This window comes from Tenrec ecaudatus, chromosome 4 (genome assembly GCF_050624435.1).
Source record: "Tenrec ecaudatus isolate mTenEca1 chromosome 4, mTenEca1.hap1, whole genome shotgun sequence".
Taxonomy (NCBI): Eukaryota; Metazoa; Chordata; class Mammalia; order Afrosoricida; family Tenrecidae; genus Tenrec; species Tenrec ecaudatus.
The window spans coordinates 157,442,898-157,514,986 of record NC_134533.1 but is presented as its reverse complement, the minus strand read 5'-3'; the positions used below and the strand labels follow the sequence as shown (position 1 = coordinate 157,514,986).

The 72,089-nt window shown below is 43.4% G+C and overlaps 1 pseudogene; it reads left to right on the top strand.

The window, feature by feature from the left end:
* The first annotated feature begins 50,245 nt into the window (after positions 1-50,245).
* On the top strand, positions 50,246-51,189 carry LOC142446098 (magnesium transporter NIPA3 pseudogene; annotated as a pseudogene).
* The last annotated feature ends 20,900 nt before the right edge of the window (positions 51,190-72,089 follow it).

Below are 72,089 nucleotides of genomic sequence, written 5' to 3'. Positions count from 1 at the left end.
GGTGCCATGAAGACACTAAGTGCCAATATTTGCGAGGGTTCTGTGGGGTCAGTGCTAGCTATGTGCTCATCTTGCGGGTAGGGGGCAGCCTAGGGTGATCAGGGCACACTCTGGATTCCATCTTTCTGAATTCAAATCCTGGTTTGGCCGCTATCCAGTTATCCAGCTTGTCTACACCTGTTTCCTTATCTGTACACTGGGGATAATAAAGTATCCGCCTCGGAGAGGAGTTTCGATGATTAAATGAATTCATACATGTGAAGATTTTAGAATACTGCCAAACAATAAATGCCAGTTATCATTACTCCATTGGGATAGCAACCCAGGCAAAGATGCTTGTTAATAGTCTGACTATTAATAAATGTAAGAAGTGTTGCAGGCTCAAGGGAACTGGAAATTTATCAGAGTGCTGATCTTTGATTCTTGATCTCTCTCTCTCTCTCTCTCTCTCTCTCTCTCTCTCTCTCTCTCTCTCTCTCTCCACACACACACACACACACACACACACAACACAAACACACGCAGACATTTCTAATCTTCAGCAATCTGTGGTTCTAGTTTATGCCTTTCTCTGCTCATTTGCTGCGCTCTCTCTAATATTTGATGTGCCTGTAAATGCTTCCAAGCTCTTAGGCATTGTGACGTTCCATCGTGGCTCCCGCAGCTGGCTTTGTTTCTGAGTCACAATTTTTGATTCCTTTACTGCGGAACACGACTGTCCGACTAGGACCAAGTGACCCAACCAGAGGGGCCAGTATGACTGCTCTCCTAAGGCCATTGGAAGGATGGCAACAATTGTGAATCACCTAGTACACCAAGATCATAAGACTGCATATCAGCATACATGGACAATATTAATATTACCTGTTGAATTGGCCTATAACAATATTAATATTACCTGTTGAATTGGCCTACGCTTCTGAGCTCATCCAAATGGTTAATGCGCTTGGTTACTAACCAAAATGACAGAGTTTGACTCTACACAGAGATGACTCAGAAAGAAGGGCCGGTGATCTGCTTCTGAAAGATCAGGGTTTGTTTGTTTGTAAGTGTTCTCCACAGTACTCTCCCATTCCATCTGAGACCGTCTATTGTTACACTGGTCAGAGTGGTTAGCAGTGTGCCCAGATGCCAGCGAATCCTGCCCGTCTCAGGATAGAGGAGGTCATGGCCAGTAAAGAGTGATGTCTTCCTTAAGCTTTGATTACCTTCTTCCTGTTCTGCTCCTGGCAAGTAGAGAGCAGGGGTTGTATCTCAGGAGGCTGCTCACAAACTTTTCACACCCTAGCCTCTACTCCCTTCCCTAGCCTGCGGGCCATTTTGGTGAACGATGTTAAGCCAAATCACAGGCTGATGCTGAAGACAATTAAAACAGTTCTTCGTGTAGTCCAGCTTCTCCTATTATTTGTTCGTCCCACAGACTGAAGGTGGTGCAGGTCTCCACCCCTGATGGGCATTGTCCCTGCTTTAAAGCCATGCTGTACTTCCCATTCTTTTTGAACAACTATTTCTTGGTCCATATACAAGTTCTGCATGGACACAGAGAAGTGTTCTGGAATTCACATTCCTCTCAATGGTATCCATAGTTTGTTATGATCCACGTGGTTGAATGCCCTTGCATGTCAATAAAACACAGGTAAACATCTTTCTGGTATTCTCTGCTTTCAACCCAAATCATCTCCCTTCAGCAGCCTTCTCTTCTGCCTCAGACCACGTTCTCTTCTGCATCCAGGTGAATTTCTGGCACGCCCTGCTGGTGGACTGCTGTGACCATGGTTTGTTGTAGTCAATCTTGTCGGTGGGTTGTCGATTTTATTAACCCATTAAGATAACCATCTCTGGTTTCTTTTTATTTTCACTTCACTCATTGTCGCCCTGATCTTTACTATTTCCTTTGATCTGGTAGCTTTTGGTTTCTCTTGCTCATCCTTTTTCTGACAAAAAAGAAAACAAACAAAAACCTATCAGTTTAAGCTAATGGTTTTGGTTCCTTCTTCCTTTTCAATGTGGGCATTTCTGGCTATAAATATCCCTCTGAGCACGCCTTTTGTTGTGTCTCAAAAGTTTTGATATGTTGTGTTTTTGTTTTCCTCCATTTCGAGGGATTCTTTATTTCACTTATAATATCTTCTAGGACCAATGGGTTTGCTGTATTTTTAGTAGTAGTGCATTGTTCCATTACCATGCCTTAGTGGGAATTATGGTTTTTTTTTCCTTTCTTCTTTTTTTTTTTTTAAACTTCTGAGTGCTTTTTCTTGGTGCTTTCTTAGTGGTTACTACATAAATTATATGATAAAATGTACAATTACAACAACATTTAACATATGAACAACAATTAACATACCATCTTAACATAATAAATTTATTCTTGATATACTCCTTTATATACATTTTGTGGGTGTTTCTCCAACAGCATCAATAAACAACCTGTATTCAACAAGCTTACTTTGTCCTTATTCCTCACAAACTTGTTTGCAAGCTCTAACTGTTGCGTTTACTTTCTCAAAATATCATATATTTGGTCTTTGTGATTGCCCATGTTGCTGCATTTTTAGAGATCTAGTTCTCTCCTGCTATTATTTTTCCCACTTATAGCTACATGTAAGTACTTTTGCCTTCCCATTTGTAGCATGCCCTTGAGGATTACTTGCAGAGCCACTCTCATAGTGGCAAATTACCAAAACTTCTGTTTGTTTGGGAATGTCTTGATTCCCCCCCTTGTTTTCAATGACAACTAAGCTTGGTAAAGAAACACTGGTTGACCATGCATCTCAATGCTTTATGCAGTATTGTGAGGACAGGGCAGGGCCAGGGCAGGTTTTGTTCTGTTGTGCATCAGGCCATTAGGAGTTGGGTCAACTTGACAACAACTAAAAACAACAACATCAAGAACAGTATTTTATAAGTCATTCCACTGTCTTCTGGCATTTAGAATTTTTGATTGATTCTTATAAAAGACCCTTGGTATGTTATGTTGTCTTTTCATCTTGTTGCGTTCAGAGTTCTGCTTTTCAGTTTTTCAATAACTTCATTTGCAAATGACACAGAGTTGATTTTTTTGTTTGGGTTTCTTCTATTTCAGGTCCCTGTTGCTTACTGCATTTGTAACTCAAGACAGGGAAATTCTGATTGTCTCCTGAATGAAAGAAATGTAATGCTTTTATTTTTATTTATAATTTTGGGGGATTCTGGTCAGTCTAATGTTAGATTTCTTAATTGAGTTTCATATTTCCATTTAGATTTGATTATTTTTCTGTGTTCTTTTCTTTTGAGATTTGAGAAGTTCTGCTATTTTTGTCTTCTAAGACCTGTCCTCTCTCTTCTCTCTGTTCAACACCGTTATTGAGTGCGTTTCTACTTCTAGTTCAGTTGCTTCCGCCCAATACTTCCGCCCAATACTTCTTCCGCCCAATACTTCTCATTGCTTTTGTTCTTTTCGATGTTTTCCGTTTACTTGTTAGAGTCTTTCCTTTTGTTCCACGATTACTTATTTCCTCACCTCTGCTAGTTTGTTTTCGGTATGGATTTACAATACAGACATTTAGCACCACAGTCTGAAATTATCCAATCTGCTCTGTTACTGTGACCTCCATAGGTGACATTTCTTCTTCTTTGCTTGGCTTTTGATTAGTCCCCTTTTGATGATTATGTTGTGGATTTTAGTACATTTGTTTAACTTGAGCCACTGTGTTCTCTTTGCAGTTTACATTTTGCATTCTGGATTTCCTGGGAAGTGGTTCTGATGGGGAGGTCTGGTGGCATAGCAACCAAAGGCCTGGCAGCCATCTGGAAGACTGGGGTCTGCACCCACCAGCTGTTCCCGGGGACTAAGTTGTACCAACCCATCTCTGCAAAGGCTCACAAAGCTAGAACCCCCTGGGGCAGCTCCACTCCACCCTCCGTGGTCTCCAGGAGTCAAAACCGACCCAGAGGCATCTTCTCCTGGGAAACACTGGAGGGCGCTCTCATCCTTAGGAGCTAGTTCAGTGCAGATCAGGAGTTCTGGGTGCTCCACACTCCCATGGCCGAGGTAGTGGCCACTCCATAGCTCTCTCTCATTGGTGCCCCTGCTCTGGCTAACCCATCGGGTCCCGCTGCAGACAGAGAACCTGCCATTTCCTTTTGTACGGCACATCTGTTCAAGGTATTCCCCTGAGGAGGCTGCCTTTGCAATACCTCCTGAGCCTCGCGCCCATCTGCTTCAGGCTTCAACGAAATGCAACAGCACTCCTCTGCACCACCACGGTCTCATTTCTCCCCTCATGATTGTACAGCCCACAAACTCCCAAGGCTACACTTCACTGTCTTCGAAGAGTGGGCTGCAGCTTCCAGGGCTCCTGTTTGGGGTGTCAGTGAATCCAATCCCCAGATGGCTGCAATGAGTGAGTAGTCCGGATGTTAGCGAGGAGGCTTTCCCAATGTCTCTCATCCTCGCTCTTGCCCTTCCTTGTTTCTGGGCTCACTCTGACTTCCCAGTTACTCCGTGCCACACAGTCCCGAGAGTGCATTGGTGTTTCTCTGCTCCTGCACTGGGCAGCGGGTTAGTGCTGGAGGAGAGAATGCGAGGGTGCGCCCGCCTCGCCACCTTCACCAGCCTCCTCAGAACTATTCGCCTCTAAGGCAGAACATTTCTCACTTATTAAAAACTAAATAAATGCATTTTAATCGATTACAATTTAGATCAATTCCAGAATCACATTGAATTTCCTTTTGCTTAAACTTAAAATTTTCAAAAATGTCATGAACTATGCCTTACTTATTATAAGTTTCAACACTAATACCAAATTTCACTACCTGTGAGATGATCTATAATTATTTAGTAAACAGTCAAAGTACCTATCCATTGCAGTCTATGGCTAGTTTGGTTTTATACACATGAAATATTATTGAGGCGCAAAAGCCACAATGAATAATTATTTTATTTTCCTGAAAGTTTCGTTGCTCTCCAGACTGTCCAGTGATTTCTACAAGTTTAAGCCTTAAGACATTTGGTTTCTATAATAACCCTAAAACATAGGTAAACTTGCCCTGGTGCCTGGAAATTCACCATCAGTATTTTCTCACATCCAAAGTTGAGATAAAGAATATAGTTTCTTATCTGCTACCCCCCATGACTGCATCGTGGCAACACTCAGAATTCCATGCACTCCTTATGGACATGGGAAGCCCTTGTGGTGGTACAGGTGGGATCTCTAGTCCGTACGTGTTTGGCAAGAACAAAGGACCAATTGGTTGCTGCCCTTCATCAAACACCAGCCAGAAATATAATTTAGCAAAGAGTACAGCAGAAACTGCACGCTTGTGCTCAATAGAGGCAATTCTTGTTTTACTTTTTCTCAGGGTCTTGCTTGGGCACACTGGGACTGAGGAAGGGGATGGGGCAAACAGTACTGAAGGAAGCAGAATAACACGGAAGAGCAAAAGAAAACAGGACAAGCAATGGAAGACAAAGGAGTAAGGGGATAAGAAAGAAACAAACTTAGGAAGCAGTGAGTACTGTTAAATGGCTGTTGACTATTCGCCCAGGCTCCGAGCCTCGCGGGAACCCTGGGAGCACCGTGTACGAAACATCGGGGCGCCAACTCCAGGGCAGGCAGTGCACACACAGTCGCCACACCACAGAAGAAAGACACGCTTGCCTAACTGTAAAGTTCAGTCATTTCTAAACCCTCTGAAGTCGAGTTTACTCCATCCTCCAGGGTCGCTAGGAGTCAGCCTGGAGTCAATAGCACTGGGTTTCGTTTGGGTGTAGCATCCACAGTGGTGACAACGGGGCTAAATGGTGTCCTGGTTAGAGACGACCCGAATTCTCCATAGCTGCAGAGAGAGATTTCCAACAAAAGAGACTTTGTCTAAAGCTACCAGATACACTTGAAAGAACATCTAAATTTCAACAACAACAACAAAAACAATCAAAAAAACCTTTGCTTGAAAAAATAGGTGGTTAAGGCTCTAGAACTGCCTGAGGGGAGAAGACCCAGCAAAGTCAAGGGCTCAGCTGAGTAGGCAAGAGGAGAAAAGGTGAAAGGTCATCCCTGGAGGCCCCTGGAGGCTCCTGTCCCTCAAACAGAAAAAGATCTTCTCACCTGGCAGACCCAGGGCTAGGTTTACTTATTGTAAAAGCTGTGGTTCTCAACCTTCCTCATGCTGCGGGGCCCTTGCATACAGTTCCTCATGTTGTGGTGACCCCCCAACCATCAAATTATGTCATCACTGTCATTTTGCTACTGTATGAATCGGGAAACTCCTGTGAAAGGGTCATTTGACACCCGAAAGGGGTCACGATCCACAGGTTGAGAAAGTATTAAAAATAGTTTTAAAGTATTTTTTAAAGGATTCAAAGTTAAAACTCATGAAAAGTGAGCCATGACGAATTTAAACATTTTATCTCTATTGAAAACACCGATGTCTATCCATTTGCCATTCTTTCAATGATGCGCAAAGATTTGGAGGATGATTTTACTAGCTGGAGTTCCATTGCACTTGTCCTCGATCACACCACCTCCACAGCACGGATTTCCACTTAGATTTCCTTAAGCCACACTCAAAAGCAATTGTCACCGAGTTGATTCCAACCCTATCTGCGACTTGAACCTCCAGCATTTGGGCAAGCTGCCCACCACATTAACCACTGGCTCTAGAATTCTTTAACAGCAGGAACTAATAAAAATCTGGGAAGCCAGCTGAGTTGGAAATAATCCACTGATTTTTATTGTCACCTAGTGTTAAACAATTGCCTTTTCTTGAAACCACTTGACAGTCTTGGTTTTAGCTTTTGATTTACTTATTTTTAGCAATTACCCCTTAAAAAAAACGCTTTACCAACATGATTCATCCATCACACCTTATCAATGAAGAAAAACATTCCTGATGAATATTTAGAAGCTTAAAGAACTTTGGAGTGATAGAGAAGCAAGAACAAGCTAAACTTTCAGGTACTTCCCCATGAATGCAGCCTCTTGTGGAAACTGCCCACCCTAGAGTCGCATCACCATTTTTATCTCTGCCACGCCTGCTCACCCCAGCAAATTCCCCAGCTCATGTGCATTAATTCTGATGGACAGACTCTAGGTCACAAAAGGAGTCCTGGTGGCATAGGGGGGTTATGTGTTGGGGTGCTAACTGCAAGGTCAGTAGTTCAAAACCACCAACCACTTTAAGAAACAAAGATAAGACTCTCGAATCCTTTAGAGAGTTACAAGCTCAGAAACCCACAGGAACAGTCCGACTCTGTCTTCTAGGGTTGCTGTAACTCTGCTTCGACTCTATGCTGATACATTAAATGAGTTCACAAGAGAAATATATATATATATATATATATATATATATATATATATATATATTAGATGTAGAGGAGTATTTTTAAAAATCTTGTTTCACTACAAGGATGGATGCCCTTTATAGTATTTGACTTTATTTTTATTAAATAATTATAATTTCTCATATTTAATTTAAATAAATCACATGATTGTAAATGTAAATACAACTAATATTCTGTGAGTATTTGCCACTGTTGTATCTCCTGTATGCAGAGCTATGTTTAACACAGAGTACACAATTATCAAAAGTTCATTAAATAAAGTAAATAACAAATAAGCAGATGTGGCGGTCGGCATTCTTGGCAGTCACATAACTCAGTTGATTGCAGTAGATGCTGGTAGGTACAGTAACCCTGAAGCTTCACTTTGCTGTTGGCACCCATGAGAGCATTTTATAGAGAGAAGAGAGAATTTTGGTTATTTGAGAGAGTAAACTACAATAAAATAGTGTAAGGGACCTGATAGAGAGATTTGATTCATAGTGACCCTGTAAGACAGAGTAAAACTGACCCTGTGGATTTTTGAGACTGTATCTCTTCATAGGAGTCGAAGTAGGGACAGCTGGGTTCAAACCATACACATGGGCATAGGCAATCCGCTATGCCGCCAGGGCTGAGTTGTTCAACATTGTTGGACAGATATTTACTTTATTTGTCCTTGAGGGCTACGTTACCCAGCATCATCTTTTGGTTAATTATTCTCTTAGAGTTTCTAACTAATTCTATATAGTTTTCATAATGCTATTAAACCCTAATTGTATCTTAGCTACCTAATAATCCTTCCAAAAAGGAAGAACAGACATCCCTACTTTACATCTGATTAGACCACATGGCTCATTGCTAGTAAATGACTTGCAATATTTTTAAGGTAAAAAACGGACAAAGCTAATGCTACCTCCCACACTTAACGTGCCCCTAAATTGGCATCTTTCTACCCCCCCCCTGTCTAGTGGAAACGCAAAATCCATCGCCCACATTATCTAATCTGTAACCTTCATTCACTTGCCTTTTCATTAATTTGCTTATTCAACTAATATTTATTAAGCATCTCCCTTGAGATTGGATTGTGACAGCCATTGGGGATACAGAACAAAATTAAGTAAGGCAACTCACATTTTTCTATCCCAAACCAGAATGGGCACACAGATATGCCAAAGGTTTTATTTAAAAATTAAAAAAATATATTTTTAGTATTTTGAAATAAACACCTTCCTGAAATATCCTATATGAGCACTATTCTGACATTTGAACATACTCGACATTTCTTAATAATTCAAATGGATCAGTTTTTCTGTGGTCTTCCTTATTCACTGTCCAGATTCCCACCGGCATATGAGGTGATTGACAAACCCATGACTGGCTTCAGGTACACTTGAGTCTTCAAAATGACATCTTTGCTCTTTAACCACTTTCAAGAGGCCTTTTATAGAAGATTTTCCCAATGTAACACACCGCATGATTTCTAGATTGCTGCTTCCATGAGCATCGATTGTCGATGCAAGCCAGCGGAAATGCATGAGAACTTCAATCTTTTCTCGGTTGAGTGGTTGGTCCAGTGGTGAGGAGTTAGATTTTCTTTACACTCCGTTGTAACTCATACTGAAGGCTACAATCCCTGACCTTCACCAACAAGTGCTACAAGCCCACCTTGCTTTCAGTGACAGAGTTGTACCAGATACATAGCTCAGCTTATTAATAAGCCTTTCTCCAATCCTGATGTTCTATAATTCTTCATATAACCAGCAACTTGGATCACTTGCTTACTGAATCCTCCCCTTGTAAGTCAGTTTGTCGCACAGTGGTGACTTGTGTGTTGTGTGAAGCTGGAAGTTATGTCACTGTATCAAATACTAGCAGGGTCCCCAAAGTGACCGGGTTTTAGCAGAGCTTGCAGACTAGGAAGAAAAACTGGGCTGTCCACTTCTGAGGAATTGACCACTGAAAACTGTATCGATGGCATTGAAACATTGTCCGGTACTGAAAACATCATGAATCAATGCAGAGCATTATCAGAGATGGTCCCAGAAGAGGAGTCCCTCAAGTCAGAATGCACGTGGAACACGTCTGAAGAAGAGTTGCTTCTCCAAGTACAGTCGCCCATAAGGATCTGGAAGGAGTAAAATCTGAAGGAATACAGCCTTTGGGGCTTTATTCATCATATATTGAAAGTTTCACCTTTTTTTGCCCAATTCATAATAGTAGCAAAACTACAGGTCTGAAATAGCAATGAAAATAATTTTATTGTTGGGGGAGGGATCACCGCAACAAGAGGATCGCGGCATTAGGAAGGTTGAGAACCACTGGTCTACAGTGAGCTGAAACGGACTGGTATTGCCATATTTTTTAAATCAGAAAATGATGGGAATTAGAAGAGTTGTGTGACATTTATATAGTCAAGGAAATTCTGGCATCATCTATCTTGAAGTACAATGGTATGTATTGTAGGATAATATTTATCCTAATACAGGAAAATCCAATCAATACAATTAATATTCACATGTATGTACCAACCACTAAAGCTAGTGATGCAGAAATGGAATAATTCTACCAACGTCTGCAGTCTGAAATTGATCAAACTTGCCATCAAGATGCAATGAGAATTACTGGTGATATGAAAGCAGAAGTTGAATACAAAGGGGAAGGAACGGTCGTTGGAAAATATGGCCTTGGCAGTAGAAATGAAGCTAGAAACCACATGATAGAACTCTACAAGACCAGTAGCTTCTTCACCGCAATCACCTTTATGAAACAACACAAAAAGCCACCATATACCTGAACTTCTCCAGATGGAAGACACATACATCAAAGGGACGACTTCCAACGGAGAAACCCATTATCAGCAGGTAAAACCCGGTCAGAGACTGACTGTGGAACAGACCATCAATTGCTCATATGTGAGCCCAGGTTGAAGCTAAAGAAAATGAAACAATCCACCATAGCCAAAATATGACCTTGTCTATCCCGCCTGAATTTGAAGAACATCCCAAGAACAGAGTTGACACAATGAACACTATTGGTAGCCATGGGCAGTTTCACATGAGCACAATGAAATGTTCTGGAATTCCCATTCTTCTCAATGTTATCCACGGGAGTTTTTTAGTTTGTTTATTGTATTGTTTTGCTTTAAAGATCCACACAATTGAATGTCTTTGGGTGGCCACTACTCTGTCAGTTTGTCTGACTGCGGTGGCTTGCAGGTTCCAGATGCTGGAAGTTCTCGCATCAGTATTTCAGGAAACAGCAGGTTCACCTAAAGTGAACAGGTGCAGTGGAGCTTCAGCCTGAGAAGCCACCACGAAGCAGGCTGTCCTCCCCTGAAGAATTAGCCACCGAGCACCTTAGCAACAGAAACAGAACGTTCTCTGCAGTCAGTCTCACCCATCTCGGTAGGGGGAGCAAAAGGAATTCTATGGAAAGTTCCATAGAAGATCTGTTTCTAAGCAGATTATTAGCTCAGTCTCCTGTTGTATTCCTCAGGCTGCACGGTAAGTATACATTTTTATCTCCCCTATTAGAATGCGAATTCCTTGCGGGCAAAAAAGTGTGTCTAATTTCAGGGCCCTTTACTAATTCCGGGAGGAAGAAGGTGCTTTCTACTCCTATAAAGACACAGTGTTGAAAACCACGGAGACAATTCCACCCTGTCCTACAGCGTCGCTATTAGTGCGCAGTGACCGGATGGCAGTGAGTTGGGTTTGGTTTATGGTTTACTGACCCCACCAGGTTTCAATCCAATATCAAAACCATACTAAATATTCAACAATTGCTCATGAAATTAATTCCAGAACAATATTGAAAAGCAAATCAATATTGACTATCGGTGGTTCCATTGCAGTATTTTCACTCTCTGTGCAGCTCCATCCCAGCCACTCCCCTCCATCACTGGAAGCCTGTGTGTTGCTAGGATACGGAATAAGGTTCAGCAGAGCACCCAGATGAGGTCAGACTGGGAAGAAAGGCCTGGGCATCTGCTTCTGGAAATGAAGCAATGCAAACTCTATTCATCACACAGGATACACCCACCGCCAAGTTGTGCATGTGGTCCCCACGAGTCAGGGATGGGCCCAACAACATCTCCAGGTGGAAGTTCAAAATGCGAGGTGCAGAGAGAGCAAAAGGTACACACTTGCTGGCTGAGCTAGACTTTGACTCCAGGTACTTTGTCTGACTTTAACCACCCATGGTCTCTCCTCTTCCAGCCACAAGGTAACTTGCACTGGAGCATCCTGAAGCCCCCACGAGAACTCCAAACCGAAGGGGAGGGTGGGGTTTCTGGTTGGCTGGTGATGGTAGAAGGGATTCTGATGGTCAGAGGAGGAGAATCATGGCCCCCGAATATGCAGAATTAACAGCCTTTTCAGCTCAGCACTTACTTCTGAGAACAACAGAAATTTCTCTCAGCTAGCATGACCTGATAGCACAGAGACCATAACCAACAGCCCCCAGGAGAAGTTCCTCACCGTCTTCTACAGGTGAGCCAGACTGACACGCTCCCTATCCAGACGGTGGTCCTGGAGGGCGGGAATCCTTGTGGCTTCCACCCAGCAGAGGACTTTGTGCAATTCGGACCTCGGCACCCTGAGCATGGGACACAAACCCACCGAACTCAAGCCCTTGTGGCCAAGAGGGGCAGGGGGGAAGCAACCTCAAGTCAGAGCATTGAACGTGAGGTTAGGAAGAAGTGAAAAATCATCTAGGTCAACCCTGCCTGCCTTTTGGGTAAGGAAACTGAGATGACGCAATTAAGTGCCTGGAGTGACTTCGCCCCAGGCTGTGATCCACAGGAAAAGGCTAAGAGGAGACAGGCGAGCAGGCCAGACTAGCAGGTGGAAGGGCTGGAGGAGAAGACAGGCTGGCCATCATGTGGGGTGTGCTCCAGGAAAACAGAAGTGAGAGATCAAGCCAGGTTGGCCAAACCACAGGCACAGGCCCAGGAGGCTTGACCCAAGGTATCCTGGTGGGAGGTGTTATCCAAAAGCAGAGGGTCTGATGGCATTCGGAGGGGGACGGCATAGAGGATGGGGTGGGGATGCAGAAAGCTCTGTGAGTCCCCACACCATCAGGGCAAGATTACTGAGTCCCAAGCAAGCCTCCCAGGGAAACAGAAGGTCTGCTACTACAAAGAGCACGACTCTTGGGGTCACTCCCAAGGTCAATGGCCATTCCCAGTGTGTTAGAGAGGAAGGTGGAAATGGCACAAGGACTGAAACCCTGCCACCGATTCCACTCTCCACCAGCTTTCTGCCCACTATTCCCACGCAGCCCCTCTCCCCATCAAGACCTCCATTTGACAAGGCCTGAAAGAACTAGAGGAGAGACACTCCCGGGAGAGAGGAAGATAGAGCAGGCTGCGATATCCCTCTGTCCGTGGACATACACAGTCACAGGGCCACCGTCAGGGCACATGGGTGTGCCTGGGAGCCAGAGGGAACGGAGTAGGAAGGAGGGCAACGGTGCTTCCCGAAGGGTTGAAATCTAAAAACAGCTAGCCCATTCTACACTCAAAACAAGGTCACAGACTAACCACTTGGTGCTCGGTACAATGTTAAGACACACAGCGCAGTGCATGTGGGTAGGTGTGTGGTGGACACAATGCACCAGGTGCGATAGATGCCAGACCTACATCCCCTTGGCCCTCAGGGCTCCCGCACAAGCCAATGCAGTTTACCAGACGCACCTGCATCCCCCACCAGAATCTTCTCACCAGCATAGCACAGGCTAGAATTGACGAAGATCAAAAGCCCCCAGAAGCAGCCCTTTGCTGTCAGCCAGGGATGATTGGCATCAGAAGAGAAGACCCCAGCTTGCAGCCCTGAGTGACCTCCGCCTTTGCTGTCTCCCAGAGTCCCCCAGCAAGTCTGAGCCTCACAGTAATCTCCCAGAGTCCCCCTGCAAGGTGCTCACAGTGATCAACTACTTACAAACCTTGACCTACAGGAGGAGCGGATGCATAATGAGGGTCACGGATCCAGGGCTTCTAAGGAATACAGGGTTGGGGGGATGAGAGGGAGGGAGAGGGGATTTCGGGAGTAAACAATGAAGGCTGGAAGGCGGAGGGAACACCAGAATGGACTGTGATTCTATAACTCATCTTAGAAGCGACTTTAACCATGGAAGGGAGGGTGCTCTAATATTGATGTGGGGGTGAGTGTACAATTCTCCTTGCTACGATTGGATGCTTGAACCATTGAATTATGTGATAGGTAAATTACTTGCCAATAAAAAAGTTGAAAAATAATCATCATAACCTTGCATTGACGGCCTTCCCTTCCCTCTCTCACTACCCACTTCTCTACCAGCACTTTCGAGATCACTGCCCAAAACTACTTGCAGGCAAACACTTGCTCTGGGGTCCTTCGGGAGGGCAGAGCCTCCAACCCAGGCAACCAATAACCATTTCTGGTGCATGGTAGCGAGGCAGGTAAAGGATGCAGATGCATGTAAAGGATGGGGCTGCCAGGAGAAGGGGACGTGTGGGTACTGAGTAGGTGGGACAGGTGAGCATTCTTGGTAAATAAGACAGTGCAACTGACATAGCCAAAGAGAATCTGCCTGGTGAAAGGGGGCGTTTCCAGGGCTGTGGAACTGCAGGGGCGTAAGGAGGAGGAGGGGGCAGGCTGCCCGGCACTCTGCAGCCTCCTGAAAGAGCTCTGCTTTGCTCCGAGTCTGGAAACACGGCCTCGATGCCTGGTGTCAATGGGGCATAAGAAGAACAGGATGAGCAGAGTAAGTCCCTTCGCCCGATTTACTTGAGTTAAGATCGCAATAAATGGAATAAATGTTACCTCTGGACTCCTAAACAATGCTTGCACTGGGAGGCCGTGGGGAGGGAGGTTTTCAGAAGCTGAGTCAAAATGAACGTTTTCCCAGGAATATCATATTCCCATTACAGCTCCTCATTCTCTTTCCTTTTGCCACAACTCAGAATTAGCCCCTAAATAGCCTCTTAATGTTTCATGTTTGGCTAATGCCACTCCACCCGAAGTACCTGAGAGCAATCTGAAAGGCGGGTGGGGGGTGGGGGGGAGTGCTATTTTTAAAACGCCAGCAAAATAAAGACACTGCCTGTGAAACTGTTCACATCCAATATCTGAAAGCGCTACCGTTGGTATGAATTATTCAAAAACAGCTCCAGACAAATGATCCTGGGATTATATGGAAATAGAAGGAGAAGAAGAAAAAAAAACCCTCTGGAGCCTGCTGCTCCTTTTATTAAAGCCCGTTTCCCACTGAACACTGTTTCTCTGGGGTTATTTCTGCTACAAATGAACAGTCAATATGGCAGGATCTGCCTGCGGATTGTTCCTGTGTGAGGGCCGGAAGGGAAGTCATTTTGATCTTCTATTCATTTTTAACTTGTAAATTATTCACTAATGGGGATTGACTAAAAATTTAAAAAATAAGCAAATTAGTCTTCATTTGTTTGTTTTAATTATTTAGTGGGCCCACATGTGTCACCACAAAGCAGACAGGAGGATGAGTCTTCCCCAGGCCTATGTGTGTTTGATATTTAAGCATACCCCTTACAGGTTCACTCCAGAATATGGCATGGTAAAACAGAATATGAAACTGCTCAGTCCACTTGAGAAGGCTCACTCCAGAACACATGCATCAATAAAAATTCCTTACTTAAAAAAAAGAAAAGTGGAGAAATAATGGTGGAAATACATGGAGTTACCTCTATTGTCTAGCTCAGTTTGTTCCAAAGCCGTGTTCGAACATGACGCTTGAACCTATTTGTCCCGTAAGAGACAGTGGAAAACCAAATAATTGGCTCTGAGGTTCAAAAATTACACTTCTAAATTCATTTTTCCAAGACATCAACACAAAGTTAACAGCCCAAGGCTGTGGAATTCTCCCCTAAAACATCTAAACACAAAGAATACAGTACATATAATATAGAAATACAATTCAGAAAAAAAAACTAGGACATTTTATGCAAATAAATCACCAAAAAAAGCATGGTGATGTTTGAATGCACCAGCACCAGCACTACATGTCCCAGGGGCTGGGCTTGGGTTGAAGCATCACTTCAAGGCGCGACTCCATGTGCGATTTATTCTCACCTGAACACGTTTTTATCAAGTCAGATTTTCAGGTTGACTGCCCAGCACACTCACGAGCAAACTTGGGTTTGCTGCTGCCATAGTGGGGCCAGTTGACAACTGAGCATCCCTGTGTAAAAGAGACCTCACAAAAGAGGCCGTAGACATTGCACAAGTCCTAAAAAAGGGCACTGAGTTTCCTAGCAGCGCAAGAAAAGAGGGGAAAATAATAAGTGCTAAGATACATCGTCTCCATAGGAAACACAAACAAATGAAGAAAAGAGGAAGTATGAATATACCCTACAGGCTGGTTATGACTTAGAGACCCCCCCCCCCTCACTTACCCTTTGTGTTACACAAATTTGGCCTCACTTGAGGCTAAAACTCTAAGGATTTACAGCCTCTGGGATGCTCTATAGGCTTCATATGAGCTGGAATTCACTCCATAACAGTGGGTTTTGGTTTGGGGTTAAAAATGATTGAACCAAATACTGCTCACAAATTGTGTCCCATGCTTAGAAACACAGATTCAGATCATCTGGTAGGGGTGGTGGGGAGGCTAAGAATCTGCATTTCTAACAACTTTCCAGGTGCTATTGATGCTGCCACCTGGGGACCCCACTTAGAAAACACTAGTATAATTAGATTTCCTTGCAGAAAGACTAGTAAACACATTTATAATTCTATAGTTACATTATAATTAACATCCTTGGAAACCTAGTCATGTCCTTTTTAAGGCAGCTTAGAGATCAGATTGTAAAACATTGTAGACAAGACACACAAAATGCTTATATTGGTTACTTTGGAATAAAGCAGACTATTGATTAAATTGCATTAATTATTTAACAGCATTAATTATATATTGCTTCCTTCTCCTTAGCCACTCCCATCATCTGCCAATCTCAGTCCCACCATCAAGAAAAGTTGCTGAAGGTCTCACTGAGACACTTCAATGAGTTGGAAAGATGTTTCAGATTCTAGCTTCAGCACCCTCCAATGCAACACATACACTGCTGGGAGCGTTTGGGCAAGTTCCTCAGAGACACGGGTCTTTGTTTAAGAAGCTCTGGGTATTGTCCTGAAGTAGGGAAGAATTGCAACTCTCTCTGAAGATGACGTCAAGATGAGGAGGAGCAAATGCTCAGTGTCGGCCGATCACTTTGTGCACAACCCACTGAAAATGACTGTCTTTATGCCTGAATGAATATTTTAAACTCCATCCAAATTCCAGGAGCTGATAAATAAATCATGCCTCTTTCCAGGAAACTAGTGCTTCTCTCTAGTCTCCCATCCTTAATTTAAAGGAGCACCTATGGGAACCTCACTGTGATCTGAATATTTGTCTCAGGTAAAAACTAGTGTAAATTCTGCACCGACATATTAAAGGGGGATTGTATAAACTTGAAAATAAATGAGTTGAATTTTCTCAAGGCTAAATCCTGACATTCAATGTAAAATGTTGCTGAATTCATAGATGCTAAAAAAACAAAAACAAACCCCAAACCCTGTGTGAGTAACAAAGATCGAGTTTTGTTCATTTATTTTAATAATAGACTTTGAGTTTAATTATTTATGATAATCCTTCATGTATATGTTTAATAATGATGAAGTCTCAGAAAGTTGAGTCTACCTGGCTGCATTTGACTAGTTAATCTTGACTGAAAAATGTGAAGAAATCACAAAATTCTTCGTGAGATTTATACAGCTTTTAAATGAATGAAATGAGAATTAGCATATTTCTTTGAGGGCTTTATTTATACATCTGAAAATACAGTTTAGACAATTAAAGTCATCTCTAACTCTAGCATCATGCTCTTGTGGACGATTTGGTTATTTAGTATTGCCAAACAAGGTACCTAACGTCAGGAGAAGTTCAATGGCTTTGCCATAATTAAACGGAGAAAAATGTCAAAGTCAGGCTTGAACACAATGAACGCACTCTTGATTCCTGCCCCGTGCAGTGCATGGCAATATCTGTCTGTGTGTGCAAGGTCCAGGACAGTTTGTGTGACAGCGAAGACGTGAACCCCTCCTTTTATTCTCTCACATAGCTGACCTCTAAGGTACATTCAAGGGCCACTGTGGAGGACATTGTTCATTTTGTACCGGCCAGTAGACTCCTGCTCATAGCGACTCTCTGTGGGTAAAACTGCCTCTGAGGGTTTCCACAGCTGTCACTTCTCAGAAGCAGTTTCACTACCTCTTTTCCCCATGGAGTTGCTGAGTGAATGGAGCCTCCGAATTTTCAATTAGCAGCAAAGCCCCACCAGGAAGACAACTCAGAAAACAATGCCTGTGGGTGTGGATGGAGTGACTGAACTTCTATTTTATTGCTTTCGTACTACATTTTCCTGCACCCCATTCTGAATTTAAGAAAGTGTACATGCTTGTTTCCCCCATCATAACCCCACCATCTTCCAAACCAAAGGCATCAATCTGCCACGCCTTCCAGCTAAGGCTATGCCAAAGGCTACAGGACCGATGATCTGAGTGAATAGAAAAGAGGGGTCCTGCAAATATCTTCAATCCCCGAGGCATCAAGGAGGCCAATGCCACTATCACCTGCCAGTCTCGAATACTGATCAAAATACTATTGGCTCTTTGGTTTTCTCCCAATGAACTGCTTCACATCATCTAGGCAGAAATAAGAAATGGCTACTCAGTGACTCTAGGGGTCATATTCTGCATTTTTGGTGGATGCTAGTGTAAATTCTTCAAACAATTTCAGCTTATACTCCATTTATGGAAAGAGACTGTTCAGCTCTTCATCCCCACACGAGCCTGGATGATATCTTCCCTGTAGCTAATGCTCGAAAAATACTTGCTAAGTATATTGAAATTTATTAAATTCATCACTGTTAAATGGGTGGCAAATTGCTAAAATGAATAAATATATGAATCAATACCTAAAAATGAGTTGACTCAGATATTTTTCATCCAGATAAGTATTGGTTTCAATGACTGGAAGCACCCACATATCTGATAAAACAGCCAATGTGAATTTTTTCAAGAACCAAGACGTGGCCTGCCATAAAATATCTTTCATAATCCATACTACCATTCTTATTCCTAGGGAAGAGAGAGTGGAACATTCTTGGCTCACCAAGGCTTGAGGATTATATTTCCTCTCAGAGCAGCCAATCCAGAGAGAAGACCATATGGCCAGCCCCACTATGAAACATGGAATCCCTCACTGAACCATATCCCTACATGGGACAACACTGGAGACACAGTGTGGGAATTCCGCCCGATCTGATCCTACCCCACTGAGGCAAAACACTAAGGCTATGGAACAGAACAGCAAGGGGAACAGAGCAACAAAGTCTCTAGGGAATACCAAAAATAGATTTGGGGGCCAGGGCTTGGTGCCCCAACAGACTGGACTGGAAAACACTCCTAAAGGCCAACAAACAGTCCGTGAACTAACTACAAGTTTTTCTTTCTTGTAGTTGTGTTTTGTTTTGTTTCTTATCATTGGCTTGTTGCTGTTGTTTTGTTTTACTTTGGTGCTTGGTTTTGCTCTGTTTTGTATTTATGCATGTTATTATCTCCGCAGGTCTGTCTAAATAAGATAGACTCGATGAACAATCTGGAGGAGAAAACAATGGGACTGACAGTTCCAGGGGGACATGAGAGAGGGGGAGGTGGGGGGAAAGGTAGTGGTGTTAACAAACCCAGGGACAAGGGAACAATCAGTGATCCAAATTGGTGGTGAGGAGGGTGTAGGAGACCTGATAGGGTGTGATCAAGGGTAATGTAATTGAGAGGACTTACTGAAACCCAAATGAAGGCTGAACATGATAGTGGGACAAGAGGAAAGTAAAATGAAATAGAGGTAAGAGCTAGGAGGCAAAGGGCATTTATAGAGGTCTAAAGAAAGGCTTGTACACATGTAAATACATTTATATATGAGGATGTGGAAATAGATTTATGTGCATATATGTATAGGTTTAGTATTAAGGTAGCAGATGGAAATTGGGCCTCCACTCAAGTACTACCTCAAGTCAAGAATACTTTGTTCTAATAAATTAGCATTCCATGATGCTCACCTTCCCGACACAATAGCTGAAGACAAAGCAGATGTATAAGCAAATGTGGTGAAGAAAGCTGATGGTGCCTACCTATCAAAAGATATAGCATCTGGGGTCTGAAAGGCTTGTAGGTAAACAAGCAGGCATCTAGCTCAGAAGTAACAAAGCCCACATGGAAGAAGCACACCAGCCTGCATGATCATGAGATGTCAAATGGATCAGGTATCAGACATCATCAGAACAAATAATCATATCATTGTGAATAAGGGGTAGTGTGAAGTGGAGACCCAAAACCCATCTGTAGGCAAGTGGACATCCCCTTACAGAATGGTCACTGGGAGGAGACGAGCCAGTCAGGGTGCAGTGTAGCAATGATGAAACAAACAACTTTCCTCTAGTTCCTAAATGCTTCCCCCACCCCGCTATCATGATCCCAATTCTACCTTGAAAATCTGGCTAGAGGAGAGGATGTACACTGGTGCAGATAGGAGCTGGAAACACAGGGAATCCAGCATGGATGATCCCTTCAGGACCAGTGCTGAGAGTGGTGATACCGGGAGGGTGGAGGGAGGGTGGGGTGGAAAGGGGGAACTGATTACAAGGATCTACATATAAACCCCTCCCAGAGGATATATAACAGAAAAGTAGGTGCAGGGAGAGTGTAAGATATGACAAAATAATAATTTATAAATTATCAAGGGTTCATGAGGAAGGGGGGAGTGGGAGGGAGGGGGAAAATGAGGATCTGATGCCTGGGGCCTACATGGAGAGCAAATGTTATGAGAATGATAGGGCAATGAATGTACAAATGTGCTTTACACAATTGATGTATATATGGATTATGATAAGAGTTTTATGAGCCCCTAATAAAATGGTTTTTTTTTAAAGGGGCTTCAAAAGTCAGAGGAATGGTCAAGCCTATGGACGAGGGTTCTCTGCAATACACGGGGCTGTCATGAAAAGGAACCGACTGGAGAGCCATTGGACACTCCTCACTCCTATGGAATTCTGCATGTGTGTGTGTGTTTAAATAATTTATTGGGGGCTCAAATGGCTCTTATCATAATCCATCCATCCATCCATTGTGTCGAGTACATTTGTACATATGTTGCCATAGTCATTTTCAAAACATTTTCTGTCTACTTGAGCCCTTGATATTAGCTCCTCATTTTTCTCTTCCCTCAACCTTCCTCCTTCATGAACCCTTGATAATTTGCGAAATATTTTTTTCATGTCTTACACTAACCAGTCTCCCTTCACCCATTTTTCTGTTGTCCATCTTCCTGGGAAGGGGTTATATGTAGATCATTGTGATCAGTGATCAGTTCCCCCTTTCTCACCTCACCTTCCCCTTCCCCTCCTGGTATCACTACTCTCATTATTTGTCCTGATGGGTTTACCTGTCCTGGATTCCCTGTGTCAAGAACTCTTATCTGTACCACTGTACATGGTCTGGTCTAGCCAGGTTTGTAAGGTAGAATTGAGGTCATGAAAGCAGGGGTGGGGTGAGGTGGAGGAAGCATTAAAGAACTAGAGTAAAGTCGTATATTTCATCAGTGCTATGCTGCACCTTAACTGACTCACTTCATCTACAGATGGGCTTTGGGTTTCCACTCTGCAGTCCCTGCATTCACATTGATATGTTTTATTTTTGTTCTGGGTCTTTGATGCTGGATACCTGATTCCATTGACATCTCCTGATCACACAGGCTGGTGAGCTTTTTCCATGTGGGCCTTGTTGCTTCTCAGCTAGAAGAGTACTTGTTTATCTTCAAGCCTTTAAAACCCCAGATGCTGTATCTTTTGATAACTGGGCACCATCACCTTTCTTCGCCACATTTGCTTAAGCACCCATTTTTTCTTCAGCAATCATGTGGGTAAGGTGAGCATCACGGAATGTTGGGCTATTAAAACAAAGTGTTCTTATGTTGATAGAGTACTTGATTAGAGGCCCAGTGCCAGTCTGCTACCATAATACTTAATATAAAAATATATGGACATAGATAGGTTTAACTTATGAAATTCTTAAGGCTACCTATAATACATTTTGCTGCCCATGCAATATAAACAACCCACTGCTTCTTCTCTAAATGCATGTAGCTTGCTTTGTGATCATTAGAGTAAATTAATAGTGAACAGAGAAGACTATATTTGATTCTACTGGTGGTAGATTAAAATAAAAACCCACTGCCATAAAGTCAATTCCCACTCATCAGGGCCCATTATAGGGTCCCAGAATCTTTGCAAATCCTCGAGGGAACAGGCAACCCCATCTTTCTCCCATGAAGCAGCTGGAGGGTTTGAACTACCGATCTTGTGACTAGCAGTCCAACGTCTAACCGGCAGCACCGCCGGGGTTCTTTCTTGGCAGAGAGATGGACCATGGAACAGCCACCACAGCCTTTCTCACCGACACTCTTCCCTTCTCCATGTTCTTTCTATCTGGTAGGGAATCACCATAGCAACCATATGAAATAAATCAATTCAACTACTATTTCCTGGATTTTACAGCCCTGTTCAGAGGTCAGATTTCAAAGAAAGCAAAAGACTGGAGCCCCTAACAGATGAAGGAGGTAGCGTTTTCTGCTAACCTGAATAACACCAATGAGAGGAATCAGAGATGAGCTCATCACTTCAAACTCAAAGGGAGAGAGCTGCAAAAAAAAAAAAAAAAAAAAGGTGGGATGTGGAGGGGGGTGGGAGGATCACTCAGCTATCCTTTTGAATAGACTTTTAACCATCTGTGATCAGTGCTTAAAGATCACGTGGGAAACAATTTAAGCAAATTAAAAAACAAGCAAAGACAAACATTTTCTTTATCTGAAATAAATATTGCAGGATAAAGAGTTACCGTCTCAGAAATACATTTAGGCAGTTGTGCCATGTCCTAGAGGGTCTCCGTGGGCTAGAATTGACTCAATGGCAGTGACGAAGTTTTATTTTGGTATCGATGCTAGTGGGGGTGTGGGGTTAGGATTAGGGACTGCTAACTACAAGTTTTGTAGTTCAAATCCATCAGCAGCTCTGCTGGAGAAAGATGAGGCTGTCTGCTCCCATAAAAATGTACATACAGTCTCAGAACCCCTGTATAGAGCTACCATAAGGTGGAATCAGCTCTATAATTGCACTGTAGATAGATAGATAGATAGATAGATAGATAGATAGATAGATAGATAGATAGATAGATAGATAGATGCAACAACACTGACCGTGTAGTAGGCTAGGTGTTGGGCTGCTACCTGCAAGGTAAGCAGCTCAAACCCACCTGCCACTCCACAGGAGTAAGATGAAACTGCCTACCTCCATACAGGCTTGTAGCCTCAGAAACTATATAAAAGGTTGCTGTGAGTCAGGAGCCCTGGTAGTAAGGGTTATATGTGGGTTTGCTAACCGCACAGTCAGCAGTTTGAAACCACCAGCCACTCTGCTGAAGAGAGATGAGGCTTTCTACTCCAGTAAAGAGTTATCATCTCAGACGCACAGGTGGGGGTGGGGCAGTCCCACGCTGTCCTTGAGCAGCTATGACCCAGTGACCATGAGTTTGGGTTTTGAGTTCATGAGTTGAGATCAACTGGCTAGCAGTGGGGTTGGGGTTGCTTCCTAAGTCGTGCTATTAGTATGCTAGTACGGTTTTCTCTGCTTGTGCAAAGCAAACCTCAAAGTCCAGCATGTGGGCACACAACAGAATGCCCTATCTTGCACAACTGGTAAGTATGCGACATTGTGGAGCGAGTGGAAGTACAGCCGTGGAGTGGAGCACCCACTTCACTTATCAGAGCCTCAGCTTCCTCCTGACTTCCATTATACTTCCTGGACCCGGCCTTCCTTCTTCCACCGGATATTCCTAAAAGCGTAGTCAGATTGAACACTTTAGGGGACTGCAGTTAAGACGACCTTCTACTTGTGTTCGAGGTCATTATTCACACGGGTAGTCTTACAACCTTCTCTCTTTCTTCCAACCTGTAGAGATCGCTCTGCCAGCCGTCGTCCCATTGGTAGTTGAAAGCAGCATGGTGCCCAGCGAGCTTTCGTGGTGAGGAGGGGGAGCCTCGTGCTGAACGGAGCAGTGACAAGTAGAGGAACTGAACAATGGAGACGTTAGAAAAAGTCAGCCCTGAGGAGAAAGGTGAGTTTATTCTGGGAGTAAGAATCTATTAGGTGGCATGGTCGCTACTCCAGTGTAGAAAGAACCCTGGAAATTTGTGCGAAAGTCATTTTTCTCTCACTGAAAAGAAAGTCCTTTTTCTCTCTCTAAAAAGAACGCATATTTTAAAGGATTTTATTTGTACCCAGGGGTCAAGGCCGTCGAAGCACCAGGAACCTGAAATACGCTGAGAGACTTCACCACACCTCACCTTGGGCTAAATGGTGTCATTTGTGTTTTCTTCCCCAAACACCAATTCACCTTCCCTGTAGCTGCTGTGAGGGTGTGACTCTAAATCAGAGCTGCGGTGAAGCAGAATTACTTACTCTGGCTCTTCCCCCCACAGTCTTTGTGCCTCCCACCCTGTCACTGGAATCTAACGCGGGGATTGGTCCGTTCTGCCATTCCACGTGCATAAGAGTGAGACGTCTCAGGATCAGAGACACCAATGACCACCAAGAAAGAGAAGCCACCGGGGAAGCATGAATGAGATCCCTGCCTGAAGTTGGGGGGCAGCAGAGGCTGCAGGGCTGAGGCCAGGAGACAGAATAAGCAAAAGCCAAGGGACCTTGTGGCTGAAAGGCCAAACCCCAGAGGAAGAGATAGATGGCAGCCATCATTGCTGCCAAGTGGCATTGCGGGCAAAAGAACCATATTCTTAACATTTGACAACCTGTGCATTTCTCTAATCAACGCCATAACAAGGAGTATTGTCTGTGAGTTCTGTGTGGCCGTTGCCATGGCCTGTCAACCCCAACAGAGTAGAATGTCATGGGAGAGCCAACCGGAGCCAGAATAGGATAAGGAAAGATGCGGGGAGCCGGGAGCTACGCGTCTGACCTCTGTCTCAGAGCATGCTTAGACAGATGTGGAGTTGGATTCCCCTTCTCCCTACCTTGCCATTTCCTCCAGAGCCACAAAGTTGTCCAAATGGGATGCAATCATCTCTTTTCACAGGAAACATTTTGGGCAGGACGGTAAACAAACAAATGGCCATATACTTCCTACTTGGTATAAGATGAGACATCAACAAGTTCATAGACAAATACCATTGTTCTTTCAGTCCATTTCCCCATAAACATTTCGAAGCTCCCTCATATATACATTAGAAGAAACCATCTCAAAGGGATTGTGTGTGTGTGTGTGTGTGTGTGTGTTGCTGTTCAGTTCCACCAAATAGGTTCCGACTCAGCGAGCCTGTTTAATAGGATGAAACGCTGCCCGGTGGTGGGCCACCCTCACAATTTCTCTGAGCCCATTGTTGCAGCCACTGTGTCAATCCATCCCATCCAGCGCCTTCTGCTCTTTTATTTGTTGCCCCAAACTGCAGCATGCGTGACGTCCTTCTCCAGAGACTGGTCTCTCCTGATAACATGCCCAAAGCCCACGGGATGTGCGGTCTCGCCATGCTGGCCTCTAAGGAGCATACTGGTTGTACCACTTCCGGGACAGATCTGTTTGTTCTTCGGACGATCCATGGCACCTTCAATATTCTTCACCAATAACATAGTTCAAATGCATCATGTCGTATGATTCATAGCAAACATATATGTATGCGTGTCCATACACATATTTTTCAGTTTTAATCATCCATAGACATTCTTTCTTATATATGGATTATAGAATCTTTTCAGGCCATCGCTCCATAAGTTAAAAATATTAGGTGTAATAATCAGATTATGACTATTAGAAGATTTAGCAAGATGAAGATGCCAATATTGCAGATTTGTGACCATTATTTGGCTTTATGTCCCTAAGGTAAAATAAAATAAAGGGCTTTCTTCCTCAGTACGTGGCCTCTGAGGAGGACTTGCTGCTTCAGCACCGTCCAGTATCAATAGCTACACAATGCAGCCTTCACCCTAGTAGCCCAGTGGCCCTTAGATACATGCATTAAGGAGTACAAGATCCTATCTTCTCTTCAGGTTCCAACAACAAGCAGTTTACACTGGACGGTCTTCAGTAACACTCAGGAAACAGATGGAATCATAATCAATTCCAGTGACAGGCATGGCTGCAAAGTTAAAAACAAATTGAACCAGACATTTATCCTCCACTTCAAGGAAACGTGACAACCAGCTGTTCAAACAGAGGAGACAGAAAAGCATAGCAACGTGGTGACATTGTACAGAGGCAGCGCTTGGGAGGGCTCCTTGCAAATACAAGGGGAAGCGTATTTTCATTCCCTGCTCCCAGCTTTTTAAACCAACCGAGAAACAGGTAAAAAGAACACGGGCACTTTATTTTTATCCCTTTTGCACTGAGAAGGTAGTGCAAGGAGAGCCGGTGAAATTCTATGCTCAGGAATCAAAGGGCAATCGGGCATTTTCCAGTAAGTCATCAGAGACTGTTAGTCTGTAGAGAAAGGTAGGTCAAAGGGAGATAAGTCAAACCAAGTGCATTTCCAGCAGGGCCAATCACAGTGCTTTGTATAGAGTAAGTACTCAGTTGATTTGGAAAAATATGATGTTGGGTAGTAATTCATTTATCAAAATTGTGTATATAACATGTACATAGAATTTATTCAAATAACATAGTCTGTTTGAATTAACCGAAAATGTATACTTTGAGGGGAGTGCATGATGGGGACCCATTGTCCATCTGTAGACTCTGGACATCTCTTGCAGAAGGGTAGTGGGGAGGAGATGAGTCACTCAGGGTTCAGTGTAGCAACAATGAAACTCAAAACCTTCCTCTAGTTCTTGAATGCTTCCTCCCCCCAACTATCATGATCCCAATTCTACCTTGCAAACCTGGTTAGACCACAGGATGCACAGTGGTACAGTTGGGATCTGGAAACACAGGGAATCTAGGACAGATGAACCCCTCAGGACCAATGGTGAGAGTGGTAATACTGGGAGGGAAGGGGGTGTAGAAAGGGGGAACCGATCTTGGGGATCTACATATAACCTCCTCTATGGGGAATGGGCAACAGGAAAGTGGTTAAAGGGAGACGCTGGACAGTGTAAGTTAAGATAAAATAATAATTTATAAATTATTAAGGGTTAATGAGGGAGAGGGGAGTGGGGAGGGAGGGGGAGGGAAAAAGGAAAATGAGCTGATTCCAGGCCAAGCGGAAGGCAAATTTTGAGAATGATGAGGGCAACGAATGTATAAGGGTGCTTTACTCAATTGATGTATGTATGGACTGTGATAAGAGTTGTATAAGCCCCCCAAAATTGATTTTAAAAATAATACAAGTTGTCCTTGATTTAAGGCATCATGTTAGTCCAGGTGGACTAGAGAAACAAATCCAGAGACACTCATATATGTGCAAGGGAGAGCTTTATATCAAAGAGTAATTGTATAGTAAGAAAAAATGACCAGTTCAAATAAAGTCCTTAAGTCCAATATTAGTCCATATATCTGATACCAGTCAATAAATTTCTCTTCAGATTCACACAACCTAAGCAATGGGAGATCACAGGCCAGTGGGTGGAAAGTCTTGTGTATCCAGTGGTGGTGGCAGCATCTCAGCACTGGTGTGGGTCTCCGAGAGATTCCTCCAGCTGCAGGGCTCTGGCTCCATGTGGCTTGTCAAAAGGAATAAGACATTCAGGGAGAGTGTGTGTCCTGCCCCAGGGAGGAAGGCAGGAGTTCCCTAAATCCTCAGAAGGCCATGCCCACACCCAAGCCACATTGGTTATGACTTAATTGACAGGCTAGACTACCCCTTCGCTCAAGTTCACAGTATTTATAGAACTGCCACAGGCATGCTAGAATTTTGACAAACTACATTTTGTCACTCTCCAGTGTGGGTTTTTTGCTGTTTTATTGCTTTTTTGGTACATCTTAACATTGGTAAAAATGTACTAGATACAATGTTGCCGTGAATAATTTGCTGAAATTATCACGTAACCCTCAAAGACAAATAAAGATCAGATTTATGAAGACACTTGTCAAACGGCATTCACGCCATAGGAATGAGAAGTACAACAAATGCCGGGTGCTGTTTACTCAGAGCAGGCTTCCCAGTGGAATTGTTGAAATACACCCTGTCCCAAGTCAGGTGCTACCCACATTTGAATCCCCTTTTTACGCCTTTTGGCTTCTTAGAAATTTCTCAAAGCAAGCATGCACCCTTCTGCAAGCTATCTAAGCCAATCCATTGCTTCGTTTATAGCCATAATTTTGGATACAATTTTCTTATCAAAATAATTTCATTATTCCCAGACACAGTCCCATTATCACTGCATAAAACTTCAGTAACAAGAGCTTCCCACTAATCTTAGTATAAAGATCAAATTCTGTGTATAACCAAACAGTGGCTGCACAGTTCACCCCTGCCCCTTCGCCAGCATCATTGTGCACCATGCCTCACCCAGGAGCCTCCAGCCTCTTTGGATTTCCACTGTGCATGCTCTCTCTCCTTCCACCTGCAGTCCTCGCCCCCCCCCCCCCCATCCCTCTTTGCCTGATGAACTCCTACTATTTTTTTAAAATCTTGCCTGAAAAACAATTTCCTCCAGGAAGACTTCCTAGAGCCCCGGAAGGGATACGGTCCCTTTTAGGAAGCAGTCTCTCCTGGGCCTCTGGTGCTCCGACATGTCATGCTAAACGTGCCAAGATTCCAAGGTTCTGACCACACTGTCAACAGGACCGTTTATCAGGATTGTGCTTGCAGCGGGTCATCTTGAGGTGAGGCAGCATCACGCACAGACAAGACCCTGGTGTGCTTACGGCAGGCTATAAAACACTGGGAGCCCTTAATTTGGGGTTTCTCACTGGCAGCACACACCCACTCTGGGCAAAGTATAAATGTGAACTCTGTGCCGCCCCCAGAGCTCGGGAGCAGCACAACCAAGCCAATGCCAGTGCTGCTTGGTATGTCCTGCCTACTAACTGCCCTGCTCTGGACCATCAAGGACCATTTGCTGCTTTCAGCACCTACCTCGTCGTGGCCGGTTTACTCCTTGCCATCTTCTCTGAGTTTAGAGTTCTTCCTCCATGATCGTTCCCACGGCCCCAGGTATCTCTTCTTTACATGTAGTATAATTGATATTTCAGCTACGGCCGAAGTAATAGAGCCCGACTCTTCAGTAGACTCCAGGATGAGGTCAGGGATGCTGTTTGTTTGGGTTATTATTATTTTTTTTTATCTTCAACCTGTGGTACAGTCTCTGGAATCTTGTGGATGCTCAATATATACTCATATATTTGCTAATTGGATCAGTGGGTTTTGATGAGGAGGATGACGACAGAAAACGTGTATTCCTTGCCACTGGCGAAAACATGTGCAGCTTCCTGGCTATTCCTTCATCTCCTCAAGGCTAAGAGCTGACTGTTGTTTCACACATGCGGAAATGGAGGGGCCGTGGAACAGACCAACGTGCCTCATGTTTCACAGCTGGATGTGGCAAAGTCAAACTCGACACTCAAGCAGCTTCATTCCAACGTCTGCATAGAATCCCTCTACAATCTCACCTCTGTGCAGAACTCTCATGCACCTTTGGTGATAGGTGCCTCTACGGGCAAGTGTTGGACAATGCATAACTCTGGACAGGTGGCAAAAGAAAAAGGGAACCTTGGTGCCACCGTATTTAAGTGATTACCTGCTGATCAAAAGGCTGGTGATTTGAACCCACCAGCTGCAGGGAAAGGTATTACCATCTGCTCACGTCGACTGACAGCCCAGGGAACCCAGTGGGGCAGTTCTACTTGGTCCTGTAGGGTTGCTAAGTGTCAGAATTGACTCAACAACTATGGCTCTGAGTGTTGGGATAGCCAATTTTACAAAAAGACCTATTAAAAAGCTGGAAGATCCTAGGGCCTTGGAAGGCTCTGGAAGACCAAGCCCAGGGAGGGACCCACAGTCCCTCTAGGGACGCCATCCGTCACTATTCATTTCCTTTGCCATTACTGGGGAAGCTATCGTCACCACCGATGTCTGCAGCTGCACTTTTTAATGGTGTAGCCTCTTGTGTGTAAATTAAATTATTGTCGGGAGCCCAGGTAGAAGACTTGGGTTTGGGTCCTAGCGCTACTCCTCACGAGATGTGGAACTTAGGCAGCATGTCTTATACATCAAATATGGGGCAGTTCCCACATCACTGGCAGAGTTCAGTTATCGAACATTTGCTGTTTCACTCAATCCAGGTACGTTTCAGTATGCACAGGGTATTAAAAGCAAAATGGTTATTTTTTTTAAAAAACAGAGGAAGAACACAGAATTGTTATCTCAGGGGAGGGAGGCTTGAATCCTGATTCTACGTGTATTAATCATGTGCCCTTGGGCATGATCTGCAGCCTTATAAAATGAAGTACATTGAGGTGAAGTGCCCAACAGATTTCTAGGGACATGTTGAAGGGCCTTCCCTCCTGTTCTGACCTCCATGAATGGTGTTGTGGTAGAAAATATTCATATGAACCCTTGGCCTGCCTGCTGGTCTGCAGCAAGCAGCAGGAAGGGCCGGGATCTGAGCTGTGTGACAGGCTGCTTGCTCAGTATTCGCTGTGACACGGACAAGCCACTGGCATCTCAGGGCTATGAGTTCGAATTGAATTGATGGCAGTGAATTTGGTTTGGGGAATTTGAATTTGTTTATGTATGAACTGCCAATAATAATTATATTCACTTTCCAGGCCTCTTGTGACTATATTAAGTAGAATGATGCTTATGAAGCTAATCTTAAATTAACACCACCACCACCAAACCTCAAACATGCTCCTACCAACTAAATCCCGATTCATAATGACCCTACACAAGGCTTCTGAGGCTGCAAATCTGTACAAGAGCAGACAGCCTCATCTTTCTCCTTCAGGGCTGCTAGTGAGTTTGAATGGCGACCTTAGAGCAACCAGTCTAGCACCTACCCAGGAGTCCCAGAAAGGCTCCTTAAGTTACAAAATACTCTTTTAAAATTTTTCATTTTTATTATATATAAACATAAGATATGCAGATACGTAAAGATGATTCTGGGATAGTAAAAATCATATGCCTATCTGTTTTCTTTGAAAAATATTCCTTTTACAAATCTAGCAAGGCTAATAACACTTATTGTGGAGAAAATTCCATTCTACCTTTTACATCGACAGCATTGGAGTTAAAAGGGGATTACTTAAAAGCAGAGTCATGTTATTAATATTCAAATCAAGTCACTTATAAAGGAGGCATTAATACGCCCATGATTTAATCCATGGAACCTAAATATGTAGATCAATATATCCCCAAAATAAAAGCTCAATGTATGGAATTAAACTGCTCAAACAGAAATATCCCCGACTTCGTTTTATGACAGTTCCAAAGACAGCGATGTCCTCTGACGGCAGTCACGGCTTCCCTGCTCAGAGGGGTCAGATCCTCCCCAGTTCCCCTCGGTGTGTGGGGCTGCCGTTCCCAAGGCACAGGGGAGGAGGCTGCCACTAAAGGGGGGTGGGGTGGGGGTGGGGGCTGTCATGCCTGCCCAAGAAGCAAAAGACCGGGACTAGCCATTGTTCCAAAAACAGAGCATGTGTGCAAGTCTTGCAAGTTCAGACAAGTTGTTCAACTTGGGTTGGGGCTTGCCGGTCACCCCTTCTTTTCTCAACTCGCTCCCAGTGGAATGGAACTGTCTATGGTAAGTCTGCCCGGTCACTGCCTGTGCTTCGGAAACAGACCGCTTGTATCTAGGTTTCACAGGTTTACAGAATTTGGACCCGGGATGGATTATGTCTAACGTCTCCCTCTTTGGGAATTTAGATGATTCAGAAGATGAGCGCTTGTGGCTGGAGTCCACCTAAGAGATGTGGGATGCTGTGGCCGGGTGAATACATTTGCACATGGGAAGAACATAAATTGCGGGTGGGGGTGTGCAAAGGGCGTGGAACATCACAGATTGAATGGTGGCGCTGTCAGGTCTCACTCTGCTCGAGAGCCTGAGGAAGCCTGAGGGAGCAGCTTCGGAAATGAATTTAGACGCTGGCCCTGCCCTTCTTAGAGTGCAGAAATCTCCGGCCTCTTGTAACATATGTGCTTTGTGTGTGTGTGGCTTTTAAAGTAGCACCAAAGTGCTCTCAGGGGGCAGAGTACATTCAAAGCCCATCAACAAAAACCAGATGCGCCATGAGGAATGTCAAGTCCAATCCAAACGGAAATGCAGCCAGGGTAGGGTAGCAACTGAGGCTCTCCCCACCCAGAAATCTGAATTTGACTGCTAGGTGCGAACGGCTTCTGGGTTGCTTTGGAAGGCCAACGGAACTGGCCAAGAGATCGGCCATTTTCAATGATGGGGGAGCTCTGGTTCTCTGTGTAGTCTGCTGTTCAAAGGGCAGATCTGGGTAGATCAGTTGTGGGGGGAGTGTGGAGAGTGGGGGAATAGCCATCTGGGTGCTAGCAAGTCCTTGCTGAAGGTTCCAGGAAGGACAGGAAAGGCCACTGCAGGGAGGAGGACCAAGCGCTGTATAAGCCTCTTGAGTGAAACTTTGTGAAACTCTTAGCAAATGCCAAGGTAAAGCATCCCCAGACTCTTGACCCACGCAAATGGTGAGATAATAATTAGGTTGCTTGAAGCTGCTAAGTGAATGGCAATTTGTTACACAACAGTAGATAACTAATATGCTTAATTAACAGAACCAGGGACCACCTCCCACTCCCTTCTACTCTGAACATATTAGCAGGCAGGCAGGACAGACCTTCCTTCTAGCAAACCACAACGTGCTTCTTCCACGTCACTGCCATCTTTGGGATCGGTTTTCGGTTCGAGAAAGGCTCCCCATATTTTTCTGTCGGGGGTTAGGTCCACATTTCATAAGTAATATCATAATGTGCCCATGCAGCACGCTAAATATCCTTTTCTCCACAGAAAAGTGAGTTTTATGCATTTATTCTTTTGCCTTGAAAACCACTTGGCTCAAAAACTCATTTAATTTAGAATGCAAATGATTCCTTCGTAATTATCACGCATACTTGGGAATTTCTGAAGGGAGAACATCTCACCTTCAAGTGTTTTCCAAGCTAATAAAATTTTTATAAATACTAAATGGAGCAACTAATGAAACTGGCATAATGTTATTTTTTCAGACACATTTAATTAAATATTAAATCTAACTTTGAGAACTTTTCTAGGATTTTTGGAGCCAATGTTGGTCTGTGTGTTCAGATACCAATCTGCCTCGTTTTACCCTAAACATCTCGTGTGTCCCAGCTGGGCCTGGCTTTTCTTTTGTACCGTTTTCTGTTTTATCAGGTTCACAATTTTTCACACAAACAAATGCCAAGCAGAGGTCCAAGATGGAACTTTTTTTTAAGATGAAAAAATTTAAAAATATATACTCACAACAGTAGGGAAAACTGAGAGAGCAATTGCAGATCTCAGAGCATGTAAGGTAAAAACCAACCAAAGGCAGGCATGAACACATGTAGGCACATGTACACTTATCCAGGCACACGCTCACATGCACATGGCCCTCTCCAAAAAAACTTTTCCTTCATCATTTTCAATGGAGGGCCCTGTGGGTCAGCATTTATAAGTCCCTGTTTTTCTCACTGAAAACATCATTAGAAATGGGAGTAGCTAGGTACAGGTATGCTCCGAAGGCCTCCGTGATCACAGCACTGGATCTAAACCACTGCGAGTTTTCTGTCTGATTGAAATCACTGGACAACCACCTTCTGCTCAGCTTAAGAATAGGTTATTCTCTGATATTCCGGACAGCCTGGAGGGAAGTTAGAGAACTGATCAGAACTGAATAAGGAGCTTAATGGTAAGAGTTACTGTCACCGTGTCACCTGGACCGGGTGAAATAGCACTGTTGGGGGTATACGAATATGTCTCGAAGTCAGTAGAAACATTTAGATTATGTTTTTAAAGTCACGGTCCCTAACAACTAGAACAGTATCTTTCTAATTGGGTAAGTCGGTTCTTATCTGTGACTCCAGGACCCAACTTGCTGTGGTTGGGTGCCATTGAGTCAGTTCTGCTTCATAGCAACCCTGTGTCCAACAGAATGACATGCTGCCCGGTCCTGGACTGGAGTCACCCTTGTCTTTTATGTTTGAGCCCCTTGCTCCAGCCACTGGGTCAATCTATCTCATTGGGGGGCTTCCTCTTCTTGAGTGACCTCCTATTTTACCAAGCATCCTGTCCTTCTCCAGGGATGGGTCTTTCTTGATAACATATTCGAAGTACATGAGACAAAGTCTTGCCATCCTTGTTTCTACAGAGCCTTCTGCCCGAACCTCTTCCAGTGTAAATTGGCTCATCCTCCAGGCAGTCCATGACACAGTCAGCATCTTCAACAACGCCAAAATCCAAATGAACTGATTCTTCTTCAGTCTTCCTTATTTATTGGCCAGGTGACACATGCAAATGAGCTGACTGAAACGATCATGGCTCGCGTCAGATGACCTAAGTCCTCCAAGTGACATTTTTGCTTTCTGACACCGGAAGTAGAATGGACCCATTGGTGGTCAGTCATTAAGGCTCCTTCCCCCTCTCAAATCCCAGACACCCAAGCACCCAAAGGCAGGAAGCAGGTTTGAATTTATCCCCAATCATATTATTTGCTTCTGGGCACATAATTTTATTATTCACCATTGCTTGACTTCTGGAAGTCCTATCACAAAAATATAATTTGTGGTTACCAAAACAGATGCTTCTAAATTAATTTTACTCCCTGAATCATTTAAGGGAAGAAACAAAATATAACCAGAAAATTCTTTTCAATTGAATTATGCTAATCCATGTCTGGACCCTGTGAGCGAAAACAATGCCGTTGTCTTAGAGCGTTGAAGGGCTGATATCAGTCCACCTGTCGGGAGTGCTGTTGAGATTATCTATAAAGGGAAGCTGTAGATGATAGCCCTAAAAAGATAGTGTTTGGGGTCTAAAAGGCTTGAAGTTAAACAACCAGGCATCTAGTTGGGAAGCAACAATCCCACATGGAAGATGCACACCGGTCTCTGTGATCCTGAGGTGTCAACAGGATCAGGTATCAGGCATCAGAAGACCCAAGACAAACTATCATATCAATGGGAACGAGAAATGGAGGAGTAGAGACCCAAAGTCCATCTGTAGACAATTGGACATGCCCTCACAGAAGGGTCACAAGGAAGGGACAAGACAGCCAGGGTGCAGCACAGCACTGACGAAACATACAGCATTCCCCTAGTTCCTTAATGCCTCCTCCCCAACACCACTACCTCTACTATCATGACTCCATTTCTACCTTACAAATCTGGCAAGACTGGGGCAAGTACAATGGTACAGATATGCGTCCTTGACATACTCAGTCCAGGACAGATGAACCCCTCAAGAACAACAATGGAAGTTAAAAAGGGAGAACTGATAACAATGATCAACATATCACCCCCGCCCCCACCCACCCAGGGTGATGATGAAGAACAGAAACATGGGTGAGGGAGACAACAGATGGTGTAAGATATGAAATAATAATAATTTATAGTTTATCAAGGGTTCATGACAGTAGGAGGGTGGGGAGGGAGGAAAACATGAGGAGCTGATACCAAGGACTCAAGTAGAAAGAGAATGTTTTGATAAGGATGATGGCAACCGATATACCAATGTGCTGGACACAATGGATGGATGCATAGCTTGTTAGAAGAGCGGTAAGAGCACCCAATAACATGATTTAAATAGATAAAGAATCCTAAAATGTTCTGCCTCTTAAGTTTGAATCTTAAAAGCAACAACAATACCTCCTCACCTCGAAATAGATTGTAAAAGCTCCAGAAGAAAGACCAGTGGTGAGTGGTGATGCCGGGAGGGTGGAGGGAAGGGGGAGTAGAAAGGGGGAACTGATGCATCAACATATAACCTCCTTCCTGGGGGGATGGGCAACAGAAAAATCAGTGAAGGGAGACGTTGGACAGTGTAAGACATGACAAAGTAATAATAATTTATATATTATCAAGGGTTCATGAAGAAGGGGGGAGTGAGGAGGGAGTGGGGAAAATGAGGAGCTAATACCAAGGGCTCAAGCAGAAAGCAAATGTTTTGAGAATGACAATGGCAGCAAATGTACAAATGTGCTTGACACATGGATGTATGGATGGATTGTGATAAGAGTTGTATGAGCCCCCAATAAAATGATTTTTTTTAAATGTCCAGAAGAAAGTTGGCAAGCTAGCACCTGAGCTATAGCCTTTGGTATCAAAAGTATACAATTCACCTCCGCGGGGACTGAGAGCCACACGAGCAGACCAAGGGGGCTGCAACGGAGAGTCCAGGGAAATGCACTCGCAGTGTGGGGAGAACAGGCAAACGGATCACCTGTCGTACCCTGCTGAGTTTAAAAGCATGGCTTTGAGGTAGGTAAGCATTGAAGCAGTGAGCCATGCGGGACAGCAGGGGTAGAATCCCCACCTGCCCTCTCGGAGTCCTGGGTTGAATTCCTAATCGCAGCACCATACACAGCTCCTCTCAGTGGAGACTTGCCATGATGCTGAGGAGGTATCGGCAGAGCTTCCAGAATAAGAAAGAAGAGGAAGAAAAGTCTGGCAGTCTACTTCTGAAAATCATCCAAGGAAAACTCTTTAGATCGCCACTTTCTGGTCCCCAACCAATCACAGGGATGGCACAAGCCCAGGCAGTGTTTGGTTCCCATTGTGCATGGTGTCGCCTTGAGTCAGGGGCTGATTTGATGGCAGCAAACACCGAGAGCAAAGCCTTGAGGGACACAGAAAAGCGACTCTCTACCAAATTGAAGGAAAAGAAAGACAGGTGGGAGTCTGGGAATTACACTTTATTATCATCCTCCCCAAACAAGGTTAAATAATATACATTTCTACTTTGATGCAATCCCTCCCAACCCATCCCCTTTGTGATCTCAGCAGGGAATAGTCATCAGAGTTGCTGGCTCACAGGGACAATCATGAATAGAGGGAGTCTGGATGGACGTGTGGAGAGGGCCATGGGAACCACCAATGCAGACAAAGTACCCAAACAACAGATAGAAGCTGTCACCCCTCTTCAGAGCCCAGTGAGAGCTGCAACAGTGAGGTCAGGACTGCCCAGGAGGCTAAATGCAAGGAAGGGCCCACTCCCAACCAGAGATTAAGCATGAAATCAGAAATGGGAAACGAAGTATCCTGGTCTCTTTTTCTTACTGATTTCCTACATCCTGCCAGTACCTCTGACTCAACTGATAGCCAACTTTCAAGGAAGCTCGTGTGCTGCATCCATAGGAACTGAGCATCTAGGACACAGAAAAAGGCAAAGGAGGGATCGAGGCGGAGTGGGAAGGGACGAAGGGTAATCAGCACCTCACTTTATGGCATGTACCCACACAATGGCATTCTTGGGCATGTCAGTAACTGAGACTCAGAGTAGTTCAGTGATTAGGGCACACAACCAGCACAGTGTGCCCAAACTGGGATTTGAACCAGAATCATCTGGCTCCAAGTCTGTACTCATTCCCCTGTACCGCTCCTCTCGGACTTCGCATTCCCAAGCCCTGCCCTCTTTGCCAATGCCTTTACACAGGTTACCTGAACTCCCCTGCCAAATAAGAAAGTTGGACTTTTAATTTATTTTCCAGTGGTGTTAAATATCAAAGAAATAATCAACACTTTACCTCTAAAAGATAGGCGATAATTAATGGCTTTTATCAAACACTAGGGAAAAAAAACAAGCAATAGAGAGGGTGGGTGGTTGCCCAGTAATAAATAAATTAGCCCAACAGGAAAGACAGTACTGATTGATGATATCTGAAATTTAGAATGAGAAAGGAACTAACAGGCATTTGCTTTTATAATCCTTATTAATGTTTCATATATCTTGTTATTACTCTAAATATTTTCCTTAAAAATGTATAAACCAAGATAAGAAAGAACATCTAGTTAATTAAGTACTGCTACCTGCATAGGTTCATTTTCAAAAAAATAAAAGACTCAGTAAAACTAAAGACAACATGGTCTTCAAAGGCTAATTCAAACCTTTCCCTTCTCTCTGGCAACTTAAAACAACAACAGCCTCCTTCTGACTCATAGTTGACCCGGGGCTTTGAGTCTTTATTATTTAACCATGGAAGAGACTGCTAAATCAGAACAAAGAATGGATTGTGTAATCTACTGAAAAGAGTTATGATGACTAAAAATATCCATTTCTACAGAAAACAGAATTAAGCTTTATTCTGCTTCCTTATTGTTGTTTTCAGGTGTCGTGGAGTCAGTTCTGGCGCATGCTGACTGTACGGCAGGATGTTTAGCTGATTGGGCTGGGGTAGGGAAGAGGGGTGCTCCAGGTAGAGGGAACAACCGGCAAAGATAATGTCAGGAAAGGTAAAGGGGGTGTGGACAGAGCCCGGAGAGTATGTGATAATTATGTGAGACAGGTAAGAAAACAGAAGTAATCCGAACTGTATTCTGAAGAATAAAAGCTCAATGCTGAAAGCACTAGCAAAAGTTGTTTGCTGAGGAGGAATCTTGTGGTCACCCTGAGTTAAGTGTTGGGCCCTTATCTGCAAGGCCAGTGGTTCAAACCTACCAACTGCCCCATGGAAGAAAGATGAGGCTGTCTGCTCCTGTAAAGACTTACCATCTCTGAAACCCTGGCCTCTGGACTCACTCTCATTGGGAATGTACTCAACGGCAGTGATGTATGTCTGTGGATGCAGAAGGGTTTTCAGAACTGAGCTCTGGAGAGGCAGAACTGGCTGTTCAGGCAGGATGGGATGGAATGTTTGTGAACTTGGATCTGAGAGTGACAGTAATAAGATTAGCCTGCAAGAGTCCAACTAGAACATGATAAGGATGAGTGCCTAGAAATGAAGAGATGTATGTGGTGGCAAAGTGGGCTATGTGGTGGGCAACTAATCACAACCCACCCGACTGTCCACTCCTGTAAATATTTACAACCTTGGTACCCCAAAGGGACAGTTCTACTTTGTCCTAATGGGCTGCAAGGGGTCATAGTATGCTCGATGGCAATAGATTTGTTTTTTGGGGGGTATGTGACCATATAGCTTTGCATATAAGATTTCCATACTTGATCATAAGAATTCCAACTGGTATCTCTAAAGAAATATTTGTGAAATATTGCCAGACAGCAAAGGAAAAACAACAACAACAAAAAACCTGCTTCGAACTGACTGAAGAGATCCATATTTATGCCCATTACACAGAAAAGTAATCAACAGAATTCTCAAAAGTATAGACTATCATTGATATCACACACAAATAAAATTTTGCTTAAGATCATTCAACAATGGTTGCAGCAGCACACCGACAGGGAGCTGCCAGAAGCTCAGGCCAGATTCAGAAGAGGACGCAGAACAAGGGGTATCATTGCTGATGTCAGATAGGTCTTGGCTCAAAGCAGAGACCACCAGAAAAATGGTTGCTTGTGTTTCATTGACTGTGCAAAGGCATTCAACGGTGAGGACCACGACATATTGTGGATAACCTTGAGAAGACTGGTTATCCTAGAACGCTTCACTGTGCTCTTGCAGACCTTGTATGGGGATCGGGAGGCAGTTGGACAAGCAGAACGAGGGAATGCTGCCTGGTTTACAATCAGAGCAGGTGTGAATCAGGGTTGCATTCTCTCACCATATTTGTTCATCTGCAGGTGGAGTAAATCATCAGAAAGCTGGACTGAATAAAGAAGAGGGTGGCATCGGGATTGGAGGAAGGCTTAGGAACAGCCCGTGGTATGCAGATGACACAACTTTGCTTGCTGGAAGTGAGAGCCATGGAAGCACTTGCTGATGAAGAGCAAGGTTTGCAGCCTTCAGTGTGGATGACAACTCACAAGGAGAATGACCCAAACCCTCACCACTGGACCAATAGGAACCCTCGGGATAGATGGGGAAAGCTTTGACATTGTCAAGGATTGTTTTCTTTCTTGGATCCACAATCACTGCTCATGGAAGCAGCAATCAAAAGATCAAAAAGGTATTCAGTGATGTAAATCTGCTGTACAAGACCTCTCTCGAGTTTTGAAGAGCAAGAATGTCACTTTGAGGACTGAGGTGTACCTGACTCAAGCCATGATATCCTCCATTGCATCACCTGCATGGGAAAGCTGGACATTCCATCATTTGGATAGTGGTGTTCGGGAAGAATACGAAATGTGTCATGGACTGCTACAGGACATGCTGATCTGTGTTGGAAGAAGTAAGGCACAAGTGCTCCTTAGAGGCATGGATGGCAAGACTTCTTCTTACATACTTTAGACACAATGTCAGCAGAAGGCAGCCCCTGGAGAGGGACATCATATGTGGTGAAGTGCAAAAGAGGAAGGCCCTCAACGACATGGATTGACACGGTGGCGGCCACCCTGGGCCCCGGCATAGGAACCAGTATGAGGACGCTGCAGGACCGCGCAGGGTTTCATTCTGTGGTGCGTAGGGTAGCTGTGGTCCAGAGCTGACTCAATGGCACCTGACAACAAGTACAACTTTCATTCTATCATCAAATGGATAAGAACATTCTGTTCTGCCAATGACCTAGACAAGCTAGAATTAATTCTTGATTTCTGGGTTTATATGCAGCTGTCTGGCTCATGGAGCGACATAAAACCAATTCTGTTATTAATAACTTTCACTCCTAAAATGACTTCAAATTCACAGGTTCCCAAATTTCTTTTATGAGTGCATTTTCAAGGAATCTCAGCTGATTGCCCATGAATTTTAACATATATCCTTGCCTCCTAATGAAAGAGAACCATCTCGCTAGACTGTGGTTTATGCAATATAAATGAAATGAAAATTAAATGAAATGGAAAAAAATTCTGAGTTACATTACAGGTAACCAGGAAGTGGCGATTTCAGATATCTTTCTCAACAGCCTTTCGGATACACTACAATGAAAGAGACCAAGGTCTCTTTTTAAATAGACAGCAGTAATAACTTATGAGAGATCAATGATAATCGCTTATCACATAAATAAGCACTGTGGAGTTTCAGAACTCCTAGATTAAATGAGAAGCATTTATTACCCTTCTGCACTGCAGCAAAATCTTTGGTACGTGTTGTACAGAAAAGCCAAAGGAAGCCCCCCACTGGTTTTTAATTAAGTGTCATTCCCACTGAGTTAATAAGCATGCTATCAATAACGTGACGTTCTTTTAAAGTTTTGATAATAACAGCTCAGGCTATATTTCATAATTACTGATAATAGATTTGATAAAATTCTCTAATTGCCACCCTCTTCTCTGTAACATGACTACATGTACGATGTCTCCTTTGCCTGGGAGCAATCAGTCACTCCATTTCGTATGCTTTAATGAACACACGTCATGTGAAATTGATGCTCACCCTGAGAATAACATACCACTGGGAAGTTCAATCTCGAAACGCAAATAGGCTGTTTCATAGCTACAGGAATAAGCTCTGCCAAGATTTCAAACAAGTACAATTTCATGAGCTCGTATTTTGTACGAGGAGCTGAGCTAGGAGCCTCCATAGCTTTCTCAACAATGCTTTCCGACACAACAATGCTTTTTGATACAACTTACGAAGGCATAAACTGGGATGTGAAGAAATTAGTAACTAGCCCAATGTCCTGTAGCTGGTCAATGGAGCCTGAATCCCAACACCCGTGTGCTTGTGTCCACTCTGCAACTCCCACAGTAGATTGGAAATGTAATCAGGTCACTGTAGAAATGAGAAGGGCAAGAAGAGGTTCCAATGACCATGGCTGGGTCATACCACATTCCGTTTTCTATTATCTACTAGCAATAGGTACTCAAAACATGCTTGCTAACTGCATGGGCTTCTTTGTTACCAAGTGACCAGAAATGGATCAGCACCTTGCTCATTTGCTACAATTGAACCTGCGTACACAGGAGCCTGTGTCCTTCAAGAGAGCCAATCACAATGTTTATCCCTTTGGAATCCAAAGGACTATCATCATAGCCTTCTGAACTGACCTTTGTGTCTTGAGTTGAACTGGCCTAGCTAATCCTCTCAGAAGCCACTGTTTTAATGGGACCTTTTGTTGAAGGTATCCTAATGAGACTAAGAAAAATATGTGATTTAGGGTATTTGTCTATCGCGTTCTATAGATTGCATAGACTTGTTTAAACATATTATATTTTGAATTAACTCATGAATGTCTGAACTGGAGCCCTAGTATCAATACTTTCTACTTGCTCGTGTATAATGAACTCACATGCATGTAATGCACTTAGGACCTGCATGAAACTACCAACTAAAATATTTGACGAACAGATGAAATACCAGAAGTGCTTGCTCATCTATGCTCAGAAAATGGAAAGTCTTTCATTGTCACAGACTACAAGAGAGCTACATTCATGACCATTCCAAAGAAAGGCAAGCAAATAGAATGTGGAAATTATTGGGGGGAAATCGTTACTATCTCATGCAAGGGAAATTTTGCCAAAGATAATTAAAGACAGCTACAGTCATGAAGCTACAGGAAAATACCAGAAAGTGAAGCAAGAGTCCGAGGAGGCCATAAAACAATGGATAGAAATTCTGGTGTCAGACGGACTTGGTGCTGAAAGCAGAGAACACCAGAAAGATGCTCGCCTGGGTTTTATCAACTATACAAAAATATTTGACTGTGAGGATCAAAGCAAACCATGGCTGACATTATGAAAAACAAACAAACAAACAAGAATTCCAGAAGACTCCATCCTACTCGTGTACCTGGACGTAGAGCAATAGGCAGGCATTTGACCAGGACAAAAGGGACGCGGCACGCTGCCAAGCTTGGAAAGGTGTGCTCAAGACTGCATCCTTCCCTTCACTTATTGAACCCGTCTGCTGGACGCACATTCTGAGAAACTGACCACACGAAGAAGGGAGCATCACGGTGGAAGGAAGAATCAACCTTGTTTGCTGAAAATGAGAAAACAACTCTAAGCAGTTACCAAAGAAAGCAAAACTTCAGTTGGATTACACTCAAATCTGAAAAAAACAAAATGTCTTACCATTTGAACAATAAGCAACATCTTGAAAATGGGGGGTGGGGAGAATTGAAGTTGTCAATTACTTCTTTCTACTTAGATCAAAATCACTATCTCTGGAAGCAGCAGTCAAGAGATCAAAGGACGCATTACATTGGGAAAATCTGATGCAAAAGACCTCTTTTTAAAAAAAATTTTAAAACAAAGGTTTGATGCCTTTGATAAATATGACTACAATACTCTTGACCTCATCTTGATAGTTTTAAATCGCCTCACATTCATGCAACCACGAGCATGAAGAAGAATGGATGCATTGGAATGATGAGGTTGGCGAACAATATTGTCTATGATACTACGGATTTCCAGAAGAACAAACAAATCAAGTCTTGAAGAAAGTGGAGCCATCCTCCTGAAAAACGGTCAGAGTGAGACTTCCTCTCACTTACTTTGGAGACATCCTGATGAGGGACCAATCACCAGAGAAGGGCCTCATTCCTGGTAGAGGGCCAGAGAGCGAGCGAGACCTCAAAGAGATGGATTGACACAGTGGCTGCAGTCATGGGCTCAAGCATGACCATTGGGAGGGCGGTGCAAGCCAAGCCATAGTTTGTTCTGTCGTCACACGCACCAGCTGCTCTACAGCATAAAGATGAGACAGTTGGCTTCCATAAATGTTTACAGATTTAGAAACTCTACAGAGCAATTCTACTCAATCCCATAGGATTGCTATGAGTGGGAATCAATAACAGTAGACTTGTTTTGTTTGGGTGTAAATATTAACTACTCTTATTGCTGTTGTTTTTTTTAAACTTGTTCCCTTATGGAAAAGCACTCAAAAAGTGTTCCTATATTTAGTCATTCATTCCTTCAACAAACATGTTTTGAATATCTACCAAGTGCCAGGCAAAGTATTAGGCCCCAGAATTATAATTGTGAGCAAAGATAGAGAGAGTTTTGACTCATGAGTATAGAGTCTATCCATAGGTAGCAACATCAATGTAGTGTTCACACAAATAAACATATGCTTTCCAATTTTGAGGAGTTCCATGGTGAAAGTGTCCGTGACCCATTGCTGACCTTCCAGGGGAACCTGCTTAGTTTTCCTCTGAAGAAATGAGTTGCACTGACAGCTGAAGGACGGGACAATGCTGGGAACATGCAGCTGCAGAAGCCACCGCAGAAAGGGCAGAAGGACTAGTGGAGAGTGAGGAGGAGCATGGTACCCTGGGAGGCAGGAGCCAGTTCATAAAGCCCCATGGGGTATAGTCTGGGTATTTATCCATAGTAGATAATACAGAGCTTTAAGCAAGAGTAGCCTACTACGATTTGTGTTTCAACGAAATCACTCTGGATATAAGGTAAAATCAGTATTGATTGGGGCCAGAACATATTTAGAGTCGCTGGCTACCAGGAATCCGTGTGCAAGGCAGTGCAGCAGAGAGGTGGCTATGAGGAAAAGGCAGCATGGACGCGCTCCAGGGCATTTCGTAGCAGACAGAAATGGGAGGCAGAGCTGTGAGGGTGGCTCTAATCATCTATCTTGTGGCAAGTGAGAAGATTTAGGAGATAATAGACGCATGAAAATACAACACAAGGTACACGAGAGGATGATATATTTTTAAATGCAGCTAGAAAAGAGACTGGGGGCCCAAAGGATAAAGGACCTTGAAGACGGCCTTTACTAAACTCATCAACCTTCTATAGTACATAGCTTAGGAGGCAGAACGACCAATCCATACCATTCTCGTCACCAGAGCAACAGCAGAGATGGAAGTCTAGTTTCCTGTCTCGCAGCTTTCCCTTGCCTCACCAACTCAAAGATCAGCAGCCTGTCTTCATCGGCAGGTCCCCAGCTCCAAGTCAACATGGTCATTTTAAGTGTTTTAAACAAAACTGAAACTGGGAGGTTCAAATATAAAAATCTCACATCCTTGGAGATTGGTACCCGAATGTATTCATGTGGAGGAAACCTCCTGTCTCCTGGTCCCAAATATCTCACCTGTCAACCTTTCTGTGCCCACCCCTAGATCCACCCTCACCTCTGAAGGCGGGGGCCTGTAGACAATCCAACCACTCATTTAGGCTCCAAACAATGACCTACCATCATCATACCATCACCCCAAAGAAAAAAAACACACCCACACCGATTGCAGAGGCCAGTTAGTGTCTTGAGCATCCCCAGTGAGGCTGGTCAGGTGTTCCAAGTGGGAAGTGTGAGCATGAGGAAGAGCATGACCAGAGCAGGGTCAAAACAGGACCCTTTAAGACAGCGGTTCTCAACTTGTGGGTCGTGATCCTTTGGGGGGTTGAGCAACCCCTCACAGGGGTCGCCGGATTCATAACAGTAGCAAAATGACAGTGATGAAGCAGCAACAAAAATAATGTTATGCTTGGGGGGTCACCACCACATGAACTGCATTAAAGAGTCACGGAATTAAGAAGGTTGAGGCCCCCTGCTTTAAGATAAAGGACCAGACAAGTGTCTCACATTCCTGGGGTGGAAGGTAGAACTGAATCAAGGTAGCTTTTGTGACTAGAGATTTGCATCTTGGTATTTTGGATATAAGTTCAAATGTGCAAACTTTGAGCAGAAAAAGTTGAGATACACAATGTTCAACCTGGTGCTTATTTTATTTCAATTACAGGTCCCAGTAACACTCCTGATGTGGCACTCTAAGCATAATTATTACTGCCTGTCACACTTTAAATTTACTGTTCTAAAAGAAGGGAGGAATCTAGTGCTTCTATCTCCAAACCAAATGACTGACTGAAATAAACACTTCTTCCCCCTGAAAGTTCAAATAAAAGAAAAGTCATCATCATAATAAACATCCTCACCATTCATTTTGGTCGTAATTACCCATTCATGCCAACCACCGTCAAGATTTAAACTCTAGTTAAGATGCAGAAAGATGAACAGATTGAAGAATGTAGCTTATTTATTTACTTCCAAAGTGAAGGTGCCATTCTGCCACCCAAAGACTTTCAAGACAAATCTGACAGCCTAAATTACTCCCACCCCGGGAAATGGCTTTGGTAGAATGAGACATCCATAAACAATCTGGATTTTCCTCCTTTATTTCCACATTATTTATTTATCATATCTATATTTCAAAGGGTGGCTTATGAAAAAAATTCACACACATCAGAAGATAGTTAAAAGTAGAGTTAAGAAATAAATGCAAAACTGCTTAAGAAAAAGTCATTCATTCAATCACCCACTCACTCGCTGGCACTGGGTTTGGTTCCATCTCATAGACCCTGCAAAGCAGAGCTGAACCTGTGGATTTCCCAACCTGTAACCCTTCCCAGCCTCGATGGGAAGCAGCTGCTGGGTTCAAACTTTGTCACCAGGGCTCCTTTCCCTTAAATGTAAAAAGCATAACCATAGACCTTATGAATCTCTGCTTGTATTGTTTTTAAGGCACAGGTTAAAATACACTTATTTTCCACAACAATTTTTGCTGAAAATTTTTATATCAAATTTTTCACTTGATTTGCATTTTTAAAAGCAGAAAGTCTTCTCAGTTCATGAAAACTGTGAAGTTTATATTCCTCCTTATAGCAAATTCCTATATCAAGCAGTTCCTACAAAGAGCAATGATAAGTGATGGGGGGGGCATAGTTGCTTCATTTTATCATTACTTCGTGATATAATCTAAACATGTAACATTTTTTAAAGTTTGTGGAGGACATATGATCCCGTGGATATGTTTCCCAAGGAACTGAATCATTACAGGAAATAAAATTAGGGAAGCTGGATTATAGAGAGTTGGTATGTCCCTTATGTTGTCTGTCAAATATCATGTGCCCGAGGAGCATTTGGTGACTGATCCAAGACAACTTTAAATGTTTACTTACTCATGTTTATTTTTAAAAATATGTCTCAAAAACTTCTATCATAGTTAACTAAGAAGACAAACACGTGTAAATTTAAAGAATTTCAACCTAAGAAAATATAGCTTACTGTATAATGTCAGTTATAACCCAATTGCTCATGCAAAAAAATTGGAAAAGCATAACTTATACCTGGTCAGGAGTCCTTGGGTAACCTGCTTACCTGCTAACAAAAAGGCTAAAAATTTGAGTCCACTCAGAAGTGCCTCTGAAGAAAGAACTACTTGCAAAAACACCCAGCCTTTGAAGACTTGATGGAGCACAATTCTGCTCTGATGTGCGTGGGATCACCTTGAGTTGGCATCAACTCAGTGACGCTTGGAGGTCATGGTGGTGGATACCTGGTCAGGTGCGCACACTAGGCTCCTTTCACCTAATGGGACTCGTGCAGGGACTGGGAGTTTTGCTTTAACAAATGGGCATGGACAGAAACTCTCCCTTTCTCTCTGAGTAATAGAACCTCTCATTTGTTCACAGTGACAAGAGGCCTCGCTTATGTTTCCCAGACTCCCTTGCAGGAGTGACTGGGTTTGTTGGTGTAAGGAGACAGTTTTGGCCAAAGTGCTATGAAGAGGCTTCTGCTGAATTTGGGTTTTAATTTTTGCCTTCCGTCTTTAATGTTGGAAGGAAGCATGGTCCCCGAGGAAAGAGTAGCCCCAGAACCAGGGAGAGAAATTGTTCCTGTTTTCCTCCGGCAAGTCAGTCCACGTCAAACCTGGGTCCATGAACAGATGTTGGAGCCTCTCAGCTTTCCTTCTGGCGGGAGTGATCTACGGCGGTATCTTTGTTCTGGAACAAGGTACCGTGATTCCTGGTTACAGGCAGAACATGTAAGGAACGCTTTCTTCATTTTCTCCCTTTACGTTTCCCTTTGTAATTGCAGTCTTCACAGTGAGGTTCAATAAATGGCATCCAAAATGATAAAAACAAAAGAAGAAGAAGACGAAGGAGTAGCTCTTGTGGACAGTGAGGAGAGAAGCCAGAGGTAAGCACACTGAAACGGGAGCGGACAGGCAGGTCGGGCCGGGGACTCCTTGGGGCAGCTCTGCAGGTTCTGGGCTGCCTCCTGCCACACTTCCCATTACAGAAGCTTTTGTTTACAAAGCTGATCATATGCTGCATTTTCTTAAAACCAGGCTCTTTAGAATCTAGGTGGCAACACTCAACCATTAGGACTGCCTTATCTGCAGTTTTAATTTTTCACGTTTTTCTATAGATGATTTTACTAGTTCGTGAGATATCTATTCTGTGGTATACTCTTTCAAAGCATAGAAGAAAAAGGCCAATAATAGCTAATCTACCTTTTCATGTGAGAAATAGGATGTTTTCTATCCCTGGGAAGTTAGTCTCAGAAACCCCAGGGGAGAGTTTGACCCTGTCCTATCGGGTTGCTCTGAGTGAAAATTGCCTCGATGGCAGTGAGTTTGGCTAATATATATATATATATATATATATATATATATATATATATATATATATATATATATATATATACATTCTAAAGAAGTCGTGGGCTTAGTAACCTGCTTTCTGATAGATTGTAAACTTGCTGAAGAAAAACCAAGTACGTTGAAAACCCCAGTGTTATGTCTCCAGGTCTAGCCGAGTGCCTGGTGTGCAGCAGGTCCTCAATCACTACTTGTTGAATAAATACATTGCTAAGTGACTTATCAATGTCACACAATTTGTTATTGAAAGATCCAGGCCTAGGACCCAGGCCTAGAGCTCTTGCCATTATGCGCAATTCACTAATTCAGCTGTCACGGGATGGAAATCATTTTTGTTTCCCTCAGCGTCCCTAGCACACTCAAAATGTAGTTTACTGAATACGTAAACAAGTGAACGGACAAAGCATGGAGTAAATCCAGAAAGGAGTAGGCAGAGAATCACAGAATTCAGAACCTGGGAGTGGGAGGGGCCCACACAGCCCTGAGTCAGGAAGCATACCCATTCCCTCCTCCAGATCCCTATGAAAATGTCTTCACAAAGATCGAAATGGAGAGAACTTGGATAAAGCAGAAAAGGAGAAAGATTTAGTAGTCGGGGAGGCTAAAAGGAGGAAGACCATGATATGGGGCCACTAGTGACATTCATAAGGGCTGCGTAGGCTGCAATAACTGAAGGATGTGCTACAAGGTAGGAGTTGGATGGGGGCAGCGTAGACGCTAATGTCAAAATGTATTGCACAACAGAGGAAGACCTTAATTAATGAGAAACAATTTCTCAGTGTTAAGCAAGGTATTTTAGGGGGACCAGAGCATCTCCTCTTCTTCCCACCATCCTCCTAACCCCAATTAGTAGCTAGCCTACTAATTCTTTCTCAAGGGCTGATTGCCAATACTGGCTCCGCCAGAGATAACTCGGCTTAAACAGAGAGTTCAAGAGACTGCCAGGACTAAAAGTGCTTAGAAGTGGTGTGTTGATGTAGTTTGGCTATGTGTATTTTTACCCCTTTCCAATTCCACAAAAGAATCTGTGGAAGTTTACAGAACAGTGTTACACATTCAAAATGTTCAAGATGTTCAAAATAAAATTAAAAATGAACATAGGAGGAAATCTGGGTGAAGAGTAAGAATATAATGCTAAGACAGCATTCGGAGTAGTTCTTTCATGGAAAGGCATGTTCGTCAGATCACCTGGTAGCATGAGATGCCATATTGACTCTGAATTTCAAAATGGCAAGAGCACCAAGAGAAACTAACTGGTGAGGTGCAGAATCTTCATGAGCTACGCATATGCCTCTTCTCAGAAGAAGTTTAGATTCCCCTGTCTGTGTCTTTGGCAGATCCTTCCTACAGGCATCAAACTCGCATAAAGCAGACAAAGCCTTCCACAGGTCCCTGTAGCAGATACCAATGAGAGCTTTGAGACATTTGTCTTTAAGGACCCTTAAAAGCAAAACGGTTGCATGAGGCAAATAAGCATGGCGGGTAACTTGATTGTGAAATAACTAAACAAAGCAACACAGACATTTCTATCTCAGTCAGGCAATGCAGGCAGTTTTCAGCAAAGGTTCCATTGCTCCAAGTTCTCCTCATTAGGGTCACGAAGACAGAGAGCACATATTACTGTCATGGTAGAGAAAACGGTATGTGTTCACTGAGCCCTAGTCCATTTCCAGGCACACAGCTAGACTTGGCCAATGGTATTTGGGGGGAAACATTTTGCAAACCATACCAAGTCCTGACCTGGATTCTGAGCTGCCCCAGGCAATCTTTGTTCTCACTTTATATCACGATGCATGTGCCCCGCAGGGAGGATGATGCCTTAAATGATCAAGCCACACAAGACAGGAAGTCTGTATCCCTGAACAGACACAAGGAGCAGACCTTCCCATCTGTAAAATCAGAATGGAGATGGAGCCAGAAACCATCTTCCATTAGCTTGAGCCATATAGCTTTGAGAAAGGGGGTCAGAGTGATTGGCTGCTAACCGGAAGGATGACGCCTCACACCTACCCAGTTGTGCAGAAGGAAAATCTGGTAAACTGCTTCTTCTGTAAAAAGTACAGCCACGAAAACTCTATGGAGCAGTTCAACTCTAGAGCCCCGAGGATGCCCAGGAGGCAGGGTTGATGGCACAGCAGCTAACAACCTTCTGAGAGCTGAATCCCAACAACAAGCAGAATCCCTGGATGGGCCAATGGTTGGCACGACTGACTGCAAATCAGAATGTTGGTGTGAAGTTTCAAAGTCCACCCAGAGGCGCTTGGCCCGAGAGCCCTTGTAGCTAATTCCACAATGAGGCGTGGCAGTTCCACTCCTGAGGGCACCGTGAGTGGGAGAGGATTTGAGAGCAGCTGGTTTGGTCAGCAAGAAATTGTCCTTCGCTGACAAATTCATTGTCATGTACAGTGGTTTATAAGCACCTGAGAGCCACTGTTGAAAGACTAAGTGGGGTGCTTCCTCAAGAAGGAGCTAAGAATCAGAAGCACCTTGCCCATGGACATTGTCCTGAGCATATTATAACCAATTGGATTTGCTCTTTCAAAAGCAAGAATGAGAGCAGGAGAGACTGTGAATTTTGTGTCTTATGCTTTGCGCCTGCCCGTTTGGTCACTCCACTGGTGTCCTGAGTGTTCCCATAAGTGCAATTTTCTCTTCCTATTTTTAAAATGAGCACTTGAATATTCATGGGGAAAATTGGCTGCATATTGGGGTCGACTGTAATGGTTATCCACGGCCCTCAAGAAGAGGAAGCTGCTTCTTTGCATGAAAGGGAAATGAAATCGAGAGACCCAGGATTTATATCATCTGCGGGTATCAAAACAGTGATCCCTATGGTGCTGAGTTTTGGGGTGGCTCCCCAGAAAGGGCAGACCAGTCAATGGGTCTACATTTTAATCTGTTTCATGATTGAAGCATTTTCCATTTCTTCTCTCATGGGTCTGGAGATGGGGTCTTTAATGATTAAGGAACTCTTAGAGTGGAAGTCTGTTACAAGTATCACCTGGTCTTTATGTCATTGGCCATCCTTGCAGGCTCTGCGATGACACTAGTTAACTATCTCAGCAAGGGACTGGACACTTTCAATGCATCTCTGGTGACTCCCACTTATTAGGTATTCTTCACATCCATGGTAGTGACTTGCTCTGCCATCTTATTCAAGGAGTGACATGGCAAGAAAACTGGAGCTATCCTTGGGACTATTATCAACGGCATCTTACACTGACGTCACCGGGAGTCAGCTGACATCCAATGCTAAGGAAGAAATCGCCTATCTGGATGGCAGTGGAGACAAATGTTCTTGGCGGGAGACCACGGAGTGCTCAACCCCAAGACCCAATGATGATATCACCTTGCTGAGCAGTATTGTTGAGCACAGCTTCCAGAAACTGAATTTCAACCAATACGAGACCTTTGGAGAGGCAAAGGAATACTTACGTGCTTATTGGAAGAACGTTTATAAATTGGCACTTTTAAGGTTCTCACGCATAAGTTAGACATAAAGGCAAGGAGCAATGCCTTCGTGTTTGGTCACCAAGTTTGAAAATCAAGATGGTGACCCTTCTTCAGAATATGCCTACTTATCTTGCTGTCTACAAACCTGAAATGGCTCTGAACAGGAAGAAGTGGATGAGTTGGATGAGCCTCAGAACAATCTCCTTTCTGGTCGCAACACAGTTGACTCTGCTGGGTGGGTCTTCACTTCTTCGACTGCTATTCTTCCCGTCATGGTCATTCATAGATACAGGTCACTGTGTTCTGATAGGCAGCGTTCCAACCATTGGCTGATGAGCCATAGTTTTGAGTGAGTAAAGCAGAGAGGCAAGGTTGTTTTCCACCTTCCGTGCCTTCTTTCCCTTTACATTATGCAGCACGTGGCCAGCGTGTTAGAGAACAAGCAAGAGGGCCTGCTTTGGAAATCTGCTCCTTAGGGGACTGCAATGCATCAGATACTCCAGAGTCTGGAAGACTTCTAACCGGCTAATTTATGAATTGTAATGTATTTACCTGTCATGGGAATTTATTGCCAATTTTTAAAGATATAGTGAAGGATTTGAGAAAAATTCTTTAGACCCTAGGTAATGCAAATGCCCTTCTTAAGAAACCACAAACATCAGCAATTTGCTCACAGGCTCTCTGAATTCAGACCTGAATGAAATGAAGGCAACATTGAGTTTCTGGAGAAGCCCAATGAATTTTGCTTTGGGGTTACTTATAGGCCTTTTACTTTCCCCACTATTATTATTCCCAAGATTAGTTGTATCGTTGAAATAGAGATGTTCGTCACAGAATTGCTAACTTGCTTCTGTGTTATATGATATGCTTCGATTTTCATCCCAAAAGGAGGCTGGGTTATACATACTGTCTAGAACCAATAAGAAAAGCCCTTATGGAAAACTGCATGCACTCCTTAATTTGCCGCCTTCACCCTTAGTGAGGAAATTATCACTAGTCACTAACGTTTTGAAAAGATGTGTTTTCTCCCACAATAAAGTGTTGACTGTCTTCCTCTGCTAAGTTTGAGAGCGAGGGATCTTGATTTGGGGATAGATTGGGAAACCAGGAGCAATTTTCAAGTCTGAATGTGGATCCTGCAACTGTACACAGAGGCCCAGGCAGAAGCAGGTGGCCTCCTCACCAGCTCTCACCTCTCCCTAATCTTTAGGTTGAGGGTGAAAACTGACTCAGAATTTAGACCAAAGAAACTACTTAAAACCATTTAGAAACAAGAAGTCTTGCGTGAAATGAAGTCTGTGTTACTGATAAGTGTGAAATACAAAAGCATTATTCGCGTGCCACAGAACCCTAGAAAATGCCTGGCCCTGTTTCTAGGCAGAGGCAATGCAGCCTAGGGACTGCCTTCATCACCCCCACCCCACCTCTTAAAAAGAGGGCCACCCCATCCGCAAACAGTGTCAATTTTACATGTACAGACATTTTGCTCATGCCTTCTATCATTTTGCCCTCCGGGGTGGAGAGAAGGCAAATGAAATCATGATAACAAAATCATCCTGAGCAAACAAGCACAGAGTTGAAAAGAGTAATCAACTCAAGCACTTATTTGACATTCTATTGTGTCCAGCAAGCTCATGCTGTCAGACATTTACCTCTATTCTTAAACCCTTATTGCCTCTTCATTTTGAAGGTATAAGAAAAAAAATAATTGGGGGGGGAGCGGGCGATTTCACACACATACACTCTGCTACCATTAATCTTACTCACTACTTCAGATTGTATAAATTGAGTACAATTTATATCGTCAGAGATCATTGAGTAAGCAGTAGTTAATGAGACTTGTGAAGCTTCCATCTCTAAGTGCTCTCCCCGCCCAGCCCCTGCACTCAGCCCTCCCCAGCTCCTGACAGGTACCGATGATGTAATTACTATCTCATCCCATTGTACCGAAGTGCCAAGACCATCACTCGCCACTGCAAGGGTTGTAAGGGCAGAGCTATCCGCCAACTCCGTGTTGCTTATTAAATGAACATAAAGCCACTCGGAGGACAATGGAAAGCAATTTTTTCCCATGCAATGTCCCTATCAGCATATTCATTTGCTTCTGTGTGACAGATACTGTCATGAGGGCTTCTACGCGGCTTCTCTTTCTTCCCCTCCCCTTGAATATGTTTGCTGTCCCGATGATAAATCTACCGTCTAGGCTGAGCAGAAGAAAAATGGCTGGACCTTGTTTCCATGCAAAGACGGTGGGTCACATCTATCATCCTCCTGCTTCGGTTTTCCTTTTAATTACGTCACTTCACTCAGAAACTTGACTCCAAATCGTAAGCCGGAGGAGAAAGTGGATTCTAATTTACAGGAACACAGCTAAATATTTCTTGTACAAAGACTATCCTTCATAATAAAGATGGAGCCACAGGGCTCTTTAAACCAAACGGCAATCATAAACATCTTTCTTCGTGGCATGTGTGTTGTGGTTTGGTTTTTTTTTGCTTTGGATCAAACCTGAGTTCACCTACAGCCCATCAACCAAAAGGTTATTATAAGATTACATTTCTCCTTTCCACCCAGCACACAATAGCCTGAATGAATCACACATTACAGAGGGATTTTCTTACATGAGCCATTTCTTTGGGAAGTCCTGACGGTTGATTTAGGCCCGTCGGCTGACCCTTGCAGAGGCGGCCAGGCAAAGCTCCCCCTCGGCTCCTTCTCTTATTTTCCCTCCAGCTCCGCAGGGCCCACCCCAGGGAGACCGAGGAAGCTGATAATCTGGGACTACATTCAGGCTGTTTAAACAAGCCCACCAGTTTGTTAAGTGCAAGGTCCGCCTTGAGGTGCCCTAGCTTGTACTGCCCACAGCTGAGCCGTTATAGCTTCCCCCAAGCCCCAGTGTGGGGGTGCCAGGCTGAACCCCACTTCCCAGGGCTGACATCCTCCTGGGAGAGATTTCACACCAATTAACAGAGCGGAGGGCCTTGAGAACAGAGGCCGGGCAGGGACGGCCGATGTTCCCCAGCACTGTCCAGCAGCCTTTGCCAGAGACGTGAAAGTCCTTTCAGGAGGGATATATTAGTTCTATATGTCCAAAGGTCTGGGTTAAGTGCTTCCTTTTATAATTCTTTTCTCTCAAGAGTGGGGGGAAAAAAGCTGTCACCATTTCCAGTAAGAAAGGTGAGCCCATGTCTCAAAGAAAGGGGCAGCGTAAGCTCACACGTGGCAGTGTGTGAAGGAAAGGCGTGAAATGAAAAAGCCAATTTCATGGGTCAGGCCAGGTGAGGCGAGGAGATGGACAAGGTAACGAATGGCAGAAGCCCACAGGTTTATAAGTGTGGATTTGAGAGACGGGAGGAGCTGAAGAGATCCTGAAGTCCAGGCACTGACGGCCAGATAAGGAAACCTGGCAGGCTCCTGTTCCCGGATGCTGAGGGTCATGTGGCAGAAGGAGGGCAGGAGCCCAGGACCCCCCTCTGGTCCCCAGCAGGTGTCAGTGACTGTGGCCTGCAGGGCACCACGCTGTCAGTGGACACTGACAGGCCCATCAAGAAAGGTCAGTGGTGTCCATCTCAATGTCGCCCCAAATGGAGCAATCCTTTGGCTTGCTATAAAAAATCTCAGGGGGGGGGGGGGATAAACACCCCAGACACAATGCTGCATTACACTGAAAAATTAGAATGTTATTTAAATATGTATAAATGCAAAACTAAACTCGCCATGCTTAGTGTTCTCTTAAGCAACCATCAACCCAGAACAAATTTTCAAATTAAATGCAAATAAAACTACAAAACCAATAAAATCTCATTAACCGTATTACTTTAATGTGACAGATTTATGTGCTCTGGCTGAAACGGGACCACCTCTGGGAATATCAATGTGGTGCTGACTGGGAACACACCGGGTCTTTGGGGTTGAGGAGCGCCTGGTTGGCGCCAACGGTTAAGCGCTCGGCTGTGAGCCAAAAGGTTGGCAGCCCCACTTGAAAGGCAGGCCTGTTACTCAGATCCCTACAGATCAGAGTGCTGGGAGAGCCACACACTGGGCACATCCTAAGGACGAGACCCCCGGGCAAGTTACCATCATGGCAGAGCACGTGACGCACACGCACAAGTAAAGCCAGAGTGATGAAAGCACACTCACTACCAAGAGGCACATAGGTATGGCTGGACGGGACAGGAGGAAAGATTTCCTGGAGGAAGTAACATTCTGGGCCAGCTTTCGAAAAGGAAAGAAGTTCACTTGGGAGAAGAGAAAGTGAGAAGGGATGCAGAGCAAGCACAGACGCAAAGGCAGCTAGAACAATATAATACGATCCTGATGCTGATGCTGATGGGATGATGAAGAAGAAAACTAACCTAGAGTGGAAACCGTTGGGCGCTGCAAACCGTTAAGGAGCTTAGCTGCTTACCAAATGTATAGATGTCCCAGGGCACCCTGGAACAAAGGCCTGGCAACATTTTTTCTGCAAAAGTAGTCTTTGGGAACCGTCTGGAGAACAGGGGCTTGCGCTGAGTTGAATCGCCTTCATGGCGACTGATTGAACCTGCCCCGAGAGTGCTGTGTGCCAGGCACTGAGCTGGGTGCAGCAGGTGCCTTCTGACCCTAACTGTACAGTGCACATGTTTTTGTTGCCATATTATGATGAGAAAATTGAGTCTGGAAGAGGGGAAGTCTATTGCCCAGGAGTAAGTGGCAGAACTGAGGTCCAACCAGGATCAGGCTTCAACCGTGTATTTTCCACCTCTCTGCTCTACTGTTCAGGAAGCTGTAAATAGTCTATTTATAAAGCATGAAGCAGAAATCAGAGGGAGGAGGGCACACATCATTTCGAGAATGCTACATTTCTAGCAACACTTACAGGTGTCGATATTAAATATAGCAAACCTTCTATCGTGTTGCTTCAAGGATGGGAGTGATGCTTCCTAAACACACTGTGTTGTTCCAGCTTATATTCATTAGAGAACTTCACCCCATCAGCGCCTGCCTTCATTGTTCTCCGAAAAGGCTGGGGTTTTGTTTATTTGCTTCAATTAAAAACTGAAGTTGATATGATGAAAATCTTTATAAGGTGTCCATGTGCAGATATACATGGGAATACCACCCCCTGCCCCCACCCCACTACAAAAAAAACCCAAAAAATGGAATTGCACTGGGTGGAGTAGAGTGTGCATTTTTTCCCACTAGGCAAGTGTCAAGACACTCGCTCTGAGTTAGTGCACCCAGTGACATCACCTGGGAAGGTACTCTGGTCACGGTGAATTTTTCCATAAAAGCAGGTTTCTTCAAAACTCATTTTTTGTGATGGTCAATTTAAGAGAACAGCGTGTGGCTGTGAATTTTGTTTCCTGCACAGGGAAAAATGCCACAGAAACTGTTGTGATGTTGAACACAGCTCACAAGGAAAGCGAGCACTGTAGGGAAAACTCAAGTGTCTGAGTGGTTTTCTCATTTCAAAAAAAGGTGAAATGTCGATTGACAACAAACCTCATTCTGGATGTGTCAACTTCCTGAATAGATGAAAATGTTGGCTCTGAGTGAATTTTGGCATTCATTCCAACAGGTCAGACTGTTAATCAAGCTCTCTTATTTAGAGAGTCTGAAAAGATTGCATAACAGTGGCAGGTGGGGGACTGGTTTTGCCACTACGACAATGCATCTGTTCATACAGCCACCTCGGTGTGTCAGTTTTTAGCAAAAACAGCATGCCTCTCTTTACCCCACACACCTTACTCACCTGACCTCACTCTGGGCAACTTCTTTTTGTTACTGTGAATGCAGAGGGACATGAAAGGACAGCAATTTTAGGACGTAGAAGAGATGAAGGGAAAAAAATGGGGAAGGTGCTGTCAGTCATCCAAACAGATGAGTTTGAAAAGTGTTTCCAAGAATGGAATCTCAGATTTGACAAATGTATTAAGTGTCATGGAGAGTACTTTGACAGTGATATGGCTGTTTTGTAAAAAAAAAAAAATTTAAATACAAAGCTTTGGGAAAAAAAATCCATTTGGTGGGGATACCCCCTCCTCCACACAAATTAGACTCTTCTCTCTATCAACCCACGAGTCCCCATTCCAAGTTCACAAGTTAACACCATCCTGTATAATACACCAAATTTCAAATCCAGAGACTAGCTCTAGAAACCAGTAACATAACATAAGCAATATGATCCTTTCTCCCCCTCCTGGAAAAGCAGGGCCTTTCATTCATGAAACAAAACAGTGTGAAAAGATTGACAATTGGTGTGTGGTTTTACCCACTAAGACTGAAAGTCGTTGGCAGCCATGTGGACTTCGGTCATCTTTGAGAAATTTTGATTGTTTTTTATTCTGATCTGCCTCGCTGAGGGCCAGCATATAGCTGCGTCCCCAGCTGAGGAAAGGTGCCAAGCACTGACATTCAGGCTTTCAGGAAATCAAGAGTTAACTTTTGTGGGCTTTGTCTTTGAGAGAAGCCTGGCCCTCCTCAAGTGAGCCTGACAGGTGGATGGATGGATTCAAATTTCCACAACTGAGAAAGGCTGAGTGGAAGGGCTAACCCTGGCCACCCTGAAAAACAGGAAAATCAGCACAAAGCAGCACATCTGAAACAACATTCCACCCACCTACTCAGAAAGTGCTGGGCGCAAGATTCATTCTACTCACACTCCAGTCTGCTCCAGGTTGCCATCAGCCGGGAAGATTGGCAGAAATGCCCACGAGGGAAGCTTTCTGCTTGAGCGGATTCCTAATCCCGCCTCACACACTGCTTGTCCGTAGTAAATTAAGAATGATTTAGCCTCTTCGCAAGACTGTTGGGAAGATGCATTTAGATCATGTGTTCCCCGTGTCTAGCATGGCCCTGGTAATCAGGAGATGTTCAGTATGGTTTGGTCCATCGCCTTTCCCACACAAACCCCACTGCCTCATCCACTGTCTGGTCACGAGGGTCAGGCAACACACAGGATTCTTTCCATTTCAGCACTCTCTAAAAAACCTGAAGACCAAAATAAAAGCCATAAACTCAAGGAGTTCACAGTGTGATAGTTTGAGGTGTGGGTGGTTTTAAAAGGTGCTTCTCCTTGGACATGATCTAGTTGTCACCATCTTCTGTATTCTTGTTTTGTTTGTTGCTTGGAGGTGTATCTCAGATGTATTATATCATTGGAGGATAGCCTCTTGAAATTGTATTATGTTTTTTCAGTACATGAAATTCAGGATTGATGAACATATACATGCAGCACATGGGCTTCTGGGGGCAAGGTTTTGTGTGTGTGTGTGTGTGTGTGTGTGTGTTAAAAGGGAGCCAATATCAAGGAGTCCAGGTGTGTGTGTGTGTGTGTGTGTGTGTGTGTGTGTGTGTGTGTGTGTGTGTTTAAAGGGAGCCAATATCAAGGAGTCCAGGAAGGAAAATAATGTTTGGAAACTGACTGTGTAGCAATTGTATACTACTACTTTTTGTGGTTGAACTATGGAATGATATGTGTATTAACTCTCAATAAAAAATAGCACTGAAAATAGATGGCATTAGAATCAGGAAAATCACTAACACATATAAACATTACTAGTAAATCAAATACTATTAAAAGAGCTGCTTCTGTGACTAGGTGGTGGATGTTTCAAGGCATCAAGATGACAAGGAGTAAAACTCAACCACATTTTTGCAGCAGAGTTTCACCACTAATATGGCTATGTAAACCACAGAGTTTGTTTCTGTGTTTTTTAGAAGGATTCGAATAATGATTTAATAGAGCATATGGTATTTTATAAGCACACAAACATTTTAAAAATCATTTTTCTATCACCTGAAAGGAAGGTGCTCTAGAAATTTAATTACCTAAGAGGCCAAAGCATCACCTTTACTTTTGAACAAGCAAAAACTTATGCATTTAAGCCTTCATCTCTTCTAATGGGGTTGTCTTCTTCAAATTTTATTTTATTTTATCCTTTGCTATGAGAAAAGGCTCAGAATTTTGAGGTGAATGATTAACAAACAAGAAGCAGAAGAAGAAGGAGAAAAAAACAGCAAACAAAAGTAGTTCATGCTAATCAGACCTTCATTATCTTTCTTGCAGGTAAAAGGAGGAGCAGATAAATTTAATCTCAATTTGTCAATATTTACCATCTCTAAATAAAACAGTCATCACAATGGTGGCTTCTTAGAACTTCTGACAAGCACTTACCTTATGCAAGCTCTCATTTCACTCACTTGAACTGCACGTAAATGCTCTTCAGTGTTCCTAAACCCATAATTAAGGTTCATATCATGCCCATCAGTTCTTTTCTAGAAAAATCTTTGCAAACCTTAAGACCTCACATGCACATTGCGGGTTTGCACAGCTGTGCTGAGGGAAGTCCTGGTAAGCAGGAGTTGAGAATGTGAGCCAATTCTTAGGGTACAGCAGCTGTCCTTTATTCCTGTCAACAGAACCCAATGATACTTCATAAGCACCCCATGAATACGTGATTCAATAAAGACAAGCTATCATAGTAGTCAGAAAGCTCAGGGTTTGAGCATTCAGATCCACTTACTAGATGCCTAGTTTAGGGCAATTTGTTTGCTCTCCCTGTGCCTGTTTCCTCATCCATAAAAATGGGGTACTATATCACGCATAGATTGTTGAGAGGATTAAATGAATTAAGTAATGTAAAAAGCACATAGAATAATGCCTGTCAGGCAATAAGTGCCTAATAAATGTTCATTATTATTACTCTCAAGGAATTCCAGTGGCACTGTTGAGTAAGCATCAGACTGCTAATCACGAGGTCAGTGGTTCAAGCGTACCAACTGACTGGTTCATGGGAGAAAGATGAGGCTGTCTGCTCCCAGAAAGGTTTCCAACCTTGGAAGCCCTACAGAGGGTTGCTGTAAGGCAGAATCGCCTCAATGGCAATGGGTTAGATTGTAGACCAATGGGTCACGACCCTTTTGGGGGTCGAATGATCCTTCCACAGGGGCCACCTGATTCATCACAGTAGCAAAATGACAGTTATGAATTAGCAATGAAAATAATGCTATGGTTGGGAGTCACCACAACATGAGGAGTTGTATGAAAGAGCCGCAGCATGAGGAAGGTTGAGACCCACTGTTTTAGACTTGGCAGCCCTGTGGGACTAGTTCCTCACTTTTTCTCATGGACCCAACTATCGACATGTGGAGTTAACGAGTGATAACTGTAGCAAGATTGTCTGTGAGAAAAGTGAGAAACTACTCCCAACGGCTGCAAAGTCTAAAATACCACCACACAGAATGAGATAACTATATAGTCAAAGCCCATCTCCATAACGTATTTGCTTCTGACTTTAATAATCATTTATTTCACACTTATGGGTTTCAGTTTCCACTCCAACAAATGGAGGATATGATTACTTAAGGGGACCCTGGTGGCACGGTGGTTAAGGCACTTTTCTGCCAACCCAAAGGTCTACCCTTAGGGTCCACCACCCACTCTGTGAGAAAGAAGTAGCAGTCTTCCAGAAAGACTTGTAACTTTGGGGAATTATAGGGTAGTCCTACTCTGTCCTACGGTAGGGTTGCTTGGAGAGAGGACTGACTTACTGGAGTGTTTCATTAGGAGCATTCAAAGTTCCTGGTACCCAGGGCTCCCTAGAAAGTAAATGTCTAGAAAAGAATGATGGCAACATAGGTACAACTATGCTTGATACACTTGGTGTAAGAACTGTTATAAGAGTTATAAGAGCCCCAATAAAGTGATCTTGTCATAAATGAAGAAAGGGCTCCTTGGGTTTAGTGCCCAGCGACGTCATTTGTTCATGTGTTTATTCACTGAATAATAGAGTTTAATTGGCTGTCTAGTCTGCTCTAGGAATTGGGCAGTGTCAGGGGTAGCAGTCACCCAGTCGTGAGCAGAGCAGACACCATGCGGGCCCTTGGGCACATTTAGATGAGGCAAACACTACCATAGAGAGTGATTTGGGTTTCGCGAAGGGAAACACAGGATCCAGCAGGCACAGAGCAGGGTGATGCATATACTCTGGAGGGGAGACCAGAAAGGCTTCTTGAATGAAATGACATTGACTTTGGACATGTTTTCAGGAAAGACCGACTGTAGGAAAGGACATCACACTTGGTCAAGCGGAGGGTTAGCAAACAGGAGGAAGGCCCTGAAGTCCATGACTGACACTGTGTCTGCAACAGTGGACTCAAACATGTGTCCTTCCTTCCTGGATCCCCATGAGTCAGACATATTCATGAAGCTTTCCAAATGTCTGTCAAATCATATACCAGTGCTTAGTAGGGAAAACAGATGTTCAGTCTATTCACTATAAAAAAGGTAATTCCCAAGATTTCATTTTGTATTATAAAATAGACACTATGTAGATTTCCTTTAGAATTATCATCAGAAAATACTGCTATTCATAAGGTTTTCAGTAGTAATTCCTCGGAAGTGGGCCTCCTGCCTTTTTCTGCTTCTGATTTAAGGACTGAATGCCATCAAATGTTCTCAGCAGAGCCCATTTATTAATTCTGTCCCTGTTTATACGACTCCTGTCCCAAGTAATTGTTTTTTAAATGGCATTAGCAACTTTAAAGCCATTAGTGATATATGAAGACTGATGTATTAGAAATGTCACGGGAAACAGTTTCACCAACATTTACCTACGTGAACACACGTATCAGTCCAGGGCCAGCCTTTCTGCTGGAAAATGGTCATCTTTCCCAATCAGAGACTAACTAGAAAACTAATTCATGGATTAATATTTGTTATTTCCTGCTATAGGTGGACCTGGCAGCTGTTCATTTCTAAGCTTTGAATATTCTTGCTTGCACACTCTGCGACTATTTTGTTCCCTGATACTCTGATTAGACTTGTCTTCTTTCTTTCTTCTCCCTGGGTGCTTCGAAGGATAAATACTCGTATCAAGGTGTACTGCAAAAGTGAATACATTTTAATAGGATTATGGCTACGGAGTCTTTTTTCCAGGGACTGTGGAAAGAGAAACGAGAAGGAGACTTCTGCTTTAAGGTTAGTGGATAGGCTTAGAAATGAAAAGAGGATTATCTTATTAGCGTGGCAACTGACGGCAGAGGGCCCCGCGTCATGTTTCTTGTTTGTAAAAAGAACAGTTTCAGGTGAACATGCTTTTTTGACTGGCTCCCAGGATGCTGTTCACTTAGAGGAGGGGAGAGACACAGACAGCCACGGTGCACCATTCATGCCAGCTGTGGGGGGCTTTTCTTCTCAATCTGAAAGGCAAGTACCTCAGTAGCTTTAAAAATATATATATGGAGCTGCTATGTTCAAAAAGTTGATAAATGAAACTGTGTGCTGAAACATGCTCCCAAGGAAATTTGGACAGAAATAATGTATCTTGAACAACAAGGTATTTCCATGAACTTAGCCCTTTCTTAGCAATTAAAGAAAAGCAATATTGAGCACTGCACAAGCTTGCCATCAGAAAAGCATTGATCCCAGAATGCTTTCGGATTCTGTCTGGGTGAAATCAGATGAGGAGGAGGATCCAGATATGGGAGGGAGTTCCTAGGCGGTGCCAGAGACTAAGCTCTTGGGATTTAAAGGAAAGGTTGGAAGTTCGAGTCCACCCAGAGACACCTCAAAAGCAATGCTTGTCAGCCTACTTCTGGGGGAAAGCCCTCTGCCGCACCATGCCACTCTGACACACGGGGCTGCCGTGCACTGACACTGATGGCAGATGTGAGAGCCTCTCGATGAGTGGGAAGCCACGGTCCAGGCTGCAGAACGATGTGAGAACGCCAAGGTCAACTCCTGGGGTGCGGAGGCGGCGGGTCACTACACAGAACTACAGAGATGAGTTGCTCACGTAATCAAGAGAAGGCATAGCGGAGATGGCTTCCATTATCAGCAGCAGTACAATGATACTGATGCACGCTGAAGGCTCCCTCTCCCTGGGAGCGTGGCCTTGCTCCTAGCAGAATGACCCACTAACACATAAGGAGCACCTCCAGTGTGCCAGGCTGCATTATGCTTCTTTCTATCTCAATTTTCCTTCTGACTGTTGGTTTCTATACTCCAAAAGCAAACTCTTTGTTTATCAAGTAGTCGGGGGAGGGGGGACCCTAACTACACACACGGTTATTATCTTAAATAAAAATCTATTAAGACTGTTCATTTTGACTTGATGTCATTCTGAAATATAGTTTTAATTGACTCAGTTCTCCAACGACTAAGGGATTGAGGGCACTTCTGAGGAATAATTGCATAATGGACTGGCAAGAAATTAGGACTTAAAATAAGAACTGGAAGACAAGGAGGTATTACAAATATGAAAAATATGTAAAACCAGTTTCTTTGTTGTGCCAAGTATGAATCCTTGGGTGACTGGGTTGTGGGGTGGGGGATGTGGAGTCAGAACCAGAGAGGTTGAGGATTCTCATCTGCAAGATTTGCCAAGTGATGTGGATGTATCCCAATATTTTACCCTCTGGTACAGCTCTCCTTGTGACTAACAGGTAAATATCAAGACTGGTTAAACTGAAGATGAATTTACACTAATAGTTGAAGATGAGGAAAATAACTTCAAAATAACTTTCATGATTTGACTCAAATTCTATTTCACAAAAGAGAGTCAATGATAAGACCAGACACAAACCAGATATATTGCTAGTTTTAATCCTTTCTATTTAAAAGTCTCAAAGGGGCTTTCCTGTCTCAATTATTATCTGCTCCTCAATGAACCCATTTGGGACAACACAGAACTGTTAAGAAAAGACAACGGTGAAGAAGGAATAATGTGATGTGTGGTTTGAACCCTGTCCCCTTGACACTTCTCCAAGGGATGCCTCCACTGTCAAACGGCTCCAAGCTAGAACTTTCCACTATTCAAACAGCAAAGTTTGAGCAAATATCTGCTCCATAACTTTGCTTTATAGTTCAACCAAAAGTCCAACTTGAAGGGCTGAGATTTCACCAGTTGTATCTCACTGACCAACAATTAGTGCTATAATCTAACATAGGGTGCTTGTGTGAGTGCGTTAAAGCATTCATCACTATGGGGGGTGCACTTTGTTTGCATAAAACATCGTAACCCTGGCTCCAAAGCAAGTTGGTGCCACCAGCCGTAAAGCGAATGGGAAAACTGTGAGACCCACGAGAGAGTGAGCGAGAGAAGTCACGTGAAGTTTGAACCAGGTCGCCGCTTGTCTGGTTTGGCGGCTGAGGGCAACATGGCTACGTCGACACCATCAACATATTTGAGGGGGAAAAAATGTGATTAAAGCTGTTCATGTCGTGAAAGGTGTGAAATCATTAGCAACAAAACAAAGAACCCAGATCACTGAAGAGGTGGAAAAGGTGGATCACTGTAAATTTGGATCAATCAGAAACAACTCAATGACAATAGTTTATCTGAGGCAGTGAGATACAAGAAAGTTAAAAGCCTCCATGATGATTAAAAGCCCTGGAAAAAATGAGTTTCGAAGTGAAATTTGGGGGCCTCAGAACCAAATTTTTGGTTTTCCCTTATTTCTTATGGGGGAAGAAGTGCTCAGTTGTCAAACTTTTCAGTGCTCAAACACAAACTGGGCATGAATTGACTTTGACAACTCAGGTACCACTGTACTTGATTTTAGAATCACCAAGTCTACATATCTGTCTATAATTTGCAGTTATACATAGAAACAACATTTTGCTGCTATTCGTGAGATTTTGATTGCCCCTTTTTTGGTTTTGCAGAAGCAGATCACCAGGGCCTGCTCATTGTCTGACTTAGTACAGAAGATCCAGTGTGTGTGTGTGGGGGGGGGGGGGGTGATTAACAATACCTTTAAGGGGGAGTATTCCCGAAAGTATGCATGCAATAAGCCACATTAGTCTGAGTTTCTGTATACCTCCTGGGAACCCAGCCCATGTGCCATAGAACCCTGGAACATTGAACCCTGGATCTTCAAGGCCCACAACACGCTCCAATGGCCACACCAGAGGGATCCAATGTGGAAAACCACTAGATGAACAAGACTCTATCTCAAACACACCTGTAAGCTGAGGACTTAAGAATGAAACCACATGTTGTGAGAAGACGCAGAAGACAGCTATACCACAAGTACTGAACTGTCAGTAGGCAGACAACCGTTTGCTTATTACCTCAATGGCTGTGTTAGTCTGGGTAGACTAGAGAAACAAATCCAGGGAGACTCATATAAGAAAGAGCTTTATATACAAGAACAGTTGAATATTGCGAACCAAATCCCAACCCAGTTGAGGTAGTTTATTGTGCCAACCTGGCTAATAAACATGTGGGATTAATTGAAGGGCAGAGAGATAAATGGCTCGGTGAGCCTTGTCTTTCTTTTCTCTTGCTCTTTGATCATTGGACCAGTGAGCGGCTGCCTTGCTTGTTCTTTGCTTCAATTTGCAAGCTACACTACCTGTGGGACACCCCGCCCATGGACTGTGTCACTGTAATTTGAGATTCCTTCAAGATCTGCTTCACCACACAATTGGAATCCACATCTCTTGAGCTGGGGACTGTTGGACTCTGTCATCTGGCTGACTGGTGGTGACCTGCCTTGCTGTTTGCTGCCTGTGCCCGGATAGCCTGAATTGCTCTACAGAGGACTACCCGGCAGCCCTCAAGACTTGAAGGACTGCCAGTGTTTCATAACTGTCTCATAGGAGTGAGTTGCACTGAGCCATTTGTACTGCTTTATAATTCCACTACCTGTTTATTTATGTTATATATCTATCTATCTGTATAAGTATATATACAACTATTCAAATTCTGGTTTTGTTTCTCTAGAGAACCCTGTCTAACACAAGTCCATATCAAGTCCAAAAGTCTGATATTAGCTCATATATCTGATACTAATTTATAAAGTCCTCTTCAGACTCACAAAACACATGCAATGATGCGGAGTGCAGAAAGATCACAGGCCAGTGCATGAGAAGTCTTGTGGATCCAGTGGTGTTGTAAGCATCTCAGCACTGGCAGGGGTCTCCACATGGCTTCTCTGGCTGCAGAGGTCTGGCTTCATTAGCCTCTCTCCATGTGTCTTCTCCACAGGGATATCTCCAGGTAGTGAGAATGTGTCCCGCCTCCAGTGAGCTATTTATCTCCTTAGCGCCTCCAAATGAGGTCATCAGCTATTACCTGATTGACAGGCTAGACTCCACCCCTTCAATCTGAATCCTCAATTGACATCAGATCATGTAACCACCACAATGCCCTAGTTGCTGTATTAAGGTATGTATTATTTTGACAGACTGACATGATCAGTGAATATTATTCTAACTTTTGCCTGGGCACCAACTCCCATTGTCCACTCATGTAAGAATTTATTCTGTACAAGTGGATAATCCAGGTATTGTGATAAGTAGTAAGCCCACACTTGTTAAATCTTCCCCTATCAATAGGGTTTTAAAAAATAGTATGATGGACTAATCGATGACACTATAGACAAAAAGGCATTTATACTCCAGGGAGATGACTGATCAGATTCTCTACCATAAATTAATAAGGATCTCTCTAAGGTGAGCCAGAGGCAAATAAAAAATGTAGACTCGGGAATGGATTTGGGGCTTGCACTTAATCCTAGCTCCCATCTAACAACAATGATGTCTTATGACATGGATTTGTTTGATACCCTTGTGAAGGAAGCACAGAAGATATAAGCTCTGTAGCAAAGTGCAGTGAAGAAATTAAATGGTGCCCGGGTATCAGATAGAATATCAATAGGGATCTGAAAGGCTTGTTTCCAAGCAAAAATCCATCTAAATGAGATATTAACTAAGTCCAAATGGAAGAAGCACATCAATATCCGAAAATCCAAGGATTGTAATTTTATAACCCAAATCCAAGGAGGAATTAGTATCAGAGCTTGAATTGTTAGATTCTGGTTTGCAGAAGGCTATGGTTGACATTGAAAACCCAAAAGATATTTGCAGGATCTACACAAGGAATAAGCCTTTAGTGACTTCCCTCTAACCGTAATTGAGGGATGGGATTTACCTTGCTATCAAACAGAGAGTATTGGAGAGATGATTATAGTAGATTAAAATTAAAAGTCTGACTTGAACAGTTAAAGTCTTGTCACCTGATCAACCCTCTGATGCACTTTGGTCTTTGAGGTAGTTAGTTTATTGTGCCAACCTGGCCGATAAACACATGTGGGGTTAATTGAAGGGCAGAGAGATAAATGGCTCAATGAGCCTCACCTTTCTTGTCTTTTGCTCTTTGATCATCGGACCAGGGCTCAGCTGCCTTAACCAGTTCCCTACTTCGTCTGGCAAGGCTCACTTTAGGAAGACATCCCCGAGAAGAAGCCACATGAACTTACCCCGATGCAGCTGGAGCAGCTGCGTGGAAAACCCTGCCAGCTCTGAGATGCTTACATGTTCACTGATCTGGCTTTCCTCCTACAGTTGGCATCACTGCGTGTGTTTCCTGAGATGGAGGAGGACTTTGTAGATTGGTGTTGGGCATATGGGTTAATGTGGGCTTGGGCAGCACAGGGTTGGGATGTTTTCTTCATGTGCACTTACCCTTTCTATAAATCTCTCTCATACATGAGTTTCTGTGGATTTGTTTCTCTAAATTACCCAGACTAACACAATCTTGATCTGGTTTTCAATATTTTCTGTTTTGTTCTTTAGTTTTTCCATATTGGGTTTATCTGTTTGGTTTCGTCATTGTTGGTAGCCTTCTTGAATCTTTGTGGTGTGTTTTTCTATGTTTTTTTGATGTATGAAACCCAGGACAGGTGAGTCTATAGAGACAACAACTAGAATAAGGGACCCAGGGGGGTATTGTGGGGAAGTAAGAGAGTGGAGGGGGCACTAATGTCAAGGAGTTCAAGATTAAAGAAAATGTTTTGAAACTGATTTTGGTAGCAATTGTACAATACTGCTTGGTGTGATTGAATTATGGAATGGTATGATGTCTGGATTAGCTCCTAATAAATGATTGGAAAGAGGAAGAAGGAGAAGAGTTCCACTCAAAGCTGTCCACCATGGCTGACCTTGCTGGTGTTTGAAATACTAGTGGCATATCTTCCAGCATTACAACACGCAAGCCACCACAATGCAACAAACTGAGAGGACAATTAACTGTGCTCATGTGAAACCTGTATACAGACTAAGAAGTACTTGACAGAAGCATGTCCTTGTTTAAAAACATATGAGACTGTCCCTAGCAAACTCCAGAGAATAATAAAAATAAACTTCTACAAGTGCTTCAATGTAGCTTTCCCACTCTTGTTTCTATAATGCCTAAATTCTAGTATACAATATAGTATCTGATTCCATAATGCCTATAATAGCTCATATCACTTTTTGCCATACAATCAACACTTTGAAACCAGAGATGATAAAACATTTATGTCTGTGTTCAAAGCACAGTCTTGGCATGCAGAGTCTCCATCAAGGACAGCGAATGAAGGAAATGCCTCGCATGAATGGTTAGAAACACTGGGTTTGGACAGTGCTAAGGAGAACCGTGTAAAGGAGAAAAAGCCCCCAAATCCAGGTGGTCCAGGTCCTGGTCCCATCACTCCCTCACTGATCACCGCCTGCTGCGATGGGGAAGGGACACTCTGGGACTATGGTTACTTTCTAAGCAGTCTGGAAGTATCGCAATATTTCAACAACTGGATGAAATCTGTCTTCCCATCAGGAGAAGGAGGATTCCCTCTCTCCTGCCTGTCTCCCAGGGTCACAAGGAGGGTCCACGTGGAGGGCAGAGATAATGCGATGGAGCTTGGTGTCCATGCAGAGGTGAGACCGTCTATAGGGAACAATGGAACCAAACCTCGCTTGTCATGGGTTTAATCTTCATATCTATCATCTATTACGAAATAGTTCATTAATAAAAGAGACTGGAAGGGGTGATATAAAATTCTCTGCCCTTTTTTTTTCTTTTCTAAACAGTATGCTCTACAAAACTAATGAGCTAGATTCGTTTTCATACAAAAGCTGGCTAGAGACAAGGAAAATGCCTAAAGGCCCTTTGCAAAATTGTCATGGAAGTCTAATAAAATGGATCAAGCAGGCTTATGTGCTAACCTTTACCTGCTGTATGAGATGCTGGGAGTGGATTCTGAAGGACATGCCAGGGATTAACACAAATCCAGGGGTTTTCCTCCTGCCTGGGGAGGAGGGGTGAAGGTGAAGAAAGACCAGATATCTGATAAAGCGGTAGGTGAGGCAATTTCACATGCCTACTGGTGCTGTGGCTACGCAATCGCTGCTAACTAAAACGATGGTGAGCTGAGCCTGAAACAGAAAATGTAGCCGACTGCTTCCATAAAGGCTTACAGCCTTGCAAACCCAGGAAGCCGTTCTGCGCTGTCCTTACAGGGACAGTAGGAATTGGAATCAATTGAACAGCAGTGGGATTGGGTTTGAGAGATGAGAGAATTCCAATTTAATAGCCAATATGTTAAAGAGATAAATCAATTCTCCCAGAGTATAACCAACCAATCAATCAACCAAACTGACTGCCAAAGAGGCTAGTCCAAGTCCGAGTGACCCTAAAGCATGAAGTAGAACTGACCCATTGGGTGTCCGGACCTTACAACTTCGCAAGAGCGGAAGGCCTCCTCTTTCTTCCATGGAGTGAGTTTGAACTGCTCACCTTGTGGTTAATAGCCCAACCCATAATCTATTATGACACCAGGGCACAAGTCCAGTGAAAATTGTGTTATTTGAAAGTTCATCTTAGTTCTCATAACACTTCACCCCTAAATATGTCCGTGTGTGCCTTCCAAAAAGGCTGGGTATTCTCTTGAATAAGTACAATTCCATTATTACATCCCAGAAATGCCGAATTCATTACATAATACTATCCCTTCATATGGTCCATATTTAAGTCTTCCTTATACTCTGCAAAAGGTTTTTCATGTGCAGGCTGGGGGGGAACCCAGCATCCAGTCGAGAGTCACAGTGTCGTTCAGCGCAGTTGCTCTTGGTTTTTCGTTTGTTTGCTTTTACACTAGAGCACACCAGGCTCCCCTTACCATTCTTTTCTTTTCCTTTTTCAAAAAATTAGTTATTGTGGTTTGGGTGAAAGCATAGGGAACAAATATGTTTTCTGTTCAACAATGTATATATTCTTACATTTGTTACATAATCGTTGCAATCTCCTCACCCACACGAACCACACTCCACTTCCTCCCTGCGTTCCTGGACCTTCTTATCTTATACAGTCGCTTATTCTGAGCAGTGTGTCCCTCCCTGGTGTAATTGTTCACTTTTTAGACCTATTATTTGACTGAAAGGTTACTCCCCACGCCCCACCCCTCCGCACACACACATGCACACACACATGCACGGAGGACAATTTAGTTGTAGGCATGAAGGGTGACAGTGTTCCACCAGTCTCTCAGAGACCAATCAATCTAGTCTCTTTATAATTTCGGATTTTGTTTTACGATTTCCTTTCCTCCCACTTTTGCAACATAGTAGTGATAGGCAGGCGCCATCCAGTTAGTCTGGTCTCAAGGTAACGGAGCCTCTGGTCCCTTTGGACAAATAGTCCTTGACTGTCCCACTGCCTGTTGCTTGTTTTTTTTAAGATACTGTATTTTTGCTTTTGCTCTTTTTAATGATTCTGGCCACTTGCCTTATAAAATGTCCCCATTTGGTATTTGTCTGGTCTACTTATAATTGTCTTCTGATTGAATATTTTTGCCAAGACTTCTATGTAGGTTATGCTATATTCTTCTTTCTGCTACACGTCATGAAGTAGATAACAAGAGATTGAGCCCCTGTCGGTTGTGTTGGGTTTGATGACATGGTTAAGACAGTGTCTTCCGGATCTCTCCACATTTACTCACTGTAATTCTTTAAGTCCGATGGGAGGTGATATTTTAAAACAGTATTCTTTCAGAATTTTTACACAGCAAGTTAAGTCTCCATTTGATTCCCACACAAATTGATCAATGACATTAGGTACATTTTCCTCATTGTATCAACACTCTCTTTCATTGTCTCTTGGTCATTCCATTCCCAATATTCTTGTTCTCCTGCCCCCTTATCTTCTCATTCTTGTTTGGGTTATACGACCTCCTTTTAGGCTCACATAGATATGTTTAGTAGAGCACCAGTCTAACTGGGAATATCCTTCCTCTTGTGTGTCACTCTGCTATTCTCCTAAAAGGTGGTCTCAGGAGAAAGATTGTGTTCAATGTTTAAAGAGAATCGCAGAGCAATGTTCTCAGGGAGTCCTCTGATCTCAGGGAGCCTGTCAATTTGGACATTTTAAAAATCTTGAGATTTCTTCTTCATCTTGCTCGCATTCTAAATAAGATCATCTGTCATAACCCCAGTCATCTGGGTCAGTGGTGATAGTTGAGCACCATCTAATTCTTCTGGTCTCAGGGTAGTTGAGGTAGTGGCTCACTTGTATAGACTATCAGTCTTGCAAAATGTTTTCTTCTCTGATTTTGTTTACCTTTTATGCTCTTGCTCCTGAGAACTAGAGATTCATAGCCATATCTTAAAGGTCCATTTGCAAACATTTAAGACCCAAGACAGTGGTTCTCAACCTTCCTAATGACAAGACCCTTTAATACAGTTCCTCATGTTGTGGTGACCCCCAACCATAAAATTATTTTCGTTGCTACTTCATAACTGTAATTTTTCTACTGTTATGAATCTGGTGACCCCTGTGAAAGAGTTGTTCGACCCCCAAAGGGGTCACGACCCACAGGTTGAGAGCTGCTGCCCTGGACACTTCTCTGTTGACTAGACTGGAGAACATGAACTTGGGGAGTTTTACCATCAACTGTGCTATGCTCGATTTACGAGAAATTCAAAATAGTGCTTTCTAAATGGCATTACTAAAAACAGAGCAGATTCCCATACCTCTTCCCTCCTTCTCTGTCTCTTCCTTTTTAGTATCACTATGAGTAAATGGACTTTAGTGTATTCATTCAGTGACTTACAATCCGTTAGTATCATTATTCTTTTTGATGCTCAAATTATACCATATTTTGGCCAAAAGGACACCCTAAAGCCATTTCATGTTTG